This window comes from Cenococcum geophilum (assembly GCF_001692895.1).
Source record: "Cenococcum geophilum 1.58 unplaced genomic scaffold K441scaffold_95, whole genome shotgun sequence".
Lineage (NCBI taxonomy): Eukaryota > Fungi > Ascomycota > Dothideomycetes > Gloniales > Gloniaceae > Cenococcum > Cenococcum geophilum.
The window spans coordinates 147,522-219,610 of NW_027137653.1; the positions used below are offsets into that span (position 1 = coordinate 147,522).

The 72,089-nt window shown below is 35.3% G+C and overlaps 2 protein-coding genes across 2 annotated transcripts; one reads left to right on the forward strand and one right to left on the reverse strand.

The window, feature by feature from the left end:
* Positions 1-19,841: 19,841 nt before the first annotated feature.
* Positions 19,842-21,648, reverse strand: K441DRAFT_701497 (uncharacterized protein; the record flags this gene model as incomplete). The annotated part of the gene is made up of 6 exons (XM_067653347.1): positions 21,305-21,648; positions 21,095-21,252; positions 20,935-21,036; positions 20,627-20,860; positions 20,354-20,496; positions 19,842-20,292 (listed from the first exon to the last, which is right to left on the reverse strand). Exons 1-6 carry the CDS (start codon positions 21,324-21,326, stop codon positions 19,842-19,844), a joined length of 1,110 nt encoding a protein of 369 aa, XP_067496585.1. The 5' UTR covers positions 21,327-21,648.
* A 605-nt stretch (positions 21,649-22,253) lies between these two features.
* On the forward strand, positions 22,254-24,421 carry K441DRAFT_709552 (amino acid transporter). The gene is made up of 6 exons (XM_067653854.1): positions 22,254-22,655; positions 22,715-22,785; positions 22,842-22,955; positions 23,035-23,117; positions 23,178-23,905; positions 23,961-24,421. The coding sequence occupies exons 1-6, from the start codon at positions 22,494-22,496 to the stop codon at positions 24,393-24,395; spliced, it is 1,593 nt and encodes a 530-aa protein (XP_067496586.1). The 5' UTR covers positions 22,254-22,493; the 3' UTR covers positions 24,396-24,421.
* The last annotated feature ends 47,668 nt before the right edge of the window (positions 24,422-72,089 follow it).

Below are 72,089 nucleotides of genomic sequence, written 5' to 3' on the forward strand. Positions count from 1 at the left end.
ATAAAGTCCTATAATATAACCTCCTATAGTCTCTCTATATAGCTTATACCTCGTCGGTTTATTCCTTTAGCAATCTAGATATTCTTTTATAACTTACCTAGCTAGTCCCTAGATTCCATTAATAATATACTCCTCTTAAAGTCTTAACACTAAGCCTATAGCTCCGTTATATCCTTAAGTTAGTCCTTTATAAAATAACTTAATAAATTCCTTTATAATGGATCTCGGCATATACGTCGCTTTTTAATTTTTGTACTGCTTTAAGTCTAAATCCTCTATTTATATATTTAGGATCCTTTATATCTAATTACTCTCTAGTAATTTATAGATCTTCTCTTCTTATATTGCTGCGATTTTCGGATAATTATATCTAATTAATCCGTCTATATCTTTTCGCAATAAAGCCCCTAATGGCTTTTTGTTATTCTATAGTTTAGCCTTTCTACTTAGAGCATCTACTTATACATTCTCTATACCCTTAGTATACTAAATCTTAAAATAGTATTCTGTAAGCATCTCCACCTATCTAACCTATCTATAATTAAGTTCTTTTGTTATTAGGAACCCCGTTAGGTTCTTATAATCTATCTTAACTATAAATAGTTCTTCTATACCTTATAAGAATAATCTCTATTCCCTTAATACTATAACTATACCTAATAACTCCTTATTATAGATATCATAGTTTAGTTCTAGTAGTATTATCTTTTAACTATAATATACTACTAGGTGCTATCCATCTTTATATTTTTATAGAAAGTACGCTCCTAGTATATAGTCTAATGCATTTGTTTTAACCACTATCTCTAACTATAGTTAATAGATTTTAAGAACTGGCTCCTAGGTAAATAACTGTTTGATTTTCTTAAATAGTTCCTTTTATTCCTCTCCCTATACCTATAGTTCTTCCTTCTTTATTAATCTTATAAGTGGCTTAATATCCTTTAACTATTAAGCTATAAACCTTCTATAGTAATTGCAGAACCCTAAAAATAACCTTAACTGTGTTATATTTTCTAGTTCTTACCAATTTACTATAGCCTTAATCTTCTTTAGATCTATACTAAGTTAGCCTAGTTTAATAATAAATTTAATAAAATTGGTCTTCCTAGTAAAGAACTCGCATTTCTTAATTGCTACTAGTATCTACTCTTCCTATAGTCTCTTTAAGACCTATTTAACATATTCTCTATATTCTTCCTTACTTATTAAGTAGATAATAATATTATTAAGATATACTATAATAAATTTATCTAAGTGCTCTCTTAACACATTATTAATACGCCTTTAAAACGTTGCTAGTGCGTTTATAAGCCTAAATTATATAACTAGTGGTTTATATAGTCCTTCCTTTAACCTAAAGGCTGCCTTCTATTTATTGCCTTCCTTAATCCTAATTTAATAGTACGCCTATCTTAGATCTATCTTTATAAAGATTTGCGTATTACCGATCCTATCTTAGATTTCGCTAATTAAGGGTAAAGGATATCTATCCTTCCTAGTAATGCTGTTTAACTATCTATAGTTAATATATAGCCTAAGTTTTTCATTCTTCTTTAGTACGAACAGTATTAGATATCCCGCTAATAACTACAATAGTCTAATATATCCCTTTTAAAGATTTTCCTAGATAAACTCCTTAAGTGCCTATAACTCTTTTTCTGTTAACTTATAGGTTAGGTAAAACCTTAAACTTATTCCTAGTTCTAGTTCTATCTTATAGTCCTATACTATATATTTTAATAGCTTTTTACTTTCTAGTAACTATAGCTTCTTACTATACTTATAGTATCTCTTTAGTATATAGCTTAATTCTTAATTGGTTTCCTTATATATTGCTCCAACTTAGTACTATACTAACTTAGTTTATTATTATATCTTATATTATTATATATCTCTAATATTAACCTAACCTATAACCTAATTAATCTTTAGATTATATTTCTATAACTAAGGTATTCCTAATACTACCTTATTATTCCCTAATAATAATATATTAAAAGACATCTTAATTTATCTCCCTTTAATAGTTATTTAAACTGGTCCTGTTTTAAGATTAATAATACCTTCTCTATAGGCTATTAGATCTCCTAAAATTATTACTAATAGATAAGGGTGCTCTTTTTGCCTATATAGTAGCCCTATCCTTTTAACTGCTGCTAGTAAGATATAGTTCCGTATTACTCTACTATCTACTAATACTTTAAACTGTTAATCCTACTAATTAACTTTTAGGTTTAGGTATTATCCTTAAATTCCTTTAAGGGTCTAAGGCTCTACTACTAGCTCCCTCTAGTCCTATAGGCCTCTACTTTTCCTAACTATTAGGTGCTTAATTTTATTATACTTAGCTTATTCTTTAACTAATACCTAGTTCGCTTTTTATCTTTAATATACTATAGATAGGTATTCTCTAAATATTCCTACCATTATTATCCATCTAAGTATTCTTCCGTAAGGAATCTTTCTAGTTAAAGTATTAAACTTTTTTCCTTTTAGACTTTTGCTAGATGCTAGCCGTATATATACTTAGCATTTCTATACTATTGTTCTTCTATTATCTAGTATATCCTTATAAGGTATTTCTAATTCTTTTCCTTTAGATTCTTATATATTTTATATATATCGTCTATATATACAACCTATAATAGCGTATAGTATACTAGGTGCTTTAGGTTAACTCTTAACTTATTTTTATCTTTAAGTTTAAACCTCTATCACACTAATCTAAATATTATAACCTTATTTATAGGTACTAAAATACGCCTTTTACTTCTTTAGTCCTCTAACCATTCCTCTAGATCCTTTAATGTTATAATTAAGGCTCCCTTAATATAATTTATTACTTTTTCCGTAATTAGGTAGTTTTAGATAACTTTTTCGTCTAACTATATATAGAAATCTTTCCACTTATTAGTGTGTCGTTGCCTATACCACTTTTAGTATAGCTATTAGAGTATATACGGTCTATCCGTAAGGAAGTATCTTCTTATTACTACGTTATAACAGCCTTTTATATATCGTTCTTTAAACCTAATAGAAATCCCTAAATCCTCTTATTATTCCAGTTTAGTAAGCCACTTAGCTCTTAGTGTGCCTATTCTTAGCCTATTAGTAATTCTTTATATAGGTGCTCTATCCCTTATATAACCTAACGTACTAGATCTCTTATCTAGTTTCTGTTCTTACTATAAGGTATTTCTTACTTTAAATTCCTCTATAGTTTCTTTCTTTTTACGTCTTACGAGTAGATTCTTAAAGTCTTTTTACTTCTTAATCTTAGTATTAAACTCTTAATCTTTAGTCCAAATATCTTATTCCACTAGTAAGTCCTTTAGGTCTATATATTTGTCTCCTAATCTAACTGCTGTTTATATTATAGATTCTCTAATCTATAGTGAAGCCGCTTACTTCTTACTTATAGGTGTCCTTATTTATACTCCAAATTCTTAACCCCTTAGATTTTTTAACCCTAAGCTCGCCTCTTTCTTAAGCTACGCTCTAGCCTTAGTCTAACTAGGCTTTACTAGTGTTCTTATCTCGTCTTAAGAGTCTTAAATTTTACTTATCTTATCTTAAGAATCTTATGCCGTTAGGAACACTTATCCCAAGCTTATTTATATATTCTTAAACTAAGCTACTACCCTACTCTATTAGTTTACGTCTATTATAGGTCCTTAAGTATACCTTATCTCTTCTTAAAAATCTTAGTTATCTCTTATCTCGTCTTAAGAATTTTAAGCCTTTAGCCTTTTGCCTTTATTAAGTAGTAAGCTAGCACTAGCAGTTGTCTACTTACTTAATTGTCTCTAGATATTACTCCTTCTACCTTATAAAGCAATGGATACCGTATCTAATAGTGTTATAATACCCGTTATTAAACCTTACTCTATAGCGGTCTTAGTCTCTACTTCTATTACGTTATTAAGGTTTAGATACCCCTAGTTAGTTTCTTTATTATTCTTGTTACTATTAATTAATAAGTACTCCAACTCCATTATTATTATTACTAATTATTATCTATATATTGCTATAATATCTTAATCTAACTTATAGAGTTAATCTTATTCTTTATCTAACTCTTTAGTTCCTTTAAGTCCTCTTAACTCTAGCTCTTATAGCTAATAGCTTGCACTATACTTAGCGTCTTTATAAATTTAGCATGCGTTATTATAACAAAATATAAAACTTCTAATTAAATACTCTTTTGTTCCTTATAATATACTGTCGTCCCTCTATATATATATGTTATATACTATTAGTCTAATTCCCTTTACTACGTAATAACTCTAACTACTTCTATAGTCTCTGGCGAAATAACCCTATTTTCTATAATTTATATAAGCTCTGTCTTTAAACTATTGCTTTTACTATAGAGTCCGCTTAAATATCTTCCGCTATTAAGATCCTTGGTTTAACCTATGCTCCTTAGTTCTATAATTACTTAATCCTTAACTTCTAGGTTTCTATAATTGCTTTTCCTATCTCTTATAGGTTTCTTTAGTACCACTTAGGTCTATTAGCTTTACGCTATACTATAGTTTCTAATTTGGCTTTAGTTATTATATACTCTATGTCTTATATAACTATAGAACTCTATTTTAGCCTCTCTTAGCCTATTCCCCTTAGAAGATCCTATTATTAATCTTAATTACTTAATCTATTAATTCCCTTAGGCTGTCTATATCTTCTATTAGGATAATTACGTCCTAGACTTTAGCCTTAAGTCCCTATTTATACTATACTATAAGCGCCTTATTATTCTATTTAACCTATATAGTAAGTATTTAAAACTATATTATATACTTAATTGCTAAAGTTCGCTATATTAGGTCCTAAAGCTTTCTCTCTACTATAGTTATTGCTTCTAGGTCCCCGAATATCTATATTAATTATTCCGCGAATTCTACCTAGCTAGAAAACACAAATCGTACCTCTTAATTAGTAGTAGTTATTCTGTTAGTCTATATTTCCGTTAAGTAGGGTTTAAACTATTTAAGTGCCTAACCTGTTAGGAATAGTCCTACGTAGGCTATCTAATCCATTGTTGTGGCTAATTTAGCCCCTTTTTATATAACTTTAAAATATATTTGCGTTAGGAATCCTTTAAGCTTTAATCTCTCCCCTAAAAATCGTTTAATTAAAGGTAACTTAACCTTTGCTACTCTAATCCTATTAAGTCTTTCTTTAAGTATTTAGTTGTTCTTATTTAACCTATTAATGATTTCCTGTAACTGCCTAACCGTAACTAGTTATGAGTTAGTATCTTATATACTTGTATCTCCACTTAACCTTAAAGTGGTTGCTACCGTTAACGGCGTTATAGTGGCTACTTTTGGTGGCATGTTGTTTAACTTATTAAAACTATAACTATGGTAGTAATTACGTAACGGAGCCTTATAGTAGGAACTACGGTGGACTTGTTAATGGGCTAGGTATATAGGTATTATAAGTAAGTTAATAATATAATAATAACTGGTGGAGTAGTTGCCTAATAGATTAACTCCAATTATATTCTAAGAATTACTATAAGGAAGGAACTATCTAGGTAGGGACCGAGGGTCCTTAAATATATAACCGTACTCCTATAAAATCCTTTTTATATATAATATACGTGTTATACGTAAGGTACGTAAGATAATAATAAAGTTTATTCCGCCCGGAGGCACTAAGCCTAAAGGGCACTAGTACTATATTACATAATTACACTTTCTTTAGTCTCGCTATATTCTCGTATAAGCCCGTATATATGCCTTATTTAGTATTCCCTAGTGTTACTTATGCCTTATTCTATAAGATTTCGTAGGTGGTTAATAGCAGGTAGTCTTGGGGGGGGGTGTTCCTCTAAGTGTTTAGTGTTTTATTTTCGGCGATTAAAGCGAGATCTGCTAGTGGCATAAGGGTGCGTAGTATGGGTTAGTTAAAGCGTAAAGGGGGGGAGGAGGGGGAGTTTCTAACTATAGTAGACGGGTTATTAATCTAATTCTGCCTTAAGTCGTCTAGTAGCTATTATATATTTTACTATTGCTTAAACCGCGTCTACGTTTAGTATCCACTGTCTAGGGTTAGTTGGCGCCTTCCCCCTAAGATAGAAGGATAAGCTGCCTCTTCTTATATCTGTTTGCTATAGCATTTACTCTTAGTATACTATCCATTTTATATACCTAAAGAGGAAGTATTTAACTGTTTTTCTTACTTAACCGTAATTACATTAATCTAATTCTGCCGCCCTAATGCGGTATAGATACCTATTAAGTTATATTATTCCTATCCGTAACTAGGCCAATACGTTTACCTTTCCTCGCTTAAGGGAGTTATATAGCCTATGGGTATATTTACCTGGTAGCGCTATGTCTATTTTTCTTAAGTACCTTCCTACTCCTTTCGGCAGTGTTTTCCTACCCCACTATTTTGTTCTTATGGTGTTTATTATTATAGCCTTGGCCTAGTGTTATTATCCTTACGGTAGGCGTCCTTATATAGTAGCTTATTATACTACTATTTTTGCCTTCTTGCCTAGTTTAAACTCCCCTTATGGGACCTATATAATAAAAAAGCAGTTACTTCTTTGCCTTAGCGTATAGGCTATATTATAGATCTATGTAATACTTATTTAGCTAAACTATTACTTAGGTTGGCTAAGCGCTAGTAATGCTGCTTAATTACTAGTAAATATAGTAATCTATTTCCCTTATAGATCCAGTAGTAAGTATCTTATTACTATTAATATTGCTACTAGTTTAGCCGTGTATAGGTTTTGTTCTACTCTTAGTCCTAATATAATTAAGTATATAACTACTTCCCTATTGCTAAGGGTGTTACGGATAATACCTTCTATCCCTACTATGCCTCTTCTCCCGGACGAGCTCGTTGCGATCTATATCCCTTAGGTAGAGTTAGCTATTTTAGTTACCTTATCTTTATCTAGGTTAATGCTTATAGGCAGTTGGTCCTCTTATAGTAGTACTATATAGGGTTATATAACCTCTATCTTGTCTATTAGTATATATCGATATATATAGGCTATCTTCTATAGTAGGGATGTAAACCTTTAGAGTACCTTAGTGCGGAGCCTTAATAGTAGGTTTATCTTATATAGTATGCGGAAGTTAACCTATAGCTTTATAGCCCTCTTTAAGTGCTGCTCGCGTACCAACTATATACTTACTTCGGCCTCCCTAATAACTATAGCTACTATGCGGAAAGTTCCTATAATTGCCTACGCTCTAATTCTTTATACCTTATTTATTACGGCTAATATGGAACCCCTATAGGCATATATCTAGATATTTAAGGCGTAGTCTACTACCGGCGCTACTGTTACCCTAAATAGTTATCTTATAGTTAAAGGGGATACCATCTAGAGTCTCTTTAGTGCCATTACTGCGATAAGGCCCTTAGTGGCTGCTTTTGCGATATATTGCTTATACTAAAGCTCTATATCTATAACTACCCCTAGAATCTTAGCTGTATACCTTAATATAACTATTTTCCCCTTAATTATAAATAGGGTAGTATTAGTCCGCTCTGTGTTTTTTATAAAGTGCACTAATATAGTCTTTTTACCTTTAAACGTTTCGCCGCTTCGTTTCTCCTAGTTTATTACTCTATTAATAATAGACTAAATACCTTCATGGTTTACTGCTGCTAATAGTCCTATAACCTATATATTATAGTCATCCATAAATGCTATTAAGCCTCTATTTATATTAAGCTAGTATTAAACTAGGTCGGCGTTAAAAAAGAGGAACAGTATTAGTAAGAGCGGCAATCTTTACGGTAGTCCTGCTTATAGTAACTATTGCTAATTAGAGGTATAGCTGTTAACTAAGATAGTCGCCGTCTAATTAGAGCAGAATATATTAATCTACCGTACTAGTACTAGCGGTATACCTCTTGCTATAAGCCTCTATAATAGCCTCTCTTTATATACTTCGTTATATACACCCTTTATATTAAAGCTAATAAGGCTAAGTACCTTCTTAGACCTCTACGCGTTATAGATATATTCTTATAGTAACAGTAGCACCTATTTAATAAAGCGCTTCTTCCTTACCCTAAAGTAATTTATAGGTAGTAGACCGAAGGTCTCTACCGCGTGCGATATTCTCTTAGCAACTACGGACTCTAGCACCTTACCTAGCGTAGACAGTAGGGAGATAGGCCTCTATGCCCTTGCCTTTATATAGTCTCCTTTATTTAGCTTCTTAAGCGGTATAATCTTAGCATTTCTCTATTAGTTAGGAAGGTCGCCTTTATTTAATAAGGTCTAAAAAAGGAGTAGGACCCTATCTTTTATTACCGGCTATATCTGCCTCTATACTATCGCTAGTAGTCCGTCATCCCCCGGCGCTTTCTATAGCTTTGCCGTAAATATCTTTTATTTTACCTCTTCCATTATAAGACGCGGTATTAGTATTAGCGTTTGTTAAGGCCGTAGGCCCTTATCCTCTATTCCTATTAGTAGTAGGGGAAAAAACGTGGTTAATAGCTCTGCTGCTTACTTATCTTTACCTTCTATAGTAGATCTATCCGCCCTTACTAACGGTGGTATCTTATTAAACGCTAAGTTGCCGCTTAGGTTAAGGTATTTTGCTACTTACTAAATATTTATATTATTGGCTAGGAAGTTGTTCTAATATGTCCTTTTTTATTTCCGTATCATATTATAGTATTCCTTTAAGGCCTTCTTTACTTATTACTCTAGTTCTAGTAATATCTAGCCCGCTTAGCGTTAGTTCTTTACCTAGTTTCTTTAGTAAGTATATACCCAGCGGAGCTTTATAAGGTCTATTATCTACCACCTTTTTATATATAGTAACGGTCTAGCTTTTAGAGTTAATGTGTAGACTGTCTCTAGCACTATATCTATAAGCTAGTCTATTTACTACTATACTCTACCGCCTACTAGGATAATATAAAGGGCAGTAGCAACCCTATTCCTAATTTCGTTCTATAGTACGTTCTTAAAGAGCATTCTCTATTCTATAGCGCGTTTAGGGACCGTAATATTAAATACTATCTTAATTACCCTATAATTAGATCCGTGTTCTATCCTATATACTATATACTTTACTATTATAGATACTAGTTCGTCTAATGCTAGGATTAGGTTAATTATTATCTTACAGTTACTATTTTACTATATTTTTATACCCCTAGGTAGTAGGCTATATAGGGAGTAATCTACTATAAGATTAATAATTAGGTTAGCTTCTCCCTATCTTACCTATAATACGTTATTTCCTCCCTATAGCTAATTATGCCAATTAAAGTCTCCTATAAGTATTATATCGGTTTATATACCTATCTTATTCTATATTTCCTAAATTAGTTAGTATAGTTTACTAGTTATATTCTATAGTGCCTTTATATTCTTTCTCTTAACGTATACTAACACTACCAGTACTAATTAGTTAGGAAGGCGCAGCACTACCGCGGTAAGGTCTGCTAATTATACTGGCACCTATACGGCCTTAATGTCTTTTTAAACCTATAGTATACTCCATACCGCCTACCTCTCTTTACGCTAGACCGTAGGTATTACCTTAGTCCAATTTAAGTGTCCTATAGGAACTATTATAACTATATTATCCGTTTTCTATATATATAGCTCTAATATCACTAACACTCTAAAGTCTTTTAGTTATTTATCGTTTATTAGGCTCTACTATACTATACTCTGCTTTTAAATATTTAGTTAAAGTATCTAAAGTGTCTTATATATAGCGGGTAGAATAAAGCACTTAATAGTTTTTACTAAACGATTTATGTGGTCCTTCGTATAGTATACACTTTAGGATCTATCCTTAGTAGTTATTATAATAATATCCTTCTTAAGCGCATCTAGCATATACTTACGGTCTTATATATACAAATACTTTATATCCTAGTATCTAACACTAGTAGCATTATATTAGACCGCTTTTAGGTTTATAGGTTCTAATATAGGCTAATTCCCCTACAATATAAAAGTATTAGTTCTATAGCAACTATGCTACTTTACTACTTTTAGTAATATATACAACCATTAATCTATATACCTTTCCTATATCTTTTTTACTAAGCTATCCTATCTAGGCTATATATACATTATTCTCTTTTTCTAGTACCTCTACTACTTTATCTTAAATCTTTCCTTCCTAGTTAAGAACTACTATTTAATTGGCGTTGTTAATTTTTACTAGGTAGAGCTAGTCTTATAGCACCTAAATACTAGGTACTAAGGTCTTTTAGGCCGCTTCTTTTATATATTAGAGCTTAGCTTTATTCCTATAAGTTATCCTAATACGTATAGGGTTTTTAGGGTCTTTAATTACTGCTACATAGCGCTAGCTCTTATGGCCTTCCGTTAAGCGTATACTACTTTTAATTACTTACCTAATTACCCCCAGTTGTGCTTTATTCTTATTTTCTTCTTTAACTTTAAATATATTAACTATGCAGTATAGCATATCGGTAATAGTTAATAGCATAGTATTCCTTAAAGGGAAGGATATTAGGTTGCTTAGTTAACTATTTAGCGGCATATAGGCAACCTCCGCGTATAACAGATCCGCGCTTAGTAGTACTTAAATATTAAATAATTAGGTCTAGATTACCTCTATTTTTTCTATAACCTCTACTCTAAGCGCGTTAATTTACTCTATAAATATTTCGGTAAGAGCTTTAATTTAGTTTATTTATATTTCTTTCTGCTTCTTTATTGCCCCTAGTAGTAATATAACTAGGTTAGTTAGCACCTTAATATACTTATTTAATGTTATATTTATCTTCTTAGTTATTAATTAATTTGCCGTAGTAGCTGTTATTACTAACCACTCTATTCTCTTTTTAGCTATTATAAGGTTTCTTATTAACAGTGTTTAATCCTTAAAGCATAAGTTTTTCCCTATACGCTTTAATTATAGTGCACTAGGGGCTACTACTACTACGTAAACCGTATCTTCTATATTGCTTTCATAGCTGTTAACTTTAAGGGCCTTAGTTGTCTTGGCGTGTCCCTAACGTAGTTAACGCGTCAAGCCTCCTTCTACCTCTACCGTCTCCATCTTCCTATTCTTAACTTAGCTAACGTAACAGTGTCCGTATAGGGTAGGCGTAAGAATAGTATAATAATATAGAAAAGAATCACCCCAGCTTTGGCGTCGCTGATTAGATACATAACTATATTTATCTGTTAAGGTCGTGTGTTATATAATGGGAAGGCCCGCCTAAGGTACCCTCAATGCTTAGGTACATGAGTTCCTTTCGTTCCTCTCGTTCAATACGTAGCACATTATGTGACCTTGGTTACCATTCCTCGTCACATGGTTCCACGGGTTCTATCCTGGACCGTGCCTATATTAACCAACTAGCTTCCTCCGACTCTTCTCCAAGTAGTCGTAGCATTGTACTTAAAGCGTTCGTAACAATATTCTGCCGTTTTCTGCCAGTATTATAAAATTTTAGATATCTAGGAACTTTAACCGCTAGTTAAAGTTATCTAATTAGTTAAATCCGTGCTAAGACTTTTAGCGGCTACTTTTTCTAGCCTAATGCTTTTACTTAGCCTATAATTGCCTTTTTATACTTAGTCCGGACACACTTATGTCCCCTTTATCTCCTTATCTTATATTTTATAATCCTATATTTATAAGCCTAATACTACCCTATTTCTAACTAAGCCTAAAAGCAGGCTTTCTTTTAAAGAGGGGGGTGATGTAATAGCGCTATCGCATATTACCTGCCAAATTCGGCCAAATTCTGCTAACCTATAATTGGCTCGCCTGGAGCTAGCGCCTTAGCGGCTTAACCTATATATTTATTTACATCGGTTTTAGTAACCCCTTTTTTCCCTTCTCCTTAGCTTAGTATCTTCGTAATATAGCATTCTATAAGCTTTAGTTCAAAGGTATTTATATAAGCCGTAATAATAGGTGTAGATCTGTATAAAATCTACTAATTTAAGTATTTCTACTATTCTTTAGTATTAGTGTATTTAAGAAGCTCGCGGTTAATATAAACCTATATACTACCTCTTAAAAAGCTAGCGAATATTACTAATTAGGATAATATACCGGTAAATAATTATAGACGTAGAAGAAGACCTCTAATGGCGAATTAATAATTTAGGTAGGACTTATTATCTATATAGGTGTCTTTGAAGTTACCTAGGTGCGGGAGCTTTAGGCTATAAATTCTAAATATCCTAAATACTTAATTAGCTTATTTATAGGCCAAAAAAGATAAGAGTAACTTAAGCATTTCTTTAATATCTCACCACCTCTACTAAAGGGCGTCAAACGTTAGGTTTTTAAGAAGGTTAAGCCGTTAATAACTCCCTTAGGTAAGGCGTTTAGGAAGTACATTATACCTAGATCTATAGTTAGCTTTAATAAGATAATAGTAAGGTTTACTAAATAATCTATAGCTATAATTAAATTACCTAGTAAGCCAGTACCTAAGGGCTTTAAGATATTAAGCCTTTATTAATATAGGTATTACTATAGCTTTATATTTACCTTACCTAGCTGCTTTTTTAGACTTCCTACTTAAATAGACTATTAAGATATTGTCTTCTTAAAGACCTTTAAGTACGTTTTTTACCTTACCTAACAGCTTCCTTTTTAGGCTTATTAATTTTACCTATTTTTAGATAACTACTTTATAAATATTCTATTACTCTAGGTGCTTTAATAACTTAGAATTGCTATAGCTGGCATAGCTTAATTAAACTTAAAGGACTATTTAGAGGTTCATAAAAGAGCTAATAAAAGGAAGGAAAGGCTACCGTTTAACTTTATTATAGGAGTAGTCGTTAGCGGAGTTAATTTAGTGCTTTTAATTGTATAGTAGGATAAGAATTTAATACGGTTTTTAACAATAGCTTACTTATACGGCAATAAGGACGTTAATAAAGTTAATTAGCGTCGGCCGCGGGCATATAATTCCTTCCTTAAAAAGCTAGTAGCTGACGTTTAGGGTAATAACTTAATTAAGAAGTTAACGCTTTCTAGGCTCTCTATTAACTATAATAACTAAATAGGCGGTGTTAATATTTATAATTAGCTTTAAAGCTACTATACTACCTAGATTACTACTATATGTAATTAACTGCCCTTATTCTTCTAGGCGCTTAATGCGGCTATAATTAACGCCTATATTATTAGTAAAAAGATCTTTTAGACGTTAAGGAAGCCCTTTAAACCCCACCGCCGTTTCTATATACGATTGGTATAGAACCTTATTATTATAGGCAGTTAGTAAATAGGCCTAAATAAGCATAATACTAAGCGTTTTTTTTGTTAAAGCTTACCAAAATATAGGCAATATGTAACGAAGCCTTATAGTAGGAACTATGGTAGACTTATTAATGGGCCGGGTATATAGGTAAATAAGAAGTTAACAACGTAATAATAACTAGTGAAGTAGTTACCTAATAGATTAACTCTAATTATATTCTAAGATTTACTATAAAGAAGAGAAACTATCTATAGAGACCGTACGTCCTTAAATATATAACTTCTCCCCATAGTAAAGGGTTTAATACATTGGTACGTTAGTACGTTAGTATATCGCGTCCCAATATTTCCACGTTCCTATATTTTAAACTTATAACGTAACTAGCCATGTAACTTAATTACCCCTTATTCTATAGCTTAATTGGTTTTAGCGCCTCCTATACTATCTTAACTAACCCGTTTATATCTATTTTTAGTAGTTATACTACTGTTAATATAAGGTCCGTAATACTATCCCCCTCCTCTTTATCTTTATCCTTAAAGATATCTCCTATCTCTAAGTTATTTATTAGAGGTATAACATTCCTATTTTTAATTTAATAACCTTTATTATTTCTAATACCTTTTATTAAATCCTTTACGTCTAATTATCGTAACTAGCTAGTAATGTTTATTCTATTACTTGGCGAAGTTATACCGTCCTATTTTTATTATATAGAGAAGAAGTTAGTATATATCGCGATTACGTCTCTATCTAGTTGCTAACCTTCTTTCTATATTAAGTATACGCGAGCAAATATGCGATTACCCTATAATGTTTAACCTATCTCTAACGCTAAGTATATACGTCTTATTATTCTTTATAACCGTCTAGTTTCTTATCTAATCTGCATTAGGGTTGCGCGTATTAGTAGCAGCTAAAAAACTAGAGAGTAAGCTGGCTGAGGCCCTTACTAAGGTTTAACGTTGTTTTAATAAGGGGCCTTAGGCTCTAAAAGCTTAACTAAATACTTATACTCGCCTAAGCCGTCTAGCAAAGGTTTATAAAAAGGTACGCTTAAAAGAGCTTTATTTAGTAGAGTAAGGTCTATTTAAACTTAAGGCTAAGGAGGCTAAAAAAGATTTTAATTAAGAAGAGGCGGAAATAACTTATACGCTGGTAGTAGATCTTTTAAATAATCTGGCTTATCTATCGCCTTTAACTAATCCCTTTATCTTTAGCTCCTTTTTAATATTACCTAACCCGTTTTCTTCTAATACTTCTATACCTTTCCTATAGCATTTATTAAATTCTATAATAGTTCCTAAGTAGTCTTATTATAGCCTATTTACTTAACCTTATACTATATTTTATTATTAATATCCTTATAACTAATAATCTTTAAAACTTACTATTTATTTTCCTCTTATCCTCTATATATATCTACTTTATAAACTAGTGGCTTAATAATCCTATATACTGGCTCTAGCATTACAATATACTATATAGGGTAGATCTTTATCTTAGCTAATAGGTTTAACTTAAATATAACTAGTGAAATCCTCTATATAATTTTAAAAGGTCTTAGTCTAACATAGTCTAACCTTGTACTTAGTTGTTAACTCTTAAAAATTTTATATAGTAGCTATACTTTATCCCCCTCCTTAAGATCTAGCCCCTTAGATCTCTTAGCGTTATAGTACTTTTTTATTCTCTCTTATACCTTTTTCGCTAATTCTATAAGGTCTATATAAAGATTTATTAACATCTTTATTCTTTCTTTAGCTATACTGTAGTGGGGTAGAATGGACCACCTTTTAGTGCCTTGGCATTTTCCTGTATATATTGAGCCTTCGGCTTCTCTCCTTCTCTCTATCACGACCTACCGGAATACATTCTTTCCTTTCTTCTTACTGACTGCTTTCCTACTAATTGATTACGACTGACCGACCGACCGACCGACAGCACTGTGACTTTCCTATCTAAGAGTGGTCGTACCCTCCCACAATACTACTTATTTTCTTTACTTGCTACGGTAATAACGATATTCTTAGCTTATATCCGTAATTTGCCTTAAATAGTAATATGCCAATTTCTTTTTATAGTGTTATATTATATATAAACTATATAACTAGTAATAGTAATACCTAATTATTCTGTATATAATTAATATAATGCCTTAAATACTATTCTAGCATCTAATTTAATCTTTCTATCTATCTGTCCGTCTGCGGATAATATACAATAAAAGTTGTTACTTTAACTCCTTATTCCGCTAAGAATACTTCCTAAAATATTACTATAAATCTTAGATCTCTATCTAATATAATCTTACTTAATACTCTATATCTTGCGAATACTTCCTTAATATAGATTTTAGCAACATCCTCCACTAAGATTTCTTCTATGCATGCTATAAAGTAGCCCTATTTAGTTAACTTATCCATTATTATTAAGATTATATTATATTCTTATCCGGTAATAGGATCTTTTAACTTTAGTAACTTAATAATAAAGTTCTATAATATAACCTCCTATAGTCTTTCTAGTATTTTAATAGGTTGTAGCCCTCTATACTACCTATACCTTATTAGTTTATTTCTTTAGCAATCTAAACATTCTTTTATTACTTATTTTTTAGCTATACCCTAAATTCCGTTAATAATATATTCTTCCTAAAGTCTTAACACTAAGCCTATTACTCTATTGTGTCTTTAAGTTATTCCCTTATAAAAATCTTTTATAAAATACTCTGCTATGTTTTTTAGAATATACTTTACTTCTTAATTTTTATATCTATCTATCTGTAAATCTTCTAGCTATACTTTTAGAATTCTTTATACCTAAAAGCTCTCTAGTATCTTATAAACTTTTTCTAGTTTATTATCCTCTTAAGTTACTACTAGCTTAGGGTAATTATATCTAATTAATCCGTTCTTATCTCTGTATAGTATTACTCCTAATAGTTTCTTATTATTTTATAATTTAGCCTTTCTGCTTAGTACGTCTACTTTTATATTTTTAGTCCCTTTAATATACTAAATCTTAAAGTGGTATTCTATAAGTATCTCTACCTATTTAACCTGTCTCTAATTAAGTTCTTTTATTATTAGGAACCCTATTAGGTTCTTATAATCCGTCTTAACTATAAATAGTTTTTCTACGCCTTATAAGAATGCTCTCCATTTTTTTAGTACTGTAACTATACCTAATAACTCCTTATTATAGATATTATAGTTTAACTTTAGCAGTGTTATCTTCCGACTATAATATACTACTAGATGCTATATATTCCTATACTTCTATAGTAAGTATACTCCTAGTATAAAGCCTAATATTTATTTTTACAACTATATTAAGTCCTAATTAATAGATCTTAAGGATTGGCTCCTAGGTAAATAACTCCTTAAGTTCCTTAAACAGCCTCTTCTACTTATTTCCCTATACTTATAGTTCCTCTTTCTTTATAAGCCTAGTAAACGGTTTAATATTCTTTAACCATTATACTATAAACCTCCTATAGTAGTTGCAAAATCCTAAAAATAACCTTAACTGCGTTATATTTTCCGGTTCTTGCTAACTTACTATAGCTTTAATCTTTTTTAGGTCCATAGTGCGTAAGCTACTACTAGATTACAAGGAAGCTATTACTATCCTAGGTAAAGTTCTATTTAAATAGACCTGGAGGGAGACCTTAGTAATACTTAATCTTGGCGCTAAAGTAAATATAATTAACTAGCGATTTGATATAGAGTATAACTTTAAAATACTAGACGTAAAATTACCTACTTACTTCTAGTTAAATAAAACTTAGGTATATTACTATAAGGCTTATAAGGTACTACTAAGAATAAAGAATAGCTAAGGTAAAATTAGGGAAGTAATCTTTATTTATTATAAAATGGCTAATATATCCCCTACTATTACCCTAGGTATACTAGGGTTAAAGAAGGCCTAACTTCTTATTAACTATAAGGCGAAGGCATAGTAATAGAACCTAGATGGCTCGTCTCTATTACTATAAACCTTTAAGGGTTTTATAAGGTCTCTCTAGATAGAATCTAGAGTCTTCGCCCTAGTAATTGCTAGACTAATACTTAGTAAGTAAAATAACGGCAGCTTAGAACTATAGCGCTATAGCCTAAAGGCTATATACGTAATATTGAACGTAGTATAATATAAGGGATATTTTTAAAAAAAAAATTTAAAAAAAGAGTTAAGCTTAGCTATGTGTTCCTCCTAGTAGGGCCCTATTGTATAAAACGGAATATAGCATACAAAACAGCTAAATCTTATTCTTTATAGCCTTGTATAGCATTTCTAGCTCCTACTATTATCTCGCGACTTTATTATAGTGTTAATTAATAAGTTTGCGAGCGGCTTATAAAAGCCTAGACGCTTAATAACTCTAAAATGGTACGCTTTAGTGCAGGCGGAGTAAAGGACCTATTTTTGCTATAGTTTTTGGTATTAATATTCCTTAACTAGGCGCTATATAATATTTATTATTCCTTTTTACTTTTATAAAGGTAGGTAATGTTTAATTTAAATAGAGGCATAAAAGAGGGTATTTTATAGGCGGCAATAGAACATAAGGTAGGTATCCCTTAACACGCTGGTTTGCGTCCTACCGTTATCAATAAGAACTACCCAATTAGATTAATTATATAAAGCTATACGCGTTGTTTTAATTCGGTGTTCTGCACGGACCGCTTAATTTTAGGACGTAAGCGTGTTAAGGGATAATATCCCGTTATTTACACGTTAAGGGCTCTATAGTTTAAGAGCTAATAGCTATTACCTATAATAGTATCTAGTAGGAAGGAGAATAGAGACTTTTAAGTCTTCTAATAGACTCTCTTAGTGTTATAGTAAAACCTTAGCTAGTTAGTAATGTCTATGCCGTATATTTATTTATAAAGTCGGGTATATCTAATTCCGCTTTAAGCTTATTTTTAAATATCTTAATGGTTTACCTATAGCCTATAGCCATTATAGTAGGCCGCTTTTAAAGCTTTGTAATATATAATATTAGCAGCTCTATAATATAGTATTAAGAGAGAGATACCTACTATTATAAACTATAAATAGGAAAAGAAATATTATAGCGTCCTTTTAGGCAAACTCCATTACCTAGTAACTCTTAAATAACTCTGCGTAGAGCGTACCCTATAAAATCTGCATGTTATAGCTTAATTTAAGGTTAGAAAGTAATACTAAAAAGCGCTTTATAGGTACCTTATTTTTCTACTCTATACGCTGCTTTAAAGGAGCTATATAAGCTATAGATAACTTAGACCCAGCCAAAGCCGCCTAGTTAACCTTAATTGTCTCTTTTTAAATATTGCATTCCTCCTCTTCTAGATTCTCTTACTATATATATTGTTCTAACTATTCTTACTACTCTAATCCCTAGCTCTCGCAGCCGTTTAAATAGCTTTATGCTGCTAAAGAGATTATTAAGCTATACTACGTGCTTGCCTAGTAGATAAAGTCGCTTACTAGTAACATTATTGCGCTATATAAGGAGGTCTAATACTATAGCCTAAGCCCTTATTAAGGAAGGCTTTATTAAGGTCAACCGGGCCCTTTTTATCGCCTTTAGCATGCTATAGCCAACCTAGGACGTAAGATTAATTAGCTAAGACCTATATCTTAAATCCCTTAGGTGTAGGCTTACTAGGTATATTTATAATCTTAGGTATATAGCCTATAAACCTCCAGATAGTCTTAATAACCGCTAAGTACGGGCTAGGCCTCTAGAATTTGCGATAGAATACCTATAGATACTTAGAGAGCTTATTTATACGGTTAAACGTTATATAGAAGCTATTCTTTAGTATAGAACTATAACGAATATAGCGCTTAAGCTGCCTAAACCGGTTCCTTAATATATACTTAGTTACTTTATAAGTAGTGCCTTTTATAATAGGCTCCTAGTAGTCCTCTATAGCTAGTTCTATTATAATTCCTATATAAATTATAACTCTAAAGTAGGCGTAGAGCTCCTACCTATATGTAGTTTTCTATGGCCTTGCCCTGCCCTTTAGGGCTTCCTTTTCTAATACGGAATGCGCCTCTATATACGTATTTGTCTAGCTAGCCATTTTATCTAGTATCTTATCTATAAAGAATAGGCGGAATAAGGCTAGAGGATTACTATAATTAGTGCCTTAAGGAACAGCGCCTTCTCCTAGGTCCCAGTAGTTGTCTATTTAAAAGGGAGTAAATGGCGGTACAGCCCATGGCTCTGGCAGTGGCTGTTTTAATTTTTTGGTGCGAGGATCTTTCCACTTTACGTAGTCGATGTCATTAGATATGCGCCGCATTGTATAGCATTAGAATGGGCAAAAATCGCAGCTTATTTGGTCTATTTACATGCTCAATTGATGCCTAGCTCAGCACGGTGTTCGAGCACGGTGCAGCTTGGCATTGCACCTCGGCGGGTCAAGGGATAAACTCGTCACATCTACTTATAAACGCCCCAAGGTCATTCTAGCCTTTCAGATCAACTGGAAAATGCAACATTCACATCTCCTCTAAAATTGCATCCGAACGAGCCTCTTCAGCTCTCTAAACCAGAATATCCCGCCCTAATTTCCTGAACTGATGTATCCCAAGATCAAGCAGACCGTCGATCAGTCACGTTCGACTTGCCAGTTTACGTGTCGTCGTATAATCATCCGCTGTGAACTCTCACTGTTCACCGAACCGTCTTCTCGCAGACCGTCTTCCCGCGAACCGTCTCCTTGTGAGACATCCTCAAAGTACGCCGAAGCCATGTAGTCTATTATTTCCGGACGGAGACGCAGTTCTCTGTTGGCTGGAGACGATGTTGACCCTTTCATCGAATCCATGTGAATGCTTCCACCTCCGTATCCCGTTAAATCGTCCACTCCTATGTCCCCCAACCCCCCGGTCTTGAAGCTTTTGACAAACCCCTTGAGGCATGGTACTGTTGCGGAGATGAACGAGTATCCCAGTAAAATCTCTTGCCAGACCATTGTTGGCGTAATTGCTACACCCCTGTCACCGCTGCGGATAAATTGAGAGTACGCACGAAGATACATGCCAAAGAAAATAGCATTCCTGAGATTGGTAAGCCCAGTAACTAAATGGGCAGTGGATAGCACCAATAGCCGGCACTCACGGTAATCGAAAGGAAAAAGCAAGAAGCACCAGTAACTTGCGCCTGAAACCCATTCGAAGAGGCTGGATGAAGACTGCGGGGATGGCAACGATTATAAGCTCGGTAAGTATATCTAGCGTCGTTGCCAGCTGTAAACGTAGTACCTAAAGAAGAGGTTATTAAGAGTGTTACAAATTCGCATCTTTAGCTTCCTATTCAAGGCTCGTCAGTCGTAAGAGTGAGGGGTGAAATACTTTGACGTCTTCAGCATAGAATGGAAGAGTATGCACTCACATCATTACCACAGTGGAAGTTCTCTTCTTGTTCAATTATGTGATCGGGTGAGCATGCCACCGAAACAGCTAAGCCTGATGCAACTGCGCAGGCTGTAACAATGCCTATGCCGATATTGCAGGTAACCCATACCTTCGTTTTATCACGGGTAAATAATTGTCGCGTAATGAGGAGGACGGAGCACTTGGATAGACAGAGCCCAAATACAAGGAGTATACGACTTGCGAAAACCATCTAAGTAGATTGGAGTCCTTGTTAGCTTGAAGGGGAGGGATAGGCAGAGAAAGAAAAGGGGTAGATGTATATACTTTTGCCATTTCGTCTTGTTTTGTAGAAGCTGTGGATAAGCTCTTGCCTAGCCCGTTTGACAAGGCCGTGAAAATCATAACCCATTGCACCACTCCTAGGACCTAATGTGTAAACAATTAGTAAATTAAAACCAGCTTGAAGACAGATGGAACCACCGACATGACTGAACCCAAGCGTCAAGTCGTCCCAGTTCCAAATCCTAAATTTGATGACCAATCGAACGACGAATGTCAGGAGGGCGTAACATAGCGATAGAATGGTGACGACCCAGATTGGGGCTGCATGATCATTTGGCGTTACCGTAGTAAATCGGTTCCCTTAATTCCTTAGAAATGAAGTTTTCTGGATGGATTTGATGCGGGGGCAAACCGGTTGGAGGCGGGATTTCCATTTCCAATAGAACGCGTGATAATCTTTTAAGAATAAATTAAAGAATGGTGAGGTCGCTCTGAGGCCGCTTGCGATAGGGCTACTTGTAGGGCTCCTAGGAGACCTTCGAAACATAACGTAACAGTCAGTGAGGAATTGCGGCGCGAAGTAAATCCCTCCTGAGATGCTCTCCCAGAGAAGGAATTGGAGGGAGTGCCAGCGCAAAAGGAAAGCCGGCCAACTTCTCATCATGTGCGCTAAGTGGCTGACGCCGTGGCTGACGCCGTAGCAGGGTTTAAGAATGAAGGAAGGGACAGGGACGCAATTAGTGGTCGAGTTTCAGCGCATGAGATACTTCGAACCAGTGAGCGTACCGAAGGAGCAGAGGCGGAAAAAGAAAGGCTGCCTACTTGCCCAAACCAGCAGATGGACCCTGTGGGCTGTTTTACGAGAGGAAAGGGCCCGCGGAACCACCCGAACCGTCCCGGCAGGTCAGTCAACCATGCTAGCGTCCCGGGGAACGACCAGCCAAATGCCGCCTGTGCGAACTGTGCCGCTCTTGTGACAAGGTACTGGCAGCACCCTGAAGCCCTCATCCTGCAGACAAAGATTGATTTGGTATTGGCTCCGGAGCCTGGTCGCCCTTGGCTTTGCGATAGGGATCATGATTTGCCCTGGGCTCGTGTTTTGCAAGGTGCATGGACAGAGTGACAGTGGTCTCTCATCGCCCGGTGCAAGGTGACACACCAACGGGCCATGCAGCCCTGCTAGTATCACTGTTAAAGTCAAACAATCCCGCTATTCCAGCAGCCACTCGGTTATTTTGCATTATTCGTACTAGCAGAGAAGGTGTCTGTCCCGTTCGCATGTCGAATCTCTCCGACCCCCGGAACCAGCGCGTCTCCCCGCATAGATAGAGGTGTGAACTCTCCCAATTCCCCGGTTTTTAAACGACCATTGCAGTTTCGTTCATCGGGCGATGCTCGATGCCTGACTCGTTAGCGTTCCAGGTCCAACAAACGATCTTCCGAGGAAATTCCTATTTCAGAGAACTCCTCCCGCGTCTATTGTGAATTCTACAGCGACTGCGTCGTTCTCGTTGTCTGCCACCCCAGATTCCTTTCCTTCCACCTCTTTTGATTAATCCTCCACCGTGCAGGGCATATCGTGTTGCCATTGACACTCAGTCATGGCAGACATTAATGACAAGACCGCTACTGAGGTTGCTGTAACCACCTCTCTGAAGCAGCCCGGCGTTGAGGAGGTTCAGGATCCTGCTGTATCCAAAAAATATGGCACGCAATACGACAGAAGGGACATGAATCGCATGGGTAGACGGCAACAACTAAGAGTAAGATCATGTGGTTTTGGCGGCAAAGCAGCACAGGGACTGACTGCTTGTCCACGCAGCGCAACTTTCGCTTCCTCTCCATCTTCGGTTATGCTGTTATTCTCGGAAGTACTTGGGAGTTTGCTTTGGTGTACGACTTGGAAATTGAACACTCCTATGTTTGACTTGTGCTAATCTACTATGCAGGGTAGCCGGGATCTCAACCTTCAACGGAGGCCCCGCTGGAGCGATATGGCTCTTTTTCATCACTTGCATCGGCATGTTCTTCGTTACTCTTTCCATGGCTGAGATGGCTTCGATGTGAGTTCTTCCACCGTTAAAAGAACCATGTCAACGTATACATAACATCAGATGCTAATTCCACTTTGCAATCTCATAGGGCTCCGACATCAGGTGGGCAGTACCATTGGGTGTCCGAATTCGCCCCAAGAAAATACCAAAAATTCATCAGTTACATTGTCGGCAAGTACCCGCCGCGCTGACGTTGCGTTACTGGTTGAGTTGCTAATCGGAATACATCAGGCTGGCTCTGCGTCCTCGGTTGGCAATCCGGTATGGCTACAACCGCATTTGCTACCGCGCAACAATTCGAAGCCCTTATTGCGCTTAACGTACCGTCTTATAAAATTATGGGATGGCATGGCACCCTTTTCAGCATTGCCATCACCCTCTTCGCAATTATTTTTAATACTATCCTAATCAGAAAGCTACCGCTGTTTGAGGGGATTATACTTATCCTACACGTCTTTGGATTTATTGCTTTCATGACAGTCCTCTGGGTTATGTCACCCCGCGCTGACGTGCATACAACTTGGACTGACTTCCAGGACAATGCTGGCTGGGGAAACCTTGGTCTAGCTACTCTAGTTGGTATACTGGGTCCTACTGTAACATTGGTTGGGGGTGATTCAGCCTGTCACTTGTCAGAGGAACTGCGGGATGCAGCATGGGTCTTGCCACGATCCATGATCGTTACTGCTGTGGTCAACTACAGCCTTGGGTTTATCATGACGGTTACCATCATGACGACACTAGGAGACCTCAATGCTGATCTGGCGACAAACACTAACCAAGTTTATGTCCAGGTTCTTCTTAATGCGACGCAGTCTCGTGTTGGCACCTCTATTCTAACGGCTGTAATGGCAATCTTACTTCTATTTTGTGCCGTTAACAACGTCACGACATCGTCGCGTCAGCTGTTCGCATTTTCTCGCGACAAAGGGCTGCCTTTCTCTAAATGGTTATCTACAGTAAGAATCCCATTCTAAATCTGGATTGAGGCCGACAGTTGGCTAACATTACAAGGTGCCGGATGGTTGGGACATTCCCGTGAACGCCGTTATGACTACATTGCTTTTTACCACACTTCTTTCCCTCATTATTATTGGTTCTCCCATCGCTTTTAACGTCATTACCTCCCTTACGCAAGTCGGCTTAATATCCTCTTACATTATAGCCATTACCTGCATGGCTGTGCGACGCTTTTCTAGCAGGCCTCTTCTGCCTTCTCGTTTCAACCTTGGAAAAGCAGGTCTTTTTGTCAACTGCGCCGCTCTAACATTCTTGTTTGTCGCATATGTTTTCTTGTTCTTCCCCGCAGCTCCACACCCCACACCTGCAGCGATGAACTGGAGTTGTCTGATATATGCTGTTGTGCTCATGATTTCGCTTCTTTATTACTTCTTCGAAGGGAGGCATACATATGAGGGACCGGTGGAATATGTTCGCAAAGATGTGTAGATATCCTACTGTTAATGATATTGCGCATTTTAGAAATTACCATTTCAACCGAATATGGCTCGGAAGTTGTGGGCTTTTATACATGGGCTATTCAACTCGAAGGAGTCCTGTGACACCAAACATTTGGGAATCTCTTGAACAAGTACAGATATCGCATAGGTCGAAACGGAGCAAGCAAGACTAAGATATGTGCAGAACTTTTCAGTTTGGTCCTTACTCCAATGGCTAAACTTGCATTCTTCAAACAAGAGTGTCTCTGGGGCTCTACCCACTTCCTTACCATCAGTTAAAACAATGTGATAGCTTGCCAACGGTCATAAGATCTTCAGTGCATTCCAAAAGTCCTCGTCTAGACATTCATTGCATTCGCCTCTCTTGCTCCACAAGTCGCCCGCTAGTACTATACACTGGCCGGGTATTATTTCTTCCAAAGTCCAAACAATTATTTTTTTTGAAATGAGATTTAACCATTCCGATATTCCGATATTTGCCGTGGCATAACTGCAGCTAACATCAGCTTCCAGCACCAGTCTCACCCGAATTTACAGTGTTTATTCGCCGCAATACGTCACGTTTTGGTTCGCTATTGTAATAGCTTCCTTGTATACTGGTACATAGCCTCAGTACCTTTAAGAAGTCGGGGAAATAGTTCATTCCAGCCCCCCACCACCTTAAACACCTCATCGACTAGATACGCCTATATAGGTAATTGTTATTCCTATTTAAGTATTGTGTATTAGATTTGGATTAGAGCATTGGAGCGGATTCGACCTCAGGTCCATGCCACGCCAGTCCAAATAGATCACTGGGCAGAGACTATGGCCGGCTAAGGAGTCCTTCGCTAGGTGAATCGAGCGAAAAGCCAACTAAAACGATTTATCCCACCAGCTTCTGGCTTGCCTTTGCTGGCCTCCATTGCACAGGTCTATCCTTTCTTATAGTATCGACCTACCGCTAGGTAATCCGTGCGCGCGCGCACAATTGTGGTTGGACGTCTTGACTTAATCGTATTGGTTCTCAGGGTTGTAAATCAATTAACTCAACTCAACTAAGGCTTTAAATTGATTAAATTGAAAGCTTTATAAGCAGAGAGCTTAGTTAATTAAATTAATTAAATTAATATTAAAGTCCTAGTAACTAGTTTAACTAAGTTTAACTAGTATAGTAGTTAGTAACTATTATAAGTTTTTAGTATAGAGTTAATATAGAACAACCTACCTAGCGATACCTAAATTATTTCCTACTATCCTTCCTATAGGCTTTTATAGTGTATAGGAATTAAATAAATAACTTAATTATAAATCTATAGAAATTAGGTAGTATAAATATATAAAAGTAGACCCCTAACTCTAAAGCTTATAAATTATTTTAATTATATCTAAGATATATAAGGGTAGTACTAACGCTAGTAAAATAGGGTAATATATAAGGTCTAGTAGTTAGTTATACTTTTTATCGCCCGGCTTTTAATATAGGTCTATTATAAGTCTTAGTATAGTATTAACTTACCTTCCTACCTGTTAATATTATCTCTTTCTTTACTAGCCGCTTTAACTACCTATCTACTATATTAATAACGCCTTCCCTATCCTATAACCCTAGCACTATTAAAGCTTTAATATCCCTTAATTAACTTAACTTAATCAAAGCCTTTAAATTAATTAAATTACTAAGCTAGCGAACTCTTAGTTAGTTAAATTAATTAAGTCTTAGTACCTAACTTAACTCAATATTAAAGTGTTGTTAATTGATTTGCAACCCTATTGGTTCTAATGGCGAGACTCTTATTAGTAACCGTAGGACAAATTGTACCGTTGGAAGGGATAGTCTCGACAGCTCTCCTAAGCATTATTGCGAAGCTTAATGGCGGAGACAGCTATATCCAGGTTATTAACGTTTACTTTCTTAGGAGGCACGCAAAGCACGAAAGAGAAGGACATTCCTTTAATGCGCTAATATGTCCCTAGCGCTGTATTGCAACCTCTACGGCCAACTTAATCTCTAGGGCCGTCGGTATGTTATCCCTTAACCCGTCAGCGTCCCCGGAGTAAATAGTCCGTGCGGGAACGTCGTACTTTAAGCTTCGCAGTGGTTGGATTCTATAGCTCTAATTAGCTAGCTCTTATTAATAATATGGGGACGAAATCTAATGGGTTAGGGGATAATTATGGCGACGTGCCTATATACCTGCTTTAACTGCTAGCTAAAGACTATCTAATTGGTCGGCGACGACGTGCTACAACTAACCGTTCGGTCGTTTAATTAAGGTAGAAAGTCAGCCCGGCTAAAGGCTCTAATTGTCCTAATTTAAATGCGGAGACAGCGTTTAATTAATTGAGATTTAATAAGGCCCTGGCTTGACTTAAGGTGTCTTTAACTATATATATAACTAAGGCTTTATATCTATAAACAATTGATTAAAACTTCCGTGTAGACGTGCAATTGGTTAAGGCTTTGCATCTGCCGTTTAATTAAGGCTTCGCATATATAGGCGTCCAGTTAAGCTGCCGTACTATTGTCTAATTAAGGCTCTGCTCCTAATGCTCCATATCTGCAAACTTCGTATATAACTCTATATAAGACTCCGTATAAAGCTCCGTATCTATATCTATAGGAAAGATTAGGCGTTAAGACGGGCGGCAATTAATCGATTAAGGGGTTAAAGGGGAGGCTCCTGTAGAGACTCTAAAACGTTAATTGGCGGTGCTTCTAACAATCTTCTAACTATATACTAGTTTCCTAATTAGGCCTAGTAACTATCTATCTGCCATTATAGAATCTTTAACTGCTAATTAAAGGCGTTTGGGAGCGATAGGTAACTAATTTAGTTTAACTACGATAATATATAATTGACCAACGTTTAAATAGGGTATTAGGTCGGCCCGACCAAAGGCTTTATTTAATCCGACTTAACTATAGAGGCGGCGTCTGATTGATTAATATTTAACTAAGGCTTTAGCTTAACTTAAGGCGTCTTTTACTATATATATAATTTAGGCTCTATATTTATATATATTTAGCTAAGCTCCTATATTATTATCGAATTAAAACTCTATATTATTGGATAATTAATTAAGGCTTTAAATTCGCCGATATTCTATTAAGGCTTTATATCTATAGTTAATTAAGGCTCCTAGTGTTTACTAAACGCCTAATCTAGAGACCTGTCTTAAGACTTCCTTCCTTATAAGTATAAACGGCAGCTTCTAGTAGACTATTTTCGAAGGCCCGTTGATTTCCTAGGACATCTCTTATAGCTACTTTCTTCTCTTTCTAGGCCGTCCTTTTAACTCTTTCGGCATATCCGTGGGCTTTTGTGGCTGCTTCTTTGCCCCCGCTGCTGGTAGTACGCTTATGTATCCTTAATCTTCTTCTAGCTTAAGAGCCTTCTTAGGGTTGTCTTCTGCTCTTAGTCTCTTCGTCATTATCCTACTGCTTCCGCGCTTTATTTAAGTTATTCTTTAAAACCATCTAGTGGCAGCTTCTCGGTTGTTGTGACTACCTCTATTATATATCCCTTGCCCTTACATCTATAATATAGTCTTTTATTAAGACGACCTCTAAGGAAAAGCGCCGGCTCCTATTTTCCTTATAATCCTTAACAAGGTCCTTTACTAGCTTGGCTAGATATAGCTTAGCTCTGTCTTTAGTCGTATAAGGATAGCTTAGGCTTAAGGTAGTTAGTTATACCCTATATACGATCTTTTATAGAGTATCCTTATCTTCTCTTATCTTACAATACCTCTTTATATACTGCTTTACTGTTTCTAAGGTGCTTATTTTCCAATATTATACTGCCTTTATATAGGTCTGAGTGATAAATAGATTAATATATTGACTAAATATTAATCGTTGTTATTAAGGGAGCTAAAATACCGCGATATGGCTTATATAAGCTATATAAACGGTCTTAGCATGGTGTTGTAGTTATTTATCAAGGTCGACGGCTTCCTAAAGGCCCTTACCCCCCCTTATTCCTTACTAGCTGTTTTCTCCTCTAGCCTAATATAATTCCTCCTCTTACCTACGACTTTAAATACTCCGATTGCTTAATATTGACTAGTCTAAGCCTTATGCGCTGCTAAGAAATCGTTCACCGCGCTCCTGAGAAAATACGTTCTGGCTTAGCCGACATAGGTAATATAGATAGAATATCTATCGCTATATAATAGAGCGATAGGTACGCCACGCGATTGCTTAGATTAAGCTACTAATTAAGGGCAGTTGTATCGGCAGGAAGATTTATAGGAGAGGCGTTAATAAAGTAATTAAACTCGTCCTTAATTAAATTAAGACTTAACTGCTTCCTACTCCAAAGATTATACTTATATCTCGGAATTGCGATTGGTGGCTTCCTCTCCCTCCTCAGCTGTATACTTATCCTTATACTCCTTTACCTAAAGCCTTTAAGCTGCATTAACTACGGGCTTCCTCTAAGTGGGTTTCTAATTGCGATTAATATAGGCCTTCCTCCGGTAAGGAGCTAATAGTAAGGCTGCGCTATATATGGTCACCTTGTCGGTTTTAAGGTAGTATTTATTAAAGGTATGCCAACTAGTGCGTATATAGTTATATAGCTTCTAATTAGTGACGTACTTTTAGAGAGCTAATTTAAAGTGCTCTACAATAAAATCTATTATAAAAAGCGCTTTATTAAGAGTAGCTTTATCGCCTTCTGTTTCTTTTATAACTCTCTTAAAGGGCTAGAGGAAGTCTTTAATATCTTTAAGAGCCTTCTAATTAGTCACGTTAAGGATGTCCTCCTTATTAAACTCCTTAAGATACTCTTCCTGGTATTTACTAATTGCGCCTTTTAATTTAAGAGCTATTATAATTATATTATACCACGAGTTCTACCGCCTATTATTATCTATAGGAATAGCCCTTAAAGTAATTGTGATAAAGTGGTTGTAGTAAGCGGTAGAGCTTTAAATATGTATAATAACGTTATATATCCTGCCTAGAGGACCGATCTCGTGATGAGTGAACTTAGTAGCCTTCCCTTTTTAAAACCTTTTGGCAAGAATCTCTTTAATTTAATCGTCTTTAAGATCTGACTTAGTTTTAAGCTTTTTATAAGCATCTTTAAAGGTAGTATTAATAGCTTCCTTATCCTTAAAAATGAAGAAAGCTTGTGCGGCTATATTAAGTACGTACCCGTAGTAGCGAATACAATATTACTATACGTTGTATCGGGCCTCTATTTCTTCTTCTTTAAGTCTTATAAAAAGCCTCTGCAGAAGCTTATTGTTACTGCTATAACTATTACCTATATAGTAGCTAATCCTATTAAGTAGCTCGTAATCTTTAAGGACTTGCTAAAGGACTTTTACCTATTTATCGCTGCCGCGTTTACTAGGGAGGTAGGGTAGAGCAAGTAAGGCCGTTCTTAGTACACCCGTACTTTTAATAAAGTAAGCGTAGATCGCGATAAAAGTTTTCTAATTTAGCAACGTCCACGCGTTAATTAAGAGGTGTATTAGTATAAAAGAGGAAAGCAGCTTCTACTTAAGGATCGCTTTATTAAGAAGGAAGGACTTGTCAATTATCTTAGGTACGGTACTACTAGAGTTAATTAGCGCTTTCTTATAGGTGTAGTTTACTGAGAGAAGAAGCAATTAAAGCTCTGGCTAAGTTACTGCCTTATATAGTAGATTGCGAATAATAATTAGTTATGTAAGAGCGTTGCGTATTATTATAAGATCGAAGCTCTCTTTTTGTAACGGCGCTATCGCACGTTACCTGCCAAATTCTGCCATATTCTGCCAACCTGCGATTGGCCCGCCTAAAGCTAGCGTCTTGGCGGCTTACCCTATATATTTGTTTATATCGGTCCTAGCAACCCCTTTTCCTTCTCTTTAGCTTAGTATCTTNNTAATANAGCATTCGTTTAAGCTTNGGTTTAGAGGCATTTGTTTAAGCCATAACATTATACTAAGCTCTCCCTACCTTGCCTGGGAAGGCCTTAATAATATCCCACCCTAAAGAAACTTCGTCTGTAACGACGCATTAATATGCTATACTTAGACACTAAAACAACTCTATATTACCTGGGAAGGCCTAGATAATATCCTACCTTATAAGCTAGACAGGACTGGACCTGTACCCCCAGAATTAAAACTAAAGCATATAATACCGATGAACCTTAAAAAGCTAATAATAGTACCTAAAGTAAGCTTATCTAAGAGAGCTGCCTCTACCTAAGAGGAACCTAAGATCCAATTAGGATTAGAAATTAAAGACAATAATAACATTATAAACGTATGGGAGTAGATTCGCGCCCTTGTAGCTAGCTAAGAAGCTAATTATCTTAAAGCGAGAAATATATAAGAGACCCTATAAGAGATCCTAGAAACCTTACGGCCCTATAAAATAGCCCAGCTTCCTTTCCTTAAAGCCCTAGCCGACCTATTTACTCTACTAAATATGATATACTAGGGAGTATAGATATAATAATAAAGCAATTAAAGTCCGTTAAGCTCCCTAACCCCCTACTACTATTTAATAGGATAGACCCTACCTTTAAGAATTAGAGAATTTAAGTATAAGGAAAGCTCCGTGTTAACTATAACTATTTTCTTTCTAAAGAAGCTAAAATACTCTACCTCTTTAGTCGAACCACTGGGGACGCCTAACGGCACCTTTAAGCTAAGTTTAAGGATAACTCCCCTATCTAATTTATATTTATTAATAAGATAATATAGCACCTAGCGGCTATCTATGTTAACCTAAATAAAGTATAGGATGCCCGTTATAACTATAATTACCTAATAATAAAACTAAACTAACCCTTTGCCAAATTCTAGACTTAATTCCTATACCTTATAAAAGAAGGCTAGGTTCCCCTTAAGAACTACTAATTAGACCTATACAATAAGCTAATAATCCAGCTATAAAAAAAGATTGCTGTAACCTTAAATAACCTACTAACCTATAAAAGACTTATAGCTTATTACCTATTATTAGACTTAGAACTAAAGCGGATTAACGCCTACCCTAATTAGCAGAAGTAACTCTATAACAATTAAAACTCGCTAGCTATACCTATAGGAGCTAGAGCAGGAAGATAAGTTATAACTACTTTTATACTAAAGGCGGTTATAACTACGCACTAGTAAGCCTCGCTTAACCAGCTATATACTACGCCATTAACTAGTATTCACCGTAATACTCTAATTAACCCTACCTCGGCTATATACTTTAACTGTAATAAGTAAGGTTACTTTACCTTATCTTACCCGGAGCTAAAGGATATAGGTAATATTAAAGAGATAGAGGAAGGAGAAACGTTTAATAAGTTGGGAAAAGAAGAACCCTAGGGAAAGACTCCCCCCTAGGGTACCCTATTAATCTTAAAGAGATTAATCTTAGTTAGTTAATGGGTGGAAAGTATTTTATAGTTCTATATATAGTATCTTAAAATGGATATAGAGTTAATATAACCGCCCTTATTAACACTAGAGCAAATAGCTTTACCTTTATAAATACTGCCTATATAAATAATATTACCAAGTTTCTAAATATAGAAGCTATCTAACTAGAGAAGCCTATTTAGGTAAAGGGCTATAACGGCTAAGCCGGTTAGCCTGTTACCTACGTCTTAAAGTTATATATTGCTTTTAATAGACGACGCTAATATAGCATCCCCTTTTACATCCTAGACCTAGGGTCCTATAATATAATCCTTAAACAAAAATAGATGTCCTATTTTAATATTTAGTTAAATATACGAAAAAAACGGTTTATCTGGCCGGAGGATAGACTAAAGTTACCCTTTTTTATTAGGGAGATCTAAACTAACCGCAAGACACTAGCTATAAGGGCTAACCCTACCTACTAGTAAAATATCTAGGCCCGTAACCTAGCCTTTACCTAAGAGGACGCCCGCCGCAAAGCTAAAAAGAACTCTATATTAATAAAGATACTCTCCCAAAGCGCTATATTTAAAGAGAACTCTACATATAAAAGCGGGACAGATAATAACGTAAATAACGTCTAAATTATATAGATTTAACTATTATAGAAAAGAACGTATTAATAGGATATAAGAGATAACCTCTAAAAGATATAATAGGAGCTAAAAGGAGTAATAATAACGCCACTACCCCAGAAGTCCCTAAAGTCACATACGCCCCTATTATTAGTTAACCCCCCTACTATAGATATCGCCGTAATTAGCGCTATAGCATTCCACTTTAATATATACCGGAAGGACAATAAGGTCTTTATAATAAGCCTATATAAGATTAACTAAATTATTAATAATAGAGAGGAAAGGCTAGATAAGGAAACTAATAAGGAACTAGTTAAATGCCTTCTTCCTACTATTTATATAGGCTATAAGGATACATTCTTAAAGGCGGCCTTAGATAAGTTATCCCCTTACTAGATATATAATTATAAGATTTAATTAAAGGCCAATAACTTGCTAGGCTATAGCCCCCTCTACTATTAAGTAATAGATAAGCTAAAAGTAATAAAGTAGTACTTAATTAATAACCTGGATAAAGGGTTTATTAAGCCAAGTTAAGCCTCTTTTACTTCCCCTATCCTATTTATAAAAAAGCCTAATAGAGGCCTTTGTTTTTATATTAACTATTAAAAGCTAAACGCTATTACTTAAAAGGACTAGTATCCTATTCCTTTAATTAACAAGACTCTTATACGTTTAAGCTAGGTAAAGATCTTTACTAAACTTAATATCCGCTAAGCTTTCTACTAAATTAGGATAAACCCTACATCTAAAGATTTAACAACGTTCCGTACCCGCTATAGTTCCTATAAATATAAAGTTCTTCCTTTTAGACTAATAAATAGACTAGCTATATACCAAAGGTATATAAATAACGTTCTTTTTAATTACCTTAACAAATTCTATACGGCATACCTAGACGACATTCTTATATACTCGGACAACGAACTTAAGTATTAAGTTTATATTAAAAAGGTCCTAGAGAGACTACGGAACGCAGGCTTATAAGTTAATATTAAGAAATATAAGTTTAGGGTAAAATATATAAAATATCTTGGGTTTATCGTAACTACGGAAGGAATTAAGGTTAACCCTAAAAAGGTAGAGGTAATCCGTAACTAAAAGCCCCCTTATATAATAAAAGGAATCTAGTCCTTCCTTAGTTTTTATAATTTCTACTACCGGTTTATCCGTGACTACAGAATTATAGCAAAACCTCTTATATGACTAACTAGAAAGGACACGCCTTTTATCTTTAATAATAGCTACATAGAGGCCTTTAAAGAGGTAAAGGATTAGCTTATCTCTTCCCTAATCCTTTATTACTATAACCCAGACCTTAAATTAATACTAGAAATAGATGCCTCTAATAGGGTTATAGCGGGAATCCTATTACAGTTATATCCAGACGGCGAATAGTACCCTATAGCTTTCTTCTTAAAGATAATAGACCTGGCTAAGTATAACTATAAAGTATATAATAAAGAAATACTAGCTATTATTTAATTACTCTTCTAATAGCGTGTAGAGCTTAAAGGTATAAACTCCCGGATTAAGATATATATAAATTATAAAGCCCTAGAGTACTTTATAACTATAAAGTAACTTATAAGGCGATAAGCCTAGTGGGCCGAAATACTCTCCTAATTCTTCTTTATAATTATATATTATTCTAGTAAATAAAACTCTAAGGCTAATGCCCTAACCTAAAGAGAATAAGATATAGGACCCTAGAATAAGCTAAAGACCTAATATTAGACGCGCGCCCTCTTTTATCTAGAACAGCTTAACCCGCGGATCCTTAAGGAGCTAGACTTCTAGCAAAATAAGCTAGTACTAATGGAGGAGTTCTTAGATAAGTTAATAGGGCTAATTAACTACCTCCTAACTATAAACCGCACGGCTGACGCCTTAAGGGCCCTCCGCAAATAAGCTGTAAAAGGAGACCCTAATTTTAAGACAGAGGAAGGATTGCTCCTATACTAGGAGCGGCTTATAGTCCCTAACGTTAACAATCTATAAACTAAACTAATCCGTGAAGCTCATTACTAAGTCTTTACGGTATACCCTAGCAAAAACAAGACCCGTAAAATCATTAACTGCCACTACTACTGGCTAAGAATGGTTGCGGATATTAATTAATATATATGGAACTGCGAAGACTGCTAAAGAGCTATAATCCCACAGGATAAGACCCTAGGACTACTTAAGCTACTCTTAATACTAGAGCGCCTTTAGTAGCATATCTTTATAGACTTTTATAAACTACCTAGGGACCGTAACGGATATAATATAGTTATAATTATAGTTAACCGCTTTAGTAAACGCCCGTTCTTAATTCTATATCACAAGAATATTAATACTAAAGAGGCAGCCCGGCTATATATCCATTACGTCTACTAAATCTACGGACTACTAGATACTATTATATCTAATTATAGGCCATAGTTTATATTAGCCTTCTAGAATAAGTTTACCTAGATCCTAAGCATTAAGCTAAAGCTTTCTATAGCTTATTACCCCTAAACAGACGGTTAAATAGAGATTATAAATTAGTACCTAAACTAGAGGCTTAGGCCCTTCGTTAACTATTTCCAGGATAACTAGTCTAAACTACTACCTTTAATAAACTACGCGTAAGCAACCCTACCCTATAACTCCACAGGGTTTGCCCCAATTTAGCTAGAAATAGAATACTTACCCCATATAAGCTTTAACTAGAAAAGGCCAGAAGAACCCTAGACTATATAAGAGAAGCTATCCTATGCTAAGGCCTAACAATACGCCAAACAATTGGAGGAGGCCTAGACGGTAGCCCGCGAGAACCTAGAAAAAGCTCAAAGGTTAATAGAATAGCAGGCGAATAAACACCGTCAAAAGCCCGATTTTACCCCTAGCGATATAGTCTGGGTTATAATAAGGAATTAGAGGACCAAACAACCTAGCCGTAAGCTAGACTACTAAATAGCAGGACCGTATAAGGTTTTTAAAAAGATAGGCAACTTATACAAAATAAAGCTCCCAGATTTAATTAGGGTTTACCCTATTTTCTTACTAAACAAGTTATAGAAAGCTATAAACGACCTATTATCTAGACAAAAGAACGAGCCTCCCCTACTAGTTTAAGTAAACGGTAATAACAAATAGGAGGTTAACAAAATACTAGCCTATAAGATAGTATAGGGAGCGCTAAAATACCATATCTAATGGAAGGGCTACAATCCTAACCTAACCTAGTACCTTATATAGAACTTTATAGGCTGCCCCCAGAAGCTTAAAGAATTCTATAACTAATACCCTAATACGCCTAGACCCCTAAAGTACCTAGACGAATAGATGGAATACTAGTATAATAAAGATAATAAGCTACTAAAAGAATATAGGGACAAAAACGCCCCAAAGCCCTAATATAGCTGTCTGCCAAATTCTGCCATATTCTACCGTTTTCTGCCAGTACCGTAAAATTTCAGATGTCTAGGAACTTTAACCGCCGGTCGAAGTTGTCTAATTAGTTAGATCCGTGCTAAGACCTAGCGGCTACTCTTTCTAGCTTAGTGCTTCCACTTAGCCTATAATCGCCCTTTATACTTAGTTAGGACGGACTTATATTTCCTTTATCTCCTTATCTTATATTTTTATAATCCTACGTTTATAAGCCTAGTACTACCCTATTTTTTCTAACTAAGCCTAAGGGCAGGCTTTCTTTCAAAGAGGGGGGTAATGTAACGGCGCTATCGCACGTTACCTGCTAAATTCTGCTAAATTCTGCCGACCTGCGATTGGCCCGCCTAAAGCTAGCGCCTTAGCGGCTCACCCTATATATTTGTTTACATCGGTCCTAGCAACCCCTTTTCCTTCTCTTTAGCTTAGTATCTTCGTAATACAGCATTCGTTCAAGCTTCGGTTCAGAGGCATTTGTTTAAGCCGTAACACTTTTAGTATTTATTCCTTCTGCCTCTTAAGATTCTAAATATGGAGTTACCCTTGCTTATAGAATAAGCCTTAAAGCCTTTACCTTATAGCCCGCTTAATAACTAAGTCCTCTTTCTTAATAACTGTACTATGGGCTTTAAGCAGATAAGTACGTATATTAGTAGTAACTATATTACGCCAAAATATGTATTACCTACAGTACTAATATCACCTCCCACTACTATTTGTATGCAGCTTGTTTGTAATAAGCTTATACGCAAAAGTCTAAGTATTTATAGCCCGAACGCTTTGTTTTTTAAAGAGTTAGTTAGGAGATTAAGAAGAGGATTTAGTAGAGGATTTAGTGGAGGATAACGTGTTAGAGTTGTCGTTGGCAGTTAGATCTTTAAACAGTTCGCTATTAAGCTTAGATAATTTAAACTAAGTATTGGAATTACTATCGGAGTTAATAAAAAGAGATTCTAAAGTAGGGGAAGCTATATTGCGAGATTGTGGTTAGTATTAGGGGGGTGGTCGAATAATATTATAATTAGGAAAGCATCTGCGGGCAAGTACTAAAAATTTTACTCTTGCGTATATATCAGAATGTAGGGCGTATAATTGATACTACGTATACGCCTTAGCATCCTTTTACTACACTACGAGGCTTTAACTTTCCTATATATATTTATAAGCTTATAGATATTCATTTATAAAGATCTTAAAAAATCCAATCGTTATTATTGCTTATAAATGAATATATCGTTAAGAAGTGATAGATATAAATATTATTAGGACCACTGGTATAGGTCCCTTCCCTACTATAGTATCCGTTCTCGTTATATAGCTGGCGCAATATTAAATCCGGATAATAGTGGTAGTTGTGCTGCAATTAATTGTCGTTTAATTAAGGAATAAGGTCGGCCCGGTTAAAGGCTCTAATTTAACAACATTTAACTAATTTAATTCAGTATCGAGGCTCTAGCTTAATGCGACTCTTTAACTAACTATAGCTCTGTATCTATATACGGCTAACTAGAAACTTAATATCGACCTAAATCGGAGTTCCTTATTACTATTGTAATACTGTCTAACGACCTAGATTGTCTATACGAACTATATCTTAGTTATCTCTTAACTTATAACTAAATATCTTATTAAATATCTTATTACCTATTTTCTATTACCTATTTTAACTTAGTTATTTAGACCTACTTAATATATATAAAGAGCTTCTAGAGCCCTCCTTAATAGACAGAGTTCTCATTCCTAATTATCTATTTAACAGTTATAAGTCTGGGCCGTTTACTGCATTATCTTTAATTCCAAAGCCTTTATTTCCATTAATTTTAATTATTATCTTAATTATAGACAACTGCCTACAATAACTCCTTAACAAGAAATCCCTTCCGTTATCCTTATAAGCCTAAATAATTAGGACGAATAGATTAAGGTTATTAAGTTAAAAGCGAATAACAATTGTCTCTAGAAGTATGTCGACTTATTAATACCTAAGACCGATCTGCTATAGCTTAAAGAATTAAAGAACCCATTTAAGCTTTACTTAAGGATGCTAATAGCCGGGGGAAGACGAAGCTTGTGGACCTAGATGAGGAGGAAAAGGAGGAGCTTTATACGCTTAAAGCCGACTATAGGGATAGTATAATGCTATATAGAAAACAGCTATTAGCCCTTAATACGTTACAGAGCGTTATCCTAAGCTCTATTTTACATACTTACCTTATTTACACGTTTAAATATATTACTTAGTAAAAGACTTTATATACGTAATTAAATCTATTACACTAAGCTAGTTAGAATATTAGAAGAATTAGCTTAAAAGGCTTAAGTGAAAGAAGAAGACACTTCCTACTTTCTTTAAACTAGTTGAAATATACTAAAACTACTATTATATGGAGCTTGCCTAGAAGGGCAAAACCCCATAAGGGGGATCCTTTAAAGTTACCTTTAAAGACAAGTTACTAAATTTAAAGCCTAAATTAAGGCCTTAATTATTAGCAGATAAGCAGAAGAAGGAAAGGCGACTACCGCTAGAGTACCTTATAGAAAATGTTACTACTTTAACAAATGCTAGTATATAGTAGAGTCAATTCTTCGCCTATCTTGGTTTAAACTAAGTAATAAAATTTAGGAGAAAGTAGATAAGAAGATAGCTAATATAACGCCCGAAATTAAGGCTTATATTAAGTAAATTAAAAAGGACGATTAAGCTAACAAAAAGCTAAAGGATAGTAGCAATTAAAACTTATAAGGGCCTACTAGAGTCTTCGCGGTTTATTAAAGAGGAACCTAAAATCTAGCTTCCAACTACAAGCTTCGCGATAGTGTTTTTCTTAACTTAGGAACCAATATATACGTCTTTAACGATAGAGCTCGATTCGTTAGCGATATTAAGCCTATCTTAGACTATCTCTATACTGGCTTATATATAAAAGAGATCGTAGGATATAAAACAGTAGTAGTTATAATTAACCACCCTAAGGGTAAGAGGTAGATACTGCTTATAGGAGCAGCCTTTATACTAACCTGGTATGCATTTAAAAGCTTAATAATAAAGACGTCTACTGGAATAATAAAGAGAACATTCTGTTTTATAACAATAACGGGATATACGCCCGCTGTAAATAACACTATAGTTAGATTATAATTAAATATAATAAGCCAAAGAGAGACTTACCAGAGGCCTCCTTTGCGACTTAATTAAAACCAGTAAAGCATTTATTAAAGCCTCTGCTAAATTAGGCAGAAGGCCATATATAGCACTAGTGATTAGGCTATACAGAAAAAGACGCGATTAAGTAACTACCTTAGTTAGTAACGGGCGCGATTCTAAAAGGCCTAATAATAGTAGAATGTAAATTATATAGAGTAAGTAAAGCTTATAAGGTAATATCTAGAAGACCTCTAACTTAGTTAGTAGTTCCTTTCTATAGAATCCACCTTAATTTAATACCCGGAATAGGCGCATTTAATAGTAATAAGTACGTAGTATACTTCCTTAATAATATAACGCGAATAAATAAGGTAGAGACGATGGCTAAGAAGTCGTCCCTCACCTAAATTATTATTAAATATTGCAATGTCATTAAGCGACGATATGGCTTTAAGGTAGCTATTATCCACATGGATAGAGAGATAAAATTTATCTAAATATAACTTAGCTTTAGGGCTTCCTACTCTAGATAAAATATTAGAACCTAACTTACCGGAGCCTCTACTATCATCCTTAAATACCTCGGCAAAGAAGCCGCACTATATTAAGTTCCGGCTAGTAAAGCTAAGCCAAAAAAGAAGATTAATGGCGATATAGGAGAGCAAAACGTAGTTAAAGGAAAGAGACTTAAAGGACGATTAAAGATCTACGTAGGTTTCTTGCTAACGTTACTAAAGACCAGAGCCTTCCAGCTTAAAGATTAGCCTTTAATATAGGGCTTATATTTTATAAAAAGCTATACCGCAATAAGCTCTTACGGCCGCCTAGAAATTAGAAGGAGCTTCAAGGATATTAATATAAGGAAGAGTTTACGGCTGCTACTTAGAAGGAGTATATAGACCTTTAAAATCGAGGAACGTTTTAAGTTATTAACAAGATAATCTATATTAAAACCGTACCTATTATCTAGGTATTTACCTATAAGACTAATATTAACGGATATCTAACGAGGTTTAAAGCTCGTCTTTATATCCACGGTAATTTATAAGAGTTAGTTTATAAGGATACCTATATCGCAACTTTAGCAGCAAGATTATTTAGAGCCTTAATGGCTATCATCGCAATATTTAACCTGGACTGCTAGTAAGGCGACGCTATTAATGCATTTATAAACAGCGTAATTAACGAGGTCGTATACGTCAAGTATTTAGATAGATTTTTAATTAAGGGTAAGTGCTTACTTCTTTAAAGAGCGCTTTATAGATTGCGGCGATCACCTCTACTATAGCACGGTAACTTAATAATAACGCTAAAAAAAGAAGGCTTAAATCTAGTAGAAGAGAAGCCTTGCCTATATTAAAACGATTGGCTAATAGTCTTCTTCTATATTAATAATATTACAGCCGCCTATAGGAAGAAAGACTTACTTAAGCTCTAAACCTTTAAGGAGTACCTTATAAGAAAGTATAAGATAAAGGATCTAGATGATCTTACCTAGTTCTTAAATTTTTAAATTATCCATAATAGAAAGAATAGAAAGCTCTAGCCTAGCTAGGACTCCTATATTAACAAAATTGCGATAAGCTTTAAAGTTAAAGATTATCGCAAGAAATATACACTAATAGGCATTAGGGAACTTAAGCCTAATCTAGAGCAAGCCTCTAAGTAGAATACCTACACCTATTAAAGAAAAGTCGGATCTATACTCTATATAGCTAATATTACTTATCCAGATATAGTGAGAATAGTAAGTAAGCTATTAGAATTATTATAAATTCCATTACTAATTTATAATGCAGCTACTATAAGAGTAATTACCTACCTTAATTAAACTAAGGCTCTTATAATTAAGTACTTAAAGGAGAATATAATAAACCACATCTTCGCAAGGGTAAGCGACGCGTTATTTAGAGACGATTTAGTTAATAGGAAGAGTATAGAAGGCTATCTATTTACCTTATTTAAAGGACTAATTAACTAGCAATTAATTAAGTAAAGATTAGTAATAAAATTAAGCACTAAAGTAAGGCTCTTAGCTTTATTGCATACGGCTACTAAGTTAATTTAATAGCAGCGATTCTTTAAAGAAGTTATATTTAATACTGATAAGAAGCAAGTAATCTATTACAACAATATGCAGACAATTTAACTACTTACTAAAAGCGACACTAAGCTCTAATACGTTAATATTTATCACTACTAGCTCTGCTAGGAAGTTTATAAAGAAAGGATTAATATTAAATAGGTCCCTACTGTAGATATAATAGCAGACGGCTTAACAAAGGCTCTACCTTGTTAAAAGTATAAGATATTTATTTAGTAATTGAACCTTATTAATATTAAGAATCCAATTAATTCAATTTAAATAATATTTAGGTAGGGTAAGTATTTAGAGGATTTCCCTTAACTTAATACTAAATTAGTATTATAACTTTTTAGTAGTTCTACAGCAGCCTAGAAGGCTCTGTGTAGCTAGGGGGGTATATTAACCTAAATTAAAGTTCCTTACTATTATTATAATACTGTCTAATAACCTAGATTATCTATACGAACTATATCTTAGTTATCTCTTAACTTATAACTAAATATCTTATTAAATGTCTTATTACCTATTTTAACCTAGTTACCTAGACCTACCTAATATATATAAAGAGCTTCTAGAGCCCTCTTTAATAGACAGAGTTCTTACTCCTAATTATCCGTTTAACACTTAATTAACTACCTCGCGTAGCGAGGTGGCGTCTCGCTGTTATAACTTAGGTGGCCTTTATATAATAATTAGGCGATATAGATTTATATAATTAATCACGTAATATATTTTAACAATAGCTATTTACGTCGTCGTCTTTATTGTCGTCGTCACCGTTTTCTTCTTTAAGCAACAGCACTAACACTACTACTACTACCACCGCTGCTGCTGCTGCTGCTATTACTGCTACCTCTGCTCCTACTCTAGCTCCTACTACTACTACTACTACTACTACTACTACTACTACTACTTACTACTACTACTACTACTACTACCTTACTACTACTACTACTACTACTACTACTACTACTACTACTACTACTACTGCTGCTGCTGCTGCTGCTGCTACCGCCGCCGTCTTAGGCTAGGGTGCCTACGCGTAGGACTTTAGTCCTAGTAGATAAGCGTAATAGTAAGCATTAGTACTGTAAAAGAATTTGAGAATTTAAGAAGATACTAATATATAAATAGCTGCTGCCGCTACCGCTGCCGCCAGGCCCCTCCCCGCTCCCACCACTGCCGCTACCACCGCTACTGCCGCCGCCGCCGCTACCGCTCCTCCCCCGGCCGGGTTTACGGTCATTAATTAGCCTACCGCCGCCCTTCTCCCCCAAAATCCCTCCCCTACCGCGCTTGCCGCCGCCACTAAAGCCGCCGCCGCCAACACGGCTATAATACGGGCGCTACGTCCCCTGCCGCGCGTTTAGGGTATATCTCTAAGGTGGGTTTTTAGCTTAGGTGGAGCTCCTAGGGTCTACTAGGGGGTCCGCCTTAAGGCTAGGGCCTTAAATATAGAGGCAGCCCTAGTATAAAGCTAGGGTATAGTAGCCCTATAGGCTTATACGTTATACGTATAGGGCGGTAGCCTATTTATGGAGTATATGCTAGTCGCAGGCTAGCTACGTAGCAGCTATACTAACTGCTATTATAGCAGTAAGGGGCGCGCTGCTTCTTTAAGGCTTATAAGTTAGTAATATAAGCTGTAAAAAGCATAACTAACAGAGATAATAGCGTCTGCTATCGCCGCAGCCCCTACTACAGCCCGCTCCCACTCCCACTCCTACGCCCCTATACCTCCCGCTACCGCCGCTACTAACGATAATAATAATAACAACGACAATAATGATAAGGAGGAAGAAGAGAAGGCCTTACCCGCCTACGTCTGTTTCCGTCCTAGGCGGCGCGGGCGGATTATAGGGCTGCTCTGCCGCTTAATAGTTATATTAGAGGAGGAGTTAGATAAGGATAAGGAGTAGGGAAGGGGAGTAAAGGGGGGTTTACTAGACCCTATGGGGCATTTATAGAGGTTTTACTAGCCCTATGTTACGGCTCGTATAAATGCCTCTGAACCGAAGCTTGTAGAATGCTATATTACGAAGATACTAAGCTAAGGAGCAGAAGAAGGTTAAGGAAAGGACACGTCTATATATAGGCGCCAAGTCTCCAAGCGAGCCCCTGGCCAGGGTCTGTAACGGTGCCGTGATATTACCCCCCCCTTTAAGAAAGCCTGCCCTCAGGCTTTATATAGAGGAAAGAAGAAGGGAAAAAAAATTTAGTATCTGGCGCTCGATCGCGATGCCGGTTAATATAGGACTTGCAGCAGTTCTGCAGCTCCTGCTGCTACGGGGGTATATCACTATACCTGGTTGACGTAGGGCAGGCAGCCGTCCTACAGCTCCTACGAGGGGTATATCGCTATACCCAGTTGACGTAGGGCAGGCAGCCGTCCTGCAGCTCCTACTACTGCGAGGGGTATATCGCTAGGAGCCCTCCGTTGGTCGTTGTTCCTCCTCTAAAACTCTGGTACCTCCTAGCTCTACTATCCCCCCTTTTATTATAGCGCGCCCCGAGCCATAAAAAAAGCCCCCCTAGTCCCCCTCTTAAAAAAAAGTTGACGTAAAGGTTTAATAAGGGTGGGAGGGTTAGGGAGTTACTCGCATGCATATCGGCACGACTTCTTATCTGTTCAGTAGCAGTACGGTGCTAGCGTCAGGGTTATATTCCAAGGGGCAAAGCTCTCCCTTGTATACAGTTGTTACTACAGGCAAAGCAGTAATAGTTAGTAGTAGTGCTGCAGGCAGAGCAGCAATGGTTAAACCGGGATTAGCTACAGGTAGGGCAGCAAGGTATTGGTTCAGCTACAGGCGAAGCAGCAGAGGTCAAGTAGCAGTGCGGTGCCAGCGTCCGATAGTAGATAGCAGGCGTATCGGCGCTATCATTCGGTTAATTAATCGCAGGCATAACGGCACGATTAGTTAATTAGTTTGCATTCGAATCGCAGGCGTAACGGCACGATCCATCTATCGGTTTCTCAAGGTCTACTGTCAATCGGTAGGTAGTTCAAGACGTCGATTATTCGATCAATTGATATGCTGTTGACTAGCAGAGATGCTATCGTATTACTAGCCACAGTTGATTAATTGGTTTAAGGTATACTGTCAATCGTAGCACATTCAACCAGTTATCGTACGAGTAGGGTATTAAGGGAGACGCGCCGATAGGTTGATTCTCGTTAAGGTATTCAATTAGTCGAAGGATATACTGTCGATCGTAGTATATTTAATAATTTGACAGGAATCAATCAGGGTGTCGGTATATGGTCTGTTAATATTCTCATAATTCTCGGAACAGGTCGTCGTAAAATAGTAGACGTGTTTAAGTATTGTTAGGAGATTCGAAGGTACGCTGTAGGGTTAGCAGCCGTATTCGAATACTTATATTTAATCAAGGAAGGTATCGATTGAAGACTCATAGGAATGCCGTTATGACTTAGTATATTAAGTCGTTGTCAGAGGTATTAAAAGAGGTATTGAGAAGGTACGTGTCGATATTTCAATTTTTGTCGGAGAGTCGAAGGTATCGAAGAAGAGTGCGCTTCAATATTCAAGCATAGTCGTACGAGGGTAAGCTGTTATATAGCGTTCGATTCAACGAGATGCTATTAGAGAGCAGATTCGCATACTATCATTTGAGGAGAACTGCCGTCAGGTGGCAGGCAGTTCAAGGGTAGTCAACAAATAGTATCAAGAGCGTACGTATTAAGGGCGTACGTATTAAGATTTCAATTCTTATCAACAACTGGCAAAACATACTTTTATAACGGTAAGCTGTCTCGTTTGTAGAAGGTCATACAAATAGCTATCAAGAAGAACGCGTTAATAGTTCGTAAGAGGTTATAAAGATAAATAGGCTCATCTATAGAGCTATTAGAGAGTACTATAAATTAGAACGATTCTCCTAATCTGTTCTCCTAATCAAGAGTGCCATAAATTACTTAAATTCTCCCCAGATTCCTAGTACCCCTATACATAGGATGCAGATATATTCGGCCGTAGGATCAAGGGACTACCTAGGTTGATAGTAAGGTTCGGGTCAATCACGTACGGTGGTTGTTAATAAGAACTCAACGGGTGTCTATAAGGGCGTTCATAGACAAGTCGGAGAGTCATATCGCAGGCATATCGGCGCAACAGGTTATCGGGTTTAATCGCAGGCATATCAGCGCGATCGTTCGGTCAATCAGACTGTAGGCATATCGGCACAGTCAGTAATCGGGTTTAAGGTTTTGGGGTGGCAGTACGGTACCAGCAAGTCCTTCCTAATCGATTTCGTCTCTCCTCGTACGGCTCAGTATCAATCGGGGTGGTTATCACAGCAGTAGTCTGGGTATCCATCAATGTCGTTCATCGCAGCGTTACGGCTGAGTCTTAATTAACTTCGTTCCTTGCAGCCCTAGGCTAAGTCTTAACCGGGGTCGTCTCTGCAGCTTATACAACTCCGTATCAGTCGAAAAGGTCAGAGGGGTAAGATATTCTAAGCCTTCCCAGGCACGTGTCCTTGGCCATTAAAGTCGGCATTCAATCGCAACCACAGGAGACCTTCTAGCTGCGCGTTGTCAACGCGTTAAGCTAGGGGTATTCAACGCGAGTCCTCAAGGACCTACGGAACAGGGTGGGATATTATCCAGGCCTTCCCAGGCGAGGTAAAGAGGGAGCTTCAGTGCCTAAGTATAACGCGTTAACGCGTTATTGCAGACGAAGTCTCCCCCGGACGGGGTTAGGTGAGCTTAGTATAATGTTACGGCTTGTACAAATGCCTCTAAACCGAAGCTTGTAGAATGCTATATTACAAAGATACTAAGCTAAGAAGCAGAAGAAGGTCGAGGAAAGGACACGTCTATATACAGGCGCCAAGTCTCCAAGCAAGCCCCTGGCCAGGGTCTGTAACGGTGCCGTAACACCCTATAGGGTAGTTATAGAAGTAATTATTTAATAAAATAATATACTTTATTATAAAAGCAAAACTTATAGATATATAATATTGTCCGTTTCTATTTAATTTAGGGGAAGCAGTACCGAAATACTATTTATAGTAGTAACCCGAGATAGTACAATATAGAGCTAACTATATATAAAAACTAGTATCCGTAAATTAACGCCTATAAAGTTAAAAGACTAACCCTATAACTTATTTACAGTTATTATAAAAGATAAATAGATAGGAAACTGCCGTTAACTAATAATAAACGGTAGCTCGCCTTTTATAGAAGACAGCTTAATTTATAGGATAACCTATAGCTAGTTAGTAAAGGAGCCGCTAAAAATACGGGCTTTAAGATAGCAGCAGCCTATCTAGGTAAAAACTATACGGATACTGTTATAGAGGTCCTTTTTAAAATATAGGTTCTGTAAAAAGATTATTAGAGCGCTAACCTTAAGTTAAAGCCGTATAGAAGAAAGGCCTATAGGGTTAAAGCTCTATAAAAGCTCTAGGGGGGAAGTATTTTTAGTATTTGGATTATTCTATTCTATAGTATCCGTAGAGTAAAAAATGGACTTAGGGCTATTAAGGGAATAGAGAATAGTATTATTAATAGCTGCAACGGTATTGTTATAAATAGTTAAGATAGCACGGCCGTAGGACGTATAGAGATTAGTATACGCCTATTATAAAAGAGTGGGAGGGTAAATAAAATTTAAAAAAAGGCTATAGACTAGTAAACTAGGCAATACTAATAGGTAGCTAGATGTGGCTAGTAAGGGTAAGGTTATAAGAAAGACTACGGACCTAGGTAGCAAAGCGCTAATTTAGCTCGCCTTCTAAAACGCGTATATTTTAGCGTAGCAATAAAATATAGAGGGAAGGCTATAAAAAGAACTACTATAAGTAGGCCGTAACAACATTAGCATGGGTTCCCTATTTTATAATAGGCAGAATTTAAATAAAATTACTACCTAAAATAACGGGAACGCCGCTAAAAAGAGCCTAGGTGTTAGAATAGACATCTATAAGTATATAGTGCACGGCTTTAAAGTAGTAACGGTGCTATATTGGCACCTTGTCCTAAATTATAAGGGTAGTAAAGCGCAGTAACTCTACTAGCTAGGAGTCTTTAGGCACGTTATATATGGATTCCTTATATAGATTAATAGGAATGCGAAAACAGGAGTAGGTAGTTCGGCCGCTAGGTAGTAAAAGGGTAGTTATACTAGAAGAGGTAACGTAAAGAATAATACGGCTGTAAAAGCGATAGTAGTAGCAAATATAGTAGTAAAGAAAGGTTTTACTAATGCCTATAGGGCTTTATAGAAAAAAATAGGCGGTTTATAGGTCTATATCTATAGTAGTAGTAACTATAGTAAATTAAGCGGCCTGATTAGAATTTAGCTAGGAGCGTAGCTCCGTAAAAAAACGGCCTTCTATAAATATACTATAATAACTTTTTTTAAGTTCTAGGATTAGTTCAAAATTAGTAATAGTTACGCGGTAAGGTTTATGCTACCCTATTAAATTCTTAACCTTTTTATACTTGCGATGCACCCCCTAATATTACTTAAATAAAATCTCTATTTAGATAGATTTATAGAGCTTATAAAGCGCTTTAAAATAGTATTACCCCTATTTAAATATCTTAAGGTTAGGTAGATATAGAGCTGCTATAAGCTTTACGGAGCTTTATGGAACTTTATAGAATAAGGGGGAGCCGTACACAGAGCCTATTAAATTTATAACTTCGCGACCTCGCAACCTCTTTCCTACCCCTACCCCTTCTTCTTCCTCTTCCTCTTCTTTTTCTTCTATATTACTACCCTAGTTACTACTTCTACCTACCACCTAAATGCCTTCCAATTGTATATTTTATACCGCCTATAGGTAGTATCACTCCTCTACTAACTTTATATTAAACCCTTTTAGAGCTCTGTGTTACGAACGCTTTAAGTATAATATTACGACTACTTGGAGAAGAGTTGGAAGAAGCTAGTTGGTTAATATAAGCACGGTTTAAAATGGAACCCGTGGAACCATATAACGAAGAATAGTAAGCGAGGTTATATGGCATGCTACGTATTAAACAAGAGGAATAAGAGGAACTTACGTACCTTATATATAACACGTATATTACGTATAAGAAGGATTTTATAGGAGTATAGTTATGTATTTAAGGACCCTTAATCCCTACCTAGATAGTTCCTTTCTTATAGTAATTCTTAGAATATAATTAGAGTTAATCTATTAGGTAACCACTCTACTAGTTATTACTTTATTGTTAACTTCCTGTAGCTCCTATACACCTAGCCTATTAATAAACCCACCGTAGTTTTTGCTACAAGGTTCCGTTACACAATTACTACCTAGTTACGGTCTTAGAAGTTAAACAATATACTACTAAAAGCAGCTACTACGACGCTATTAATGGTAGCAACCACTTTAAGGTTAAGTAGAGATATAAGTATATAAGATACTAACTCATAACTAGTTACGGTTGGACAGTTACAGGAAATCGTTAATTAATTAAACGAAAATAACTAACTACTTAAAGAAAGACTTAATGGAATTAGAATAGCTAAGGTTAAGTTACCTTTAATTAAGCAATTCTTAGGAGAGAAGTTAAAGCTTAAAGGATTCCTTACGTAAATGTATTTTAAAGTTATGTAAAAAGGGGCTAAGTTAGCTACGTCAATGGATTAGATAGCCTACGCAGGACTATTCTTAATAGAAAGGGCGCTTAAATGGTTTAAACCCTACTTAATGGAGATATAGACTAATAGAATAACTACTACTAATTAAGACATACGATTTGTGTTTTTTAGTTAGGTAGGATTCGCGGAACAATTAACGCAAATATTTAGGGACCCAGAAGCGACAACTATAGCGGAAAAAAGGCTTTAGAACCTAACATAGCGAACTTTAGCAATTAAGTACACAACGTAGTTTTAAATACTTACTATATAGGTTAAATAGAACAATAGGGCGCTTATAGCACAATACAAACAGAGACTTAAGGCTAAAGTTTAGGACGTAATTATTCCAATAGAAGATACGGACACCTTTAGGGAATTAATAGATTAAGCAATTAAAATCAATAATAGGATCTTCTAAAGGGAACAGGCTAAGAGAGGCTAGGATAGAGTTTTATAGTTATATAAGGCGCAGAGTACGCAACAACTAAAGCTAAATTAAAAACTATGGTATAGCGCAGAGCTAATAGACTTAAGTGGTACTAGAGAAACATATAAGAGATAGGGAAAGCAACTATAGAAACCTAAAAGTTAAGGATTAAGTAATTATAGGACTAAGGAGTATAGGCTAAACTAAGGATTTTATTAATAAAAGACGTTTAAGCGGACTCTATAATAAAAGCAATGGTTTAAAAATGGAGCTTATATAAATTACAGAAAATAGAATTATTTCGCTAGAGATTATAGAAGTGGTTAGAGTTACTACGCAATAAAGGGAACTAGACTAATAGTATATAATATACACGTATAGAGGGATAATAGTGTACTACGAGGAACAAAAGAATATTTAATTAAAAGTTTTGCGTTTTATTATAACAATATATGCCGAATTTATAAGGACGCTAAGTATGGCGCAAGCTATTGGCTATAAAAGCTAGAGTTAAGAGGACTTAAAGGAACTAAAGAGTTAGATAAAGAATAAGATCGACTCTACGAGCTAGATTAAAATATTATAGTAATATATAGATAAAAATTAGTAATAATAATAATAGAGTTAGAGTACTTATTAATTAATAGCGATAAGGAAGAAGAGGGAACTAACTAGGGGTATTTAAACCTTAATAACGCAATAGAAGTAGAGACTAAAACCACTATAGAGTAAGGTTTAGTAACGGGTATTATAATACCGTTAGATACGGCATCCATTGCTTTATAAGACGGAAGGAGTAATATCTAAGTGCGATTAAGTAAGTAAACGACTGCTAGTGCTAGCTTACCACTTAATAAAGGCAAAAGGCCAAAGGCTTAAGATTCTTAAGATGAGATAAGAGACGACTAAGATTCTTAAGATAAGATAAGGCACGCTTAAGGACCTATAATGGACGATAACCAATAGAGTAGAGCAATAGCTTGGTTTAGTAATATATAAATAAGCTTAGGACGAAGTTTCCTAAAGGTATAAGATTCTTAAGACAAAATAAGTAAGATTTAAGATTCTTAAGATAAGATAAAAATACTAGTTAAGCCTAGTTAAACTAAGGCTAGAGTATAGCTTAAGAAAGAAGTAAACTTAGGATTAAAGAATCTAAGGGATTAAGAATTTGGAGTATAAATAAGGACACCTATAGGCAAGAAGTAGATAGCTTTACTATAGATTAGAGAATCTATAGTATAAATAGTAATTAAACTAGGAGACAGATATATGGACCTAGAGGACTTACTAGTAGAATATAGTATTTAGACTAAAGATTAAAAAGTTAATATAATAATTAAGAAGTAAGAAAACTTTAAGGATCTAGTTATAAGACGTAAACTATAGAAAACTATAGATAAGTTTAGAGCGAGAATCCTTATATAGTAATAGAAAGAACTAGTTATAAGATCTAGCATATTAGGTTATATATAAGATAGAGCACTAGTATAAAAAATTACTAATAGGCTAAGAATAGGCATACTAAAAGCTAAGTAGCTTACTAAACTAGAAAATAAAGAGGATTTAGGAATTCTAACTAGGTTTAAGGAACGGTATATAAAGGGCTGTTATAATATAGTAATGAGAAGATACTTCTTTACGGATAAGCCGTATATACTCTAACAGCTATACTAAAAGTAGTATAGACAGAGACATAATAACGAGTAGGAAGATTTCTATATATAGTTAAATAAGAAAGTTATTTAGGACCACCTAATTATAGAAAAAGTAATAAATTATATTAAGGGAGCCTTAATTATAATATTAAAGGATCTAGAGGAACAATTAAAGGACTAAAAAAGTAAGAAACGTATCTTAGTACCTGCGAATAAAGCCGTAACGTTTAGATTAGCGTAATAGAGGTTTAAACTTAAGGATAAAAACAAATTAAGAGTTAACCTAAAGCACCTAGCGCATCATACGCTATCATGGATCGTATATATATTATAAGAATGCTAAGTATATATATAGCTGGTATCTAGTAGAAGTTTAAGGGATAGGGGACTTAATACTTTAACCAGGAAGATTCCTTATAGAAGAATACTTAGAAGAATAATAGTAGTAGGAATGCCTAGAGAATATATATCTATGGTATATTAAGGATAAAAAGCGAATAAAGCATTAGCTAAAGAATAAGTTAAGTATATAAGAATCTAGTAGCTAATAGTTAGGAAAAGTAAAGGCCTACGGGATTAAAGGAAGCTAGTAGTAGAGCCTTAGACCCTTAAAGGAATTTAAGGACAACACTTAAATTTATAAGTTAAATGGCAAAATTAGTAGTTTAAAGCACTAATAGATAGTAAAGCAATAAGGAACCACATTTTATTAACAGTAGTTAAAAGGATAGGGCTACCGCACAGATAGAAAGAGTACCTTTATCTACTAGTTATAATTTTAGGAGATCTAATAGCCTACAGAGGAGGTATTATTAATCTTAAAATAGGACCTATTTAGTTAACTATTAAAGGGAGATAAGTCGGAATGTCTTTAAATATATTACTATTAGGGAATAATAAGGCAGTATTAGGAATACCTTAGTTATAGGAATACAATCTAAAGATTAATTAGATTACAGGTTAGGTTAATATTAGAGATACTTAACGCCGTAAGATATAATAATAAGCCAAGATAGTATAGTACTAAGTAGGGGCAACCTATAAAGAAATAGACAAAGGACTAAGTAATATACTAAAGAGATACTATAAGTACGGCAAGAAACTATAGTTACTGGAAAGTAAAAAGCTATTAAAATATGCAGTATAGGACTATAAAATAGAATTAGAACTAGGAATAAGTCTAAGGTTCTTTTTAATCTATAAGCTTACTAAAGAAGAAGGGAGAGCACTAAAAGAGTTTATCCAGGAGAACTTATAAAAGGGATATATTAGACTATTATAGTTATTAGTAAGATATCTAGTATTATTCGTATTAAAGAAAAATAGAAAACTTAGGCTATATATCAACTATAAACAGTTAAATAGCATTACTAGGAAGAATAGGTATCCTTTACCCTTAATTAGCGAAATCTAAAATAGGATCGGTAATACGTAAATCTTCATAAAGATAGATCTAAGATGGGTGTACTACTAGATTAAAATTAAGGAAGGTAATAAATAAAAGGCAGCCTTTAGGTTAAAGGAAGGACTATATAAGCTATTAGTAATACAGTTTAGGCTTATAAATACATTAGTAATATTTTAGAAACGTATTAATAATATATTAAGAGAATATTTAGATAAATTTGTTATAGTATACCTTAATAATATTATCATCTACTTAATAAGTGAGGAGGAGTATAGAGAATACGTTAAATAGGTTTTAAAGAGACTATATAAAGAACAAATACTAGTAGCAATTAAGAAATGCGAATTCTTCACTAGGAAGACAGATTTTGTTAGATTTATTATTAAACTAGGCCAACTTAGTATAAATTTAAAGAAGATTAAGGCTATAGCAAATTAGTAAGAACTAGAAAACGTTATATAGTTAAGGTCGTTTCTAGGGTTTTGCAATTACTATAGAAGGTTTATAGCTTAATAGTTAAAGAATATTAAGCTATTTATAAGGTTAATAAAGAAAAAGAACCTTAGGTATGGGGAGAAGAATAAAGGAAACTATTTAAGGAGGTTAAGAAGTTGTTTACTTAGGACTTAGTCCTTAAAATCTACTAACTAAAGCTAGAGACAGTAGTTAAAATAGATGTATTAGACTTTATACTAGGGGTATACTTTCTATAGAAATATAAAGACGGATGGCACCTAGTAGTATACTATAGTTAAAAGATAATACTACTAGAACTAAACTATAACATCTATAATAAGGAGTTATTAGGTATAGTTGCAGCACTTTAAAAATAAAGAGCATTCTTATAAAGCATAGAGAAACTATTTATAGTTAAGACAAATTATAAGAAACTAATAGGGTTCCTAACAATAAAAGAACTTAACTAAAGATAAGTTAGATAGGTAGAGATACTTACAGAATACTATTTCAAGATTTAGTATATTAAGGGTATAGATAATACATAAGCAGATGCTCTAAGTAGAAAGGCTAAACTATAAAATAATAAAAAGCTATTAGTGGCTTTACTGTAAAAAGACATAAACAGATTAATTAGATATAATTATCTAAAGATTACAGTAATAAGAGAAATTAGTTAGACCTATAAATTACTAAAGAGTAACTAGTTATAGAAGATCTAAGACGTATAGGCGGAGGATCTAAACTTAGAGTAGTATAAAAACTAAGAAGTAATATACGTACCAAGAAACATTATAAAAAAATTTATTTAGTTATTTTATAAGAGACTAACTTAAGAATATAATAGAGCTATAGGCTTAGTATTAAGACTTTAAGAGGAGTATATTATTAATGGAATTTAAGGACTAGTAAGATAAGTTACTAAGAAATATTTAAATTGCTAAAGAAATAAACTAATAAGGCATAAGCTATACGGAGAGCTATAACCTATTAAAATACTAGGAAGACTATGGGAGGTTATATTATAGGACTTTATTATAAAGTTACTAAAATTAAAAGATCCTATTACCGGATAAGATTATAACGTAATCTTAGTAATAGTAGATAAGCTAATAAAGTAGGGATACTTTATAGCATACACGGAAGAAATCTTAGTGGAAGATATTACTAGAATCTATATTAAAGAAGTATTTATAAAATATAGAGCACTAAGTAAGATTATATTAGATAGAGATCTAAGATTTATAGTAGTATTTTAGAAGGTATTCTTAGTAAAGTAAGAAGTTTAAGTAGTAACTTTTACCGTATATTATCCGCAGATAGACGGTTAAACGGAAAGATTAAATTAGACACTAAAGCAGTATCTAAAACACTATATTAATTATATATAGAACAATTGGGTATTATTACTACTAGTTATATAGTTCGCATACAATATAACACCTTAAGAAGGAATAGGCACCTTACTATTTAAGGCAAATTACGGATATAAGCTAAGAATATTATTATTGCCACATTAAGTAAAGAAAACGAGTAGTATAGCTAAGTAAAGAATGGAGACATTAATAAATCTTTATATAAACCTTATAGAAATAGTAAGAGTGGTATAGTAAAGAATAAAAAGGTACTATAACGCTAAGAGATTTAAGGGACTAGATCTTAAGGAGGGAGATAAAGTGTAGCTACTATATAAAAATTTTAAAAGTTAATAACTAAGTAAGAAGTTAGACTACGTTAGACTAGGACCTTTTAAAATTATAAAAAGAATTTTACTAGTTATATTTAAGTTAAACTTATTAGCTAAGATAAAGATCTACCCTATATAGCATATCGCGATACTAAAGCTAGTATATAGAGATATTAAGCCACTAGTTTATAAAGCAGACATATATAGAGGACAAGAGGAAGATAAATAGTAAGTTTTAAAAATCATTAGTTATAAGGACATAGACAATAAAATATAGTATAAAGTAAAGTAGATAGGCTACGATAAGACTACCTAGGAGCTACTAAAAAATTTAAAGAATGCTATAGAAAAGGTACAGGAGTATTAAAAGAGAAAAGGTTAGGCAATATTAAAGAGGAATCGCTAAAGAACAAACTACCTAAGGGGGACACAGGAAGAACAATTGCTAAACTACTTAGAATTATTTCCTTCTTTATTAGAAGAGAATCCATTCTTTTATTGCTAAGTTTCTATAAACCTTATTTTATAAGTTTCTACTCCTTAAAACGAACCTTCTTACGAACTTTCTTAAGACGAAGAAGATAGGTAGACGCCGTAATGCGAGTATCTAGGGCCTTCTATTCCGCATTATAAAAACGCTTAAGCTTAATAAGAGCCTACGCTAGATCGCCATTAAGTTTTATAGTAGTAGATTAAACCTAAGACCCTAGCAGCAATTAACAGAGGGACTTAAAAACTATTAAGGATAGTAAAATACGCACATTTAGCGTTAGAAGTAGAGCGAATATTATAAGATAATCAAATATTTGCTTTAGTGCACTCTAAATATAAAGAGGGTTATTAAGATAAAGGACTCGCTAGCGTAATATAAACTAACCCCTCTTTCGCATAACAAGAACACAAAGACGGCATTATTTCACTAAGCGATAGTATTACAGCAATAGTGCGAGCACGACACTACGCGTGTAAAGAAGAAGAAGCTTTAGGTATAATAAGTAACAATATTAACTAAATTAATTAGACGGATATTATACCTCTAGTAAACAACCTAGAGATACTAGGAATCTTTAAGGACAAAGATAAAAAGGAGGGAGATAGTATTATAAACGCTTTAAGTATAATATTATAACTACTTAGAGAAGAGTTGGAAGAAGCTAGTTAGTAAATATAAGCACGGTCTAAAATAGAACCCATAGAACCATATAACGAAGAATAGTAAGCGAGGTTATATGGCATACTACGTATTAAATAAGAGGAATAAGAGGAACTTACGTACCTTATATATAACACGTATATTATATATAAGAAGGATTTTATAGGAGTATAGTTATATATTTAAGGACCTTTAATCCCTACCTAGATAGTTCCTTCCTTGTAGTAATTCTTAGAATATAATTAGAGTTAATCTGTTAGGTAACTACTCTACTAGTTATTACTTTGTTGTTAACTTCCTGCAGCTCCTACATACCTAGCCTATTAATAAACCTACCGAAGTTCTTGCTATAAGGTTCCGTTACACTCTGTATAAAACCTATAACTCTTATATAGTTAATCCTTTTTATTCTTTCTTTACTTACTGCCTTTCTAACTCTATATATAGGAGAAAAGAAAGAGATAGTCCTAATAATAACCTTTAGCGGACCTTCTGTAGCCTATAACCTAAACTACAGCCGCTACTACTTCTGCTACTACTTCCGCCGCTACTTCTCCCCTTATACTACCCGTGTTAATCCAGCTGCGACTACCTATATTAATTTAGCCGCGACTACTAGTATTAATCCAGTCGTAACCTATTATAGTCCGCCCTATTATAGAGCAGCTAGATTATAGTTTTACTATCGTCCGCCCTATTACGGAGCAGCTAAATCTTAGTCCTATAAACATTACCTATAGCTTTTACGCGGCCCTATATTGGATAGATAAATATGTTAGTATATTACAGCCCAGTAATCTACGGTTTAAAGCCTACTATAAGCATAGTAACGTAAACCTCCCTCTATTCTAGCCTCCGCTAGACTATCTACGCGACCTTTTAGAGTCCTATAGTGCTTTTATAAGGCAGTTTAGGGAGTGGCTCCGTGTATATAATGCAGCATTAGCTTTTACGTCCGTAAACTATACCGTTACTAACTATAGTGTAGCCTACGGCGGCCCAAATTGCTTCTAGATATATAGTAAGCTTTACTATCTATAGGGCCCGCTAGAGCCCCCTACTAATATTACTCCGCGGTATACGTAGCTATACTTTTATAACCCTAGTTATACTATAAATATTTGGCTATAGGCCTATTCTAATACCCAGCTAGATATAACTATTCTATAGTGCTTTACTACTATACTATCTAAGGTATAGAACCCTTTTATTACCTTCTATTAAACCGTAAAGGAACGGCTTTAGGCTTAACCTATAACGACCCTATTACGGATTATCTTAAACTTATAAATGCGGCTTATCTTAGAGGCTAGCGCTAATTAGCGTCGTAAGAACCTCCTAATAAGTAATAAGGTGGCCGTTATTATACTAAATAAGTATAGTAATGCCATCTTTCGCGATATTATACTTATGGAGCGTTATACGCCTAATAAGCGGCCGTAATACTACCGTATTAACTTAACGTACGCCGTATATATGCCGCTCCACTATATACTGCTCTTTCCCTATAGTAATACTGGCTAGTACTAGGGTCTCTAGCTACGTAACTCTAATTAAGCCCGCTAGCGAGACCGTTTAACCTAGTAGGCGTACTTTTAGTTCTACCTACATATCTATATTTACTCTAGGTTAGTCCCTTTTACTTACTACTAGCTGTTTTAGTAGTATATTGTAGATATATAGGCGCGGTATAATTAGAATAAGCTTAACTAGATCCGCTTTTACTAAACTAACCTCTATATAGAGCTAAATAACAGTATTACGGATACTCTTACCTACGCTAATCTAGACCCTAACTTATTAGAGCGCTATAGGCCAGTTTTAGAGCGCTTATAATCCGATTTAAAGGGTTTCTAGCTTTATACCGCTTAGCTTATACCTTAATTTAATAATGGCCTTAATTAATAGCCAGGTGTTAGCGACTCAGTCAATCGAGGCATGAGCACGACAAGAGAGACGCGTAAGCCTGTATAATTAGTAGTCTATAAACGAGGATCTAAAGCTAGAGAAAGGAAAGGAGAAGAAGAGCAGCGCCGGTTAAAGTAGGGTTCTTTTATACAGTCCTCTAGTCACGTGACCTCAAAGTTCTGCCAAGTTCTGCCAGTTAAGTTCTGCTAAGTTCTGCCAGTGCCGTAATATTACCCCCCCCTCCGTAAAAGCCTGCCCTCAGGCTTTATATATCCGTATTATGCCTATGGGGCGTTCCTATCTTTATACTCTTCCAGTAGCTTATTATCTTTATTATACTAATATTCCATCCATTCGTCTAGGTACTTTGGCGGTCCCGGTTTATTAGGGTAACGGCTATAGAATTTTTAAAGCTTATGGGGGCTGCCAATAAAGTTCTATGTAGGGTACTAGGTAGGATTTGGGTTATAGCCTTTCCAACTAACGCGGTACTTTAGCGTTTTCCTTACTAGCTTATAGGCCAGTATCTCTTTAATTTCCTATTTGTTATCGCCACTGACTTAAATCGGCAGGGGGGGTTTATTCTTTTGTTCAGGTAATAGGTTGTTTGTAGCCTTCCGTAGCTTATCCGGTAAGAAAATAGGGTAAACCTTAATTAAATTTGGGAGCTCTACTTTATATAAATTACCTATTTTCTTAAGGACCTTATATGGTCCTGCCATCTAATAATTAAGCTTACGGCTAGGCCGTTCCGTCTTTTAGTTCTTTATTATAACCTAAACTATATTACCTACGGTAAAGTCGGGCTCGCGCCTATACTTGTTTGCCTGCTGTTTTATTAATTTCTAGGCCTTTTCTAGGTTTGTACGGGCTACCGTCTAGGCTTCCTCTAAGCGCTTGGCGTACTACTAGGCTTTCTTATAAAACAGTTTCTCGCGTACGGTCTGTGGTCCTTCTAGCCTATCCCAGTTAAAGCTTATTTGGGGTAGATACCCTATTTCTAGTTAGATAGGTGCAAATCCCGTAGAGTTATAGGGTAGGGTTGCCTGGGCGTAGTTTATTAGAGGTAGTAGTTCGCCCTAGTTATTTTAGAAGTAGTTAATGAAGGGCCGGAGTCTCTGGTCTAAGTATTAATTTACAATCTCCGTCTAACCATCTATCTAGGGGTAGTATGCTATAGAAAGCTTTAGCCTAATTCCTAGGATCTGGGTAAACTTATTCTAGAAAGCCGATATAAACTGCGGTCTACGGTCCGATATAATAGTATCTGGTAGTCTATAAATTTGGTAGACGTAATGGATATATAGTTGGGCCGCCTCTTTGGCGTCGATATTCTTATAATAGGGGATTAAGAATAGGCGCTTGCTAAAGCGGTTAACTAGGATTATAACCATATCATATCTGTTGCGGTCTGTAGGCAGCTTGTGAAAGTCTATAGAGATATGCTACTAGGGGCGTTCTAGTATCAGGAGTGGCTTTAATAGTCCTAGGGTCTTATCTCGCGGAATTATAGACCTACGGCAGTTGTTACAGTTCTATATATAGCGGTTAATGTCCATAACTATTTTGGGCCAGTAATATTAGTTACCAATAATTTTGCGGGTCTTATTCTTTCTAGGGTAGGCCGTAGAAACTTAGGTATATGCTTCGGTAATAAGCCGAGTCCGTAAGTTTTGTTCCTTTACTACTACTAGCCGTTCCTAATGCTTAAGTAATCCGTTTTTAAGGGACCATAGACTAGTAACGTTCTTTACCTTTTTACGGTACTCCTATAGAGAAGGGGCCGTACGGTTTATCTGCAGCAATTTGTTAATTAAGTTAAGTCCTAAAGGGTTAATAGGATATATCTTGGCGCCTAAGGAGTCTGTACCTAGTTCTGCCTATATCTAAGGGTTAAGGTGCTCTAGTTGTAGTAGTATCTAGGTCTATAATAAGATTTTCGCAGCCGTCTAGTTACCTAGGTCTTGTTTACGCCTTATAAGAGCATCCGCACGGTTTATAGCGCCTGGTCTATATATAATTAAGAAGTAAAACTAAGATAGGATATCCGCCTAGCGTGCCTGCCGGGCCGTAAGGGCCTTAGTTATTATGAAGTATTCTAGGGCCTTATAATCCGAAACTACCTTAATAGACTTAGGGGTCCCTTCTAGCTATATATGCCAGTGCTAGAAGCTAGAGATAATAGCTAGCATTTCTTTATTATAGATGTGGTAGTTCAGTTTGGCATCTATTATAGTCTTTAAATAGTATGCAATAGGGTGCCATTCTCCGTCCGGTTACTTCTAGGAAAAAATATTAGCTATTACGCCGTCTAAGGCATTAGTTTCTAACATTGAGGGCCGTTTTGGGTTAAAATGGGTAAATAGGGGAGCTAATACCAGTCGTTTTTTAAGCTTAGTAAAGGCCTGTATACATATAGCGTTAAAGTAGAAGGGCTGGTCTTTCCTAGTAAGGCGGTTAAAAGGCCGGGCGATCCTGCTATAATTCTTAATAAAGCGTCGGTAGAAGTTACAGAAACCTAAAAATAATTNTACCCCTTTTANNGTCCGTNGGGGTNTCCACTANTTAATTNCGGCCGTTTTTTNTNGGTCGGCCTTAATTCCGTCCGTACTAATAATAAAACCTAGGTACTTTATACGCTTAACACTAAATTCTGACTTCTTAATATCAGCCTGGAGGCCAGCTTCCCGGAGCCGTTATAGGACTTTATAGACATGCTCCTAATGCTCCAATTCATTCTCGGAGTAGATTATAATATCATCTAGGTAGGCTATATAAAAGTCATTAAGGTAGTTAAATAGTATATCATTTATATACTGCTGATATATAGCCGGTCCGTTAGTCAGCCTAAAAGGAAGCACTTTATATTTATATATTCCGTAACGGGTCCGAAATATAGTAAGATTCTCTAATCTAGGGTCTATTCTAATCCGGTAAAAAGCCTAACGGATATCAAGCTTTATAAAGATCTTAGCTCTACTTATTCGGGCTAGAGTCTCGTTAAGTAAGGGCAGTAGATAGCGGTCCTTGCGGGTTATATTATTAAGTTTATAGTAGTCAATACAGAAACGAAGTCCTTTATTTAGCTTCTTGGCAAAGAGAATAGGTGAGTTAAAAGGGGCTTAGCTAGGCTCAATAAAGCCCTTATCTAGGTTATCGATAAGGTACTACTTTATAGCCTATAATTCGGCAGCAGACTGCTGACGGAGGGGGCTATAGCTAAGGGTGTCCTCCTTGTCTAGCTCGATCTTAATCTTATGGTTATATGGTCGGTAAGGCGGAAGCATGTCAGATACTGTCTTGGAGAATATATCCTTGAATTTCTGGTATTAATAAGGCAGTTTCTGTTCGACTAGCTCCTTATCCATAAGCTCGCTTTCTTATCCGCTAAGCTCGCTTTTCTTTTCCTTAATTATTTAATTAATTTTATATAAGCTAGTAGTAAAGGCAACGGTATCAGGTTGGACTAAGTTCTGGTAGAATCCTACGGCGCCAATATAGCAGATATTAACTGGGGGAAGGTCCGTAGGTTTCTTTACGGACTTTTATTAGGCCGTATTTTGCGGTATAGAGTTTATAATCTTCCTTAGCTCACGTTCCATTTTCCGTAAGTTGTCCTTCCAATCTATTAGTTTAGTATATCGTCCAATGTTCCTAGCTATCCTTTATAGCTTCGTAGGGCCTAAGTTCTCCCTAGGGGACTTAGGTAGATCACTACTGACTTCCTAAATCTCTTATGCGGGTGGCGTAGTATAGGTAACCTAGGGGCGGCGTAGTATACGGATCCTTTGCGGATCAAGCTATACATCCTTCTTAAAAGCCTGGTCCCTACGCATTGTATCGGCCTAGTAAACGGGGTTTATCTGCGGCCGTATAAGGTTTTCTATTGTAATACTGATTTCTCTTATAAAGGAAGGCGTTGGGGGTATGGTTTTGGGCCAGAGAAGCTATCTATTCTGTATATTAAGCTGTAAGCCTAAATAGGCTAGCCATTTTCTTTTTAAGATCATATCATGGCTTCCAAGGTCCGTAATTAGAAAGGGGACATTATACTGCCTTCGTCCGTTAACGCGGAGGTAGATCCGTAAGATAGTCGTAATAGGTAGCCCTATCCGTCCGTTATACCCGCGAATAGGAATAGGTTTAGGCAGTTCTTTAAGGGGTGCATTTAGAAATTTAGCCAGCTTTACAGCACACTGGGTGTCTATTAAGGCAAAGGCATTTGCTCCAGAGTCAGCTAAAGCAGAGGTTAAAACTTGATATTTATTGCGGAATAAAGTATAAGGGATAGTGCAGCTTCTTCTACTAACTAGCCGACCTAGATTAATATATAATATATTAATTCCTTTTAACCCTAGAGAGGAGTCTTCCTCTAGGGTTCCTCTTTTTCCGACTCCGTATTGTCCTCCTGAATTAACAGGACCTTATTTATTTTCGCCGCTGTTAGGTAGTTCCTTGTAAAGTAGTCTTTTTAGCCGCATAAAAAGTAAGCTCCTTGATTGCTAAGGGCTTGTCTATAGGGGTTACTATAAATAGGCCGAGTATATACCGGGCCCGCGGTAGGACTAGCTGTATAACTAGCTGCTAGGTTAACGGTAGGCTAAACAGTTGGTGCCGCGGGAGTTGCGGTCTGTGTAGGGGTACTATTAGCTATTCTTATAGTGCTTATAGTCTAGTTTAAAGAGTTCCTGGCTTTATACCGCTTAGCACGTGCCTTAATTTAACGGAGGCCTTAATTAATAGCCAGATAGTGGTCCGTAAGTACCTTTAGCGTCTATACAGTAGTAAAAACTGGCAGTACGGCGCGCTGTAGGTCTAGGGTAAGTTTGTTAAAGAGGTCTGGCAGTAGGTCTTTATAGGGAATTTGGGCTTGGCTAGCTAGGTGCAGAAAGCGGGTTTAAAAGGTTAAAAAGGTCTCCGTTGTTTTTATGTTTAGGCTTTTATAATTAAGGCGGGCGTTTTATATCTTAAAGGGGTCCTTATAAACGGAAGATAAGTGGTTAATTATTTCTTCTTTAGAGACAAAGGGGTCTGCGGAGTCTGCGGCGTATCGCGGACATAGATGCGTCTGTGCGTCCCCGCCGGTACGGCCGAAGATATAGGCCATTTTAGCTTAAGTAGTAGGGAAGTGGTCCGCATTAACTTTAAGCTTATCTTATAGTTAAAGCTTCTAATTGTTAAATATAGGGTCGGTTCCGTCTATAAGCAATGGGGGGTCCGTGACCTTCGCAGATCGTAATAATACGGTGCTTTGGGCTAGGGCCTTAAGGACCGTAGCAAGTCTGTCCAATAGGTCATCGCTAAAGGTAGGGGTGTCCCTAGTTTCCAGCAGTTCTTGTAGCTGTTTAATTTCGGCATTAGCTGCCGCAAGCTCCGCCTGGGGGGTTGAGACAGTTATTGTTTCTTCATCTGAGGTATTTAAGGGTCCTGCAGCTGCTTTACTGGCTGCTGTGTTTCTTAGCATAGTGGTATGGGTATTAGGTAATTCCGGGTAATTTCTTTAGGGGTTCTGGTCTGTGCGCGTCCGGTTCTTAGGGTTCTTTTTATGTTCCTTTTATGTTCTGGGGGTTCTGTCCTATCCTTGTGGTCCTAGTAATATCCTTAGGGTCCTATTCTGTGTCCTTATCCTTTTTGTGGCCTTATAGATATATTTGAGTTCCTTCTTAGGAAAAAAAGGTAAGATGAGCTTTAGATAATATTAGCGACTCAGTTAATCGAGGCACGAGTATAACAAGAGAGACGCGTAAGCCTGTATAATTGGTAGTCTATAAACGAGGATCTAAAGCTAGAGAAAGGAAAGGAGAAGAAGAGCAGCGCCGGTCGAAGTAGGGTTCTTTTATGCGGTCCTCTAGTCACGTGACCTTAAAGTTCTGCCAAGTTCTGCCAGTTAAGTTCTGCCAAGTTCTGCCAGTGCCGTAACACCAGGTAGTAGTCTATAAATACCTTTAGCGTCTATATAGTAGTAAAAATTAGTAGTATAGCACGCTGTAGGTTTAGGGTAAGTTTATTAAAGAGGTCTAGTATTAGGTCTTTATAAGGAATTTAAGCTTAGCTAGCTAAGTATAAAAGTAGGTCTAGAAGGCCGAAAAGGTCTCTATTATTTTTATATTTAGGCTTTTATAATTAAGGCGGGCGTTTTATACCTTAAAGGGTTCCTTATAAATAGAAGATAGGTAGTTAATTATCTCTTCTTTATAGAGGAAGGGGTCTGCTAAGTCCTAGGCGAATCGCGGGCGTAGATATATCTATATATCTTTACTAGTGTCACGGAACCCCACTGCAGAGGCCTCTATAGAAGAGCCCCGTACTCTTATATACACCTTACGTACAGCTTACGTCAGCTACGCGTAGGTATATTACCTCCTTACGCCCTCGACCCTTACGATTGATCGCGTAACGTCTTGTAGACTCCTTAAATACATACGCTTTATAGCCACTACCTCCGTCCCATAACATTACGTTGCGCCTTTTTACCACTAATGCTTAGCCTACGACCAATTCTACGTCTCTATAATACTGTAGGCGCTGCTAAAAGTAGCATATCTATAAGTTATCTTACTTTATACTTCTAAGGAACCTATAATAGTAAGATAATATTTCTTACTAGCTACTATATTAAACCTAAAGAATAATCTAATACCTATACTTAACCTACAACGCCAATCAATCCCAGGAGAATTCGATTTATTAGCCCTAGCCTTAACCCCTAAAGAAATAGACACCGATAATATCTTATCCTTTATTAACTATATAACTACGGACAAGTAAGCGGAAGGGCTACTACCTATTAAAATTAAAATATAAGACGCTGAGACATTTATAAAAATAGTAGTATAAGAACCTAATAAATACTACTACCTTTTATAGAACTACTACCTAAAGCTTATATAAGCTAAGATGTATACTGCCTAAGATTGCGATATTATCTAAGACCTATAAGCCTGTAAGGCACTCGCTAATAATACGCGTTAAGAAACCGAAGATAATCTCTATGTATTTAAACGCGACGTCTAATAATTAAAGAAGGCTAAAATTGCACTTATTGCTACGGTCACTAAAAGAGAGGGTATAATTAAATACCTATAATCTTAGCTTAATAAGTATATTTATAATAACGCTAGATACCTTTTTACTGTATATAACGCCACTTAAGTCTCTACGCCCCTAGTAACCTTACCTACTTAACACTTAATAAAGGGTTAGCGCTAAGTAGCTCTACCTAACGGGAACCCCTACTGGAGCAGCGATAACAAAAACCATAATAATTAAACCTAAGCCGCTACTATAGGGTTTAATATACGTTACCCTAATCCCCTAATCTTTTAGGGAGACCGCAAGGAATATAGCCACTAGAAGATATAAATCCGTAAAAAACTAACTTAGAGCGCCTGCCTTTTGCCTATAGAAGACACTAAGATTAGCTATATTATTAGGCGAATAAAGGGTATACTATTTGCTAGACTCTTCGCCTAATAGGAGACTAATAGCCCCTAGAAGTGGTAGTTTTACTAAGAAGTCCTTAATAATCTTAACCTAATATACCATAATTACGACCTACTGGCCACTAACCGAGCTAAATTACGTGCCCTAAAGATAAGCCCTACTAAATTATTTAATAAGTTTTATATTAAATTCTAGGAATATACCGGAGCCCTTACCTAAGATAATACTAAAGACCAGGAAGATCTCCTTAAAAAAGTTACTTGCCGCCTTAGTTACGCAGCCACTAGCTATAATTATAATAATATTTATAATATGGTAGTAGCTTTATAGAAGATTAAATAATAACTAAACTAGATTGCTACTGCTAACCCTTACCTAAAGACCTCCCTACAGAAGCCCTCTAGACCTACTAAACCTATATATACTAAGCCACCGACACCTACTACCTTAAATACCACTAGAGCTAATATCGACCTCTCTATACTAACCTTTCTGTAAAAACTCTTAGATAGAGAGCGTAAGCTACTCCAGAGACTAGGACGCTGCTATAGATACTATTAAGAAGGCTATTATTACGATAATCTAAACTACCTAATGGCTAGGTTTAGTAGCCGCCGCCTAATACCTAACCTAATACCCTAAACACTAAATACGTTACTATACGCCGCTACCGTATAAGACGAAGATGTAGCAATAACAATAGAGTCGGATACGGAAACGGAAAACGCCAAGTCCTAGCCCTAAGTTATAGGTTAGGACGCCCTAAAGATAGAGGGATCTATATATTGGCCTGCTTAATAGATAACTTAGTAAAAATAAATAAACGGAAATAGATAGTTTTACCTATAATAGGAACTACTGCTAAAAAACAATATAAAAGCCGTTCTATAATTAATTGCGGAGCTACTAATAAATTTATAGATACCTAATTTGTGCGCACTTATAACCTACCTACTCTACCCCTTACTAAAGCCCGCGCCCTATAACTCGCTAATGGTAGTTATACTGTATAGAAGATTACCTATATAGCATAACTCTACCTAGATATAAACGGGCACTAAAAAGAACTCTGGGCCTGTGTTATACTACTTGCTAACTACCCTATTATCCTTAGAATAAACTAGCTTAAATAATATAACCCCGCCATTAACTAGAAAAAGAGAGAAGTAACCTTTAACTTTAAATACTATAGAGAGACTTGCCTAGGGTATAGCCTAGCCGCCTTTATTTACTCCCTAGGATATTAACCTAAGAAACCCCTTATTACCCTACCTATAATTAACTGCCACTATATAAGCGCCGCAGCCTTCTACTATATAGCACGTAGAAAAGATTAGACCGTTACTATAGCTTTTTAATTACAATTATATAAGCTTAATAAAGAATAGGACTACGTCCTCTATAGTAATAGAATAGATATAGTTAACCTTTTAGAAGATAATGCCCCTGCGGAACTCTACGGACTTTTACCTTTAGACTTTAAAAAATTTATAAAGCTTAAAAAGGGATTTACTAATAAGGAACTCTATAAGCTCCTCCATAAGAGGTACCACGACTTTATTAATATATGCTTATAAAAAGGCGCAGATATACTCACCTTACATTAACCTAATAACTATGCCATTAATATTAAAAATAGGAAAAACGCTACCCTATAAAGGACCCTACCTAATATTAAAAGACAAACTTCTAGTTATTAAAAAGTATATTAACGAGCACCTTAATAAAGGATTTATTCGTCCTAGTATATCCCTAGCAGCCGCCCCTATCCTCCTTACTAAGAAGCTAGGAGGAGGTATCCGATTCTATATTAACTATAGAGGACTTAACGCTATTACAATTAAGAACTAATACCCTATACCGCTTATGTATAGAACTCTTAAGCGGTTTAGCTAAGCTAAAATCTATACTAAGCTTAATATTATTACCGCCTTTAACCGCCTCTAAATTTAGGAGGGTGATAAATGGAAAACCGCATTCGTATTACGCTTTGGCCAATTTAAATATACTATTATTGTCGGGAATAAGGCAAGTTGCCGTCACGTGATGGCAAGTTGCCATCACGTGTCGCCGCGGCACTAGCGTGGCGAGGAGCCTTACGTTCCTCGCCCTTCCTTATTTTAATTAATAAGCTTTATTAACCAATATCACTATAACCCTACTCGAGTAGTCGTTATTAGTAAGTTACCCTATATAACTAATACTAATTAGTAGTTAAATATACAGTTAACTATAGAGCAGCTAGGTTTTTAAATAAAAGAGACAGTCTTATATAGGGGTGCTATATACGCTTATATAGAATAGATCCTGGCGATATTATACTACCTTAAACTTGCGGAAAACTAGTAATAGAAGTGTTACTAAGTACTAGGAGATACTAAGTTACGTCTATTATATAGAACAACCGCGTTTACAAAGATTTAGTTAAGTACTTTAGGTTAGAAGTGTTACTAAACCTAGGGTCCTAAGTTAACGTCTAAAACGCGTTAAACAATATCTTAAATTACCTACCTTTTAATAGTAAACCTATAAGATCCTATAAAACCAAAAATCCTACCTACCTTTAACGTACGACACCCTATTAATTTTATACCTACTATAGCGTTAACCTACCTAAAGAAGTATAAGGAAGATATTAACCCAAAGATATGGAATAAAGCTATAATTAACCTTGTAAACGCTAATAAGTAAGACTTAAATGGATTTTTATTATACCGTATGGCATATTATAAGAATAGTAAATATAATAATACCGCGCTATAGGAATGTATAAAGGAGGACTTTATTAGATGGATAAAGGAAATATAGGCCCCTATAAATAAGGATATTGTATAGGACTTCCGTAACTTCCTTTAGGAGAATAGAGTATTTATCCCTAAGGATGGGGGTACTATTAAAGACAATATTTAGGAGCAGGTTATTAACGTAAAAGAAGAGCATAAATGGACTCTATAAGAGATTAAGTACTAACTACGCACTATAAGGAAGCTTAACTTATGATGGAACCTAAGTAATATACCTCTAGAGACAAACCTACCTCCGCCTTTAACTCCTCTATATCTAATTTAACCCGTAACCTTAATGTCAGATACTATACCCTAATAAGAGCAGGTATAGGATCCTATTACTTCACGATTTAATAACCTTTAGACTTTACTAACTAGACCTATATCCCTACTGTAGCCTATAATGCAACCCCTACCTCCTTTATCTTAATCTTAAATTGGAGGTAGTTTAAAATTGCTTATAGAGCTTACGAAGCTCTATTTAGATTAGGAGAAGAAGTTTAGCGGGGAATTATATAATATTCTTAATTCGAAACTACGTATCTTCTATAACTATTGCTAGAAGGTAGGAATAGAGTCTAATTAATACCATAACGCCTATTCTGTTATGCTTAAGGGCCGAGTTAGTACCTTCTATTATAATTATTTAGTAGGAAAAGGATATGATTTTAACCGTATAATATATAAGTTAAAATAGAAGAGAATAAGTAGCAGTATATGTTAGAATAGAGAGAGACTACCTTTTTAAGGATTATTGCTATAAACCCAGGTATCCCTCGGCTTAATTATCTTTAAAAGCTCTTTAATTAACTTTAGATAATTTAGCGTGGATTATCCGAATTATATTAAGAGGACTTTAGCCTACATAATTAAGTTATTAGCGTATGCTAAGGTGTTAAAGAATATAACCTTGCTCTCTTTAATCCTATAAATACTTATAAAGGAGTATATGCTTAATTAAGATCTTCTATTAGCACCGCTCTACGCTCTTAAGAAGTATAGCAATTTAACGCCCAATTTTAACCTACTTTAATTAACCCGCCTAACTAATATAATTATAACTGGACTAATCGAATATATAGTGGCTAGGGTAGGCAATATAGTAGAGGATATAATTAATAACTACAAGGTAAAGGTAGAGGCCCTTATGGAGGTTTATTTCGAAGTAATTGCTAGAAAAAAATACTACATTTATAAGAAACCGAATTACTAGTTAACTAGGCATTCTCTTAATAAGCGAAAGGAGGTATATAATAAGTTTCGCTAGAGTATAAGAAATGTTAGAAATTATAAGGTTACTATAGCCTACTTCTAAAGCTTCCTAGTTTAATATAAAGGCGTAGAAGATCTTAAGGGTAAGGTTAATGAGGCCGAATAGCTTCTTATAGATATAGAAATTAAGAAGTACTTACCTAACTAATACTTTACTAAGTATAGTAAGGTAGATGGTATATAAACCGTTACTATTCTTAATAACTAATCTACGCTTTATTTTACTATAAAGTTAGATATCTTTAATAAGCTAAGGGAGAGTTCCGCGTTCTTCTTTAATAATAGATACTCGGCAAATGTCTTCTATGGTATTATGCTAGATACTAAAGCCGCAGGAGTATCTATAGTAGGAGAACCTTAAGTTCGAGCCCTTTAGTAGCTTAATAGCTCTGTTTAGATTAACTATTTAACGGTAGGCTAACACACGATTCGTTTTAGTAAGGGTACTACAATCTTTCTTAGCATAATTAGGGTCTAAACCCCCTTAGGGTATATTACCTTTTACGTTATTCCTACAAACACCCTATTTCTATTTTGCATTAGAGATATAGATAAATTAGGCGTTAAGCTTAATAACCTTAAGGATATACTTATTTAGGGAGATAATTAGGTGCCTGTTATGCGTAAGTGGGGTTACCCTTAGTTGCTCCTTTATTAACTAAAAAAAAGTATTACTTAGAGCCACCTAACTAAGTTAGAGTTACGTTAACTATACTATTATTTTAGCCACCTATCCGTTTATTAATTACTTAGGGTTCTTTAGCGAGTAGGCTATAAAGTTAAGGTTAAGGTAATTAAGCATCTTATAAAGTACTACTATTACTACTAAATAAACTAGAAGTCCCCTGGCCGATTTAAGTTTACCCTTAAAAATAACTACAACTTTAACTTCTATATTATCGTTGACGTTATATATCTTAGCGGTAAGCTAGTACTTTAAGTTGTTAACTTCTTAACCTTCTTCTAAGCCGTATAATTCTTAAAGGATATATTAGCTAAGAACGCATAGGATACCCTTTAATTATGCTAGATTAATGTCTACCTAGAACCCCCTAATTAAATTATCTATAACGCAGAAAAGAACTTCTTATCTATAGAGTTTTAATAATAAATAAAGGTAATGGCAATTAAGGTTAAGGAAGTCCCTATTAAGGTATATAATAGCGTTAGAAAAGTAGAGTAATATTATACGCCATTACACCACGTATATAAGATTATCTCTTTAGAACTAGAGAATACTAGCGAAGAACTTACCTTATAAATGGCTATTAAAGCTATTAATAATTCCGCTGGCCCGGATAGACTTATACCTATATTACTAGTCTTTAGCGCCTACCCTTAAATAACTAACAATTCTCTACTATCTCCCTCCGTTATATAATAAGCTAAGGCTATTTATAAGGTAATAAAGGAGGTATAACGTCTCTACGCTATATGCTAGGTTAACAATGTACTTGGAATAAGAAATGGCCTAAATACCTTAACTATGCTTAATCTGCTACTCTAGTCTAAGGTACGCGTATAGCGTAAAAAGGGAGGGTAGTTAGGCCTACATTAACTTATTATAATAAATGGTTAAACTTGCACTATTTAGATGCCTTACGGACCCACTTAATTCCGTTTAACTGTTATTAAGCCTTACTATAAAGATAACAGTTCTAAGCCTTTACAGAATGCCCTAGAAGAGGCCCTAAAGGAGAACTATAATTAATGTGCTTAAGAAGGCGACTACAATTCTAATATAATTATAATAGATGCGCCGCAACTATGACGCGGTAGAGGTCGCCTAAAGGGATTATAAAATTGCCAATATCTTATTAATTTTAAAGAGTAATTTGTTGCCGCTATTAAGAATAGAGTTAAGCTATTAATAGCCTTTATAATAGCTAAGGAGAAGGCTGACTTTAAACTTGCAAAATAGCTCTAAAAGGAAGGTCGTATTATAACTCTAAGAGCTCCTTTTTAAGTATCTAATAAGTAGGAGATCGATAGTCTTATTGTAAGAGGAGTCTTTAAATTCGAGAAGTATAACCCTACTAAGTTTAATAAAGTTTGCATCTTTAAGTTAAGGATAGTTAATAAGATTAAGGGTAAAGCTACTAACGCCCTATTTATAAAATTAAGGCTTATTATTTAAGGTTATAATAATAATGGCAAAGAGATAATTCTTATATAATCTCCTATAATTTAACGAGCTAGTTAGCGAGTTATTATTATATTAGCTCCCTCCTTAATAAAGAATAGAATAGCGGTTTATTTACGAGATATTACTTAAGCCTATACCTAATTAGAGACGTACCTTTAGCGCTTAATATTAGTATACCTTCTAGAGTAAATTTGCTACCAGTATCCTAAAGATACAATTATAGTTATTCTTAAGCCATTATATAGAATTGCAGAGGTAGGAACTTATTAGTGGGTTACCTATAATAAGTACTATAAAAAGAAGCTTTTAATAACTACTTCTATATTCGATCCTTACTTCCTTATTATAACTATAGGAACCCTATTTAGAATCGTTGGTATATAAACTAATAATATAATTATCTTAGGAGACGACTAATTTTTAGCTCTTAAAGAGGATAAGCTAGTAAAAGTAAATCTTATAGCAAAGCCGAAGGAAAAGCTTAATTTAACAACACTATTACTTTTTAATAGATGCATCCTCTCCCTAAATAAGGATTCTATTACTTTGCGCCAGAAGGGTTAAAGTAAGAAGATTGATGTTATTAATATTAATTCCCTAAAGTAAAGATATGTAGAGTAACGTGCTTGCGGAGCTTATATTGCTTCTATCTATTAACCTAAGGCTTTATTTAATCTCTCTATTGCCACCTAATACTAGGAACTAACTAAGGATAATATTCTTACCCTAAATAAATGTCTTTCCTAATAAATGAGCCATCTTGATTAGGGACTACTCTATATACCTATTAATCTTCCTACCGCTAAGCTCTTTATATTTATTAATAGATTATTTATAAATAATAAAGATTTTAGCTCCTAGTTAGGATATAAGATTATTATCGCAAATAAATTTACGGGAAAGAATAACTTTATAATCTATAGCAATTTTATCTATTAGAGCTTAACTAAGAGTAAGCGCATTACCCGAAGTGTTTTGGCGTTAGAGATATATAGAATAGTTAGCGGAGTTAATATAGTAATTACAATTAGAACTACCCTAAAGATAATTATAGATNNACTNNAANTTNCNNTTATCCCTA

Coding starts and splice junctions, on each gene's coding strand:
- K441DRAFT_709552 (XM_067653854.1), top strand. CDS start 22,494: ATGGCAGACATTAATGACAAGACCGCTACTGAGGTTGCTGTAACCACC. Junction 22,786..22,841: donor ACTTGGGAGTTTGCTTTGGT/GTACGACTTGGA, acceptor TCTACTATGCAG/GGTAGCCGGGATCTCAACCT. Junction 23,906..23,960: donor TCTCTAAATGGTTATCTACA/GTAAGAATCCCA, acceptor TAACATTACAAG/GTGCCGGATGGTTGGGACAT.